The 72,089-nt window shown below is 42.6% G+C and overlaps 1 protein-coding gene across 1 annotated transcript; it reads right to left on the reverse strand.

Annotated features, from left to right (window-relative positions):
- Positions 1 to 9,645: 9,645 nt before the first annotated feature.
- On the reverse strand, positions 9,646 to 58,643 carry CYP19A1 (cytochrome P450 family 19 subfamily A member 1; the record flags this gene model as incomplete). The annotated part of the gene is given in 11 exon segments (XM_080809726.1): positions 9,646 to 9,894; positions 11,101 to 11,342; positions 14,033 to 14,195; positions 14,629 to 14,743; positions 18,869 to 18,983; positions 21,359 to 21,535; positions 25,878 to 26,032; positions 37,237 to 37,387; positions 42,997 to 43,143; positions 43,146 to 43,179; positions 58,614 to 58,643. Coding segments are annotated over 11 exon segments (1,578 nt in total).
- Between the last annotated feature and the right edge of the window lie 13,446 nt (positions 58,644 to 72,089).

Genomic DNA, 72,089 nt, shown 5'->3' on the forward strand with positions numbered 1-72,089 from the left:
CTGGCCTCATAAAATGAGTTTGGAAGTTCTCCTTCCATTTCTATTTTTTGGAACAGTTTCAGGAGAATAGGAATTAATTCTTAAAATGTTTGGTAGAATTCCCCTGGGAAGCCATCTGGCCCTGGGCTTTCGTTTGGAGATTCTTGATGATTTGGAGATTTTTGATGATTTTGATTTTTGTTTCAATCTCCTTACTGGCTATGGGTCTGTTCAGAATTTCTATTTCTTCCTGGTTCAGTTGTGGTAGTTTATATGTCTCTAGGAATGCATCCATTTCTTCCAGATTGTCAAATTTGTTGGCGTAGAGTTGCTCATAATATGTTCTTATATTTGTTTTATATCTTTGGTGTTGGTTGTGATCTTTCCTCTTTCATTCATGATTTTATTTATTTGGGTCCTTTCTCTTTTCTCTTTGATAACTCTGGCCAGGGGTTTATCAATCTTATTAATTCTTTCAAAGAACCAGCTCCTGGTTTCGTTGATTTGTTCTACTGTTCTTTTGGTTTCTATTTCATTGATTTCAGCTCTGATCTTTATGATTTCTCTTCTCCTGCTGGGTTTAGGCTTTCTTTCTTGTTCTTTCTCCAGCTCCAATAGGTGTAGGGTTAGGTTGTGTATTTGAGACCTTTCTTGTTTCTTGAGAAAGGCTTGTACTGCTATATATTTTCCTCTCAGGACTGCCTTTGCTGTGTCCCACAGATTTTGAACTGTTGTGTTTTCATTATCATTTGTTTCCATGAATTTTTTCAATTCTTCTTTAATTTCCTGGTTGACCCATTCATTCTTTAGAAGGGTATATTTTGATCTATTAGAAGAAGTTGTACCCCAAATTTTTTAGAAGAAAAAACCGTATGTGTATACAAAAAATAAAGTTAAATACAATGAAGGATAAAATATGACTATAATAATGAAGGTTCAAAAAAGATTTTTTTTTAATGAAAGGTATTGTTAAGATAAACTAGTTAAAAAACATTTAAAAAGAAAAGGGTAAAAGTTAAAAAAAATTTAGCAAAAAAAAATAAAATTTAATAAAATCAAATTAACTGCAAGACTAAAGAATCATGGGGAGAAAGCCATGAGTTCCGTGCTTTGCTTTCTCCTCCTCTGGAATTCCGCTGCTCTCCTTGGTAAGCGAACTTGGTCTTGGTTGGATTTCTTGTTGATCTTCTGGGGGAGGGGCCCGTTGTAGTGATTCTCAAGTGTCTTTGCCGCAGGCGGAATTGCACCGCCCTTACCAGGGGCCGGGCTAAGTAATCCGCTCGGGTTTGCTTTCGGGAGCTTTTGTTCCCTGAGCGCTTTCCATAGAGTTCCGGAGGACGGGAATGAAGATGGCGGCCTCCCAATCTCCGGCCCTGAGGAGCCGAGAGCTTGGGGTCCCGGTCCACAGTGTGCCCTCAGAGAAAAGCGCTCAATCGCTCCCATCTCCCTGGCCTCCGGCCATGCTCCAAGTTCACCCAGCCTGCGACCAGTTCAAGGTAACCCCGAATTGAGAGCTCACTCTTCGGCTTTGTTGCTGTAGCCGGCTTCCCCGCTCTAATACCTGAGAGCTCTGCGACGCTCAGACACCCCCGATCCTTCTGTGACCCTGCGGGACCTGGGGCCACACTGACCCCATGTGGGCTTCACCCCGGCTTAGCCTCTGGAGCGATGTCCCTCAGTGGAGCAGACTTTTAAAAGTCCTGATTTAGTGCTCCGTTGCTCCGCCGCTTGCTGGGAGCCGGCCCCTCCCCCTGCAGTCTATTTTCCCGTTGCTTTGGATTCACTTCTCCGCCGGTCCTACCTTTCAGAAAGTGGTCAATTTTCTGTTTCTAGAATTGCTGTTCTTCTTCTCTTCGATTTCCCGTTGGATTTGTAGGTGTTTGCAATGGTTTGATAAGCTATCTAGCTGATCTCCTGCTACCTGATGTAGTCTCAGCCTGCTACTTCTCCGCCATCTTGACTCCTCCCCCTTTCTTTTTTTAAATGTGTAGCCAGTTCATTCACTGACTCAGCCTGGGTCAGTGGCTCATTTTAGAAGGTGTACATATGATACCAATTATTTTTGTGAATCTAGTAGAACTTGATTCTCTTAGTGGCTCAAATATTCTTTTTTTTAAAGTTTTTTTTTTAAGACTTTATTTACTTATTTGACAGAGAGAAATCAGAAGTAGGCACAGAGGCAGGCGGAGAGAAAGGAGGAAGCAGGCTTCCGTTGAGCAGAGGTGTCTCAAATATTCTTTCACCAATCCACCAAAAATGTATTGAGTTCATGCTATGTGCCAGACACTAAGATGACTAAAACATGAATGGCTAGAGAAAATATATTGATTAATTTACTTTGACTCCTTCATATAGCAAAATGGATATAACTGGTTTGATCTATCATTGCCTGGTGGTTGGAGAGACAAGACAGAGTCCCAAGTCACTGTTTTTGGACTTACTCCTATAGTAATCTGGGTGGTGAAGCTCAGATAGGGGCAAAGATTCATCAGTATTCTAAGGACATGATTTTCTGCCACATTTCCCCCCAATTTTAATAACTATGCCAATGAAAACTTACAGGCTTTATATTTAAATTTATATTTGATTTTACAAAGGACCAAATCCCACTTTTAGTCAGTGTAGCATACAGGGAAAAAAATCATAGATTTTGGGATAAGTCAGAGGTTCAAATTTCTAGGTAAGAAAGTGTGGGCGAGTTACTTTTTGAGAATCAGTTTTATCACCTGCAAGATGGGGAATAATCTCTTGCATGATTGTTGTGAGGTTTAAATGAGATAAGCTGGACATGGCAAGTGCTTGAAGATGGAGAGCTATTGCTTGTGACAACTTAATGATTTATAACATTTCTTTCTTCTCCACACTTGCCTCAGAGACCACACACAAAGATGTGTCAGGCACTCCTGCATTATCACGAGCAGAGAGTTTGTTTTTCTTTGTGTGTTTATGATTGTTTCACGAGTTACATGAACAGTAAAAGCACCAAGCTGCATTTGGGGAGGGTGATAAGCATGTCAGAGAGAGCATTAATTTCAGGAGGGAAGGGAGGTACTTTGACCTTAGTGATCCATTAGTTTGAGTGTAAAACCAAGGCCACTCAGAGAAAAGGATTTGCTTCAGTATATGTATTGGTTTGCCTGCAAGTTCAAATAGGGCATAAAGTGATAATCTGTGAGTGAAAAGTGGCCCATAAACACATCTCATGCCCCTGCAACGGTAAGTCAGGGATACATACATGCATATTAGTGTTTGGGACTTGTATTCCACAGTTGATATGCAGTGAATGCCCAAATTGTCCCTTCAACAGCCAAATTGCGTGTCTGACCTGCAAGTGAAATTGCCTTACCCACTCAGTTTATTAGAGCCTAGATATAAAGGGGGAAATGGTGTTATGTTTATGAAGCAAAATAACAAGTTAGAATGAAGGCATTGAAAATGACTGTAGAAGTCCTCTGGTGAAATCTGCATTTACAGATGGTCCACCGAGGTTCAGATTGGAGAGAGTACACCGCAGTCACATTTGGAAGATGGCCAGCTATGAAGAGAAGTTGGCCTGGGGGAAGTCAGACTCAGAGCTGGGATCCCTGGGAGGAATTCTAGATGTGGTCCTTACTCTGTGACATTGGACAAACCACTTGACCTCCCTGAGCTTCAGTTCCCTCATCAGTGAAATGGAGACTTCTCGCCTTCCTCACAGGGTGGTTGGATGGGAAGGGGGCACCAAAAAAATGATGGATATGAAAGGGATTGATGTTAGAGACTTAAGCCATGGGCCCAGTCCAGCCCAAGGATGACTGATCTGGCTGGCACTGTGTTTTGTGAAAATTGAACTTGAATGCCTTTAGGTAAGAATGCTTCTTTTTTCACACAAGCTCTATTTACAGCTGACCTGATCGTCTGATTTATGTTACCTGTCTGGCTCCTCTAGACATTCTGATTCAGGACCCTTAACAACTTAGAGACTACTGTGTAGGTAAAGCCAGCTTCCTGTGTGTGTGAAGTAGGTGCTATCATTTTAAGGGGTTCTCAAAGGCACTGCCTCCTTTTCCCTCCTTTCATTCCACAAGCCCAGCTTGTTGATGCCTATAATGCTTTGGGGAAATCCTCTGGACAAACAAAAACCTGTGTTGGAAGGGAGGATAACATTTCAAGCCTTAGCTTTGCTTTATCATTTATAATTTAGGTAGATCTAAAAACCAGAGGAGAGGGGTGCCTGCTTGGCTCATGTGGTGGGAGTACATGACTGTTGATCTCCGGGTTGTGAGTTCAAGTCCCACATTAGATGTAGTGATTATTTAAAAATAAAATCTTAAAGAAACAGATTGGTTAAAAGCAGACTTAAAAATTTTTTTGAGAACAGGTTTTGATAAGAGAACTTGAGACACTCACCATGTGTGTTGGGGATGTATGGGTATGAGAGGGGAACTCTAGCAAGCAGGTAGCGAAGGGGTATATGTGGCTGGATGGGTGGGTGAATTTTTCTGGAAATGAGGATAATACTTGCTTCATAGTATTGCTGGGAGAATTAAGTGAGAATCTAAAGAACTTAGTAGAATAAGAAAGTAAATGCAGTCATTCTTGTTTTCTTGGTCTGAAAGAAGAAACACACTTTCACAATAACCTGGAGTGGGAAGGAGGCAAAAGGGTATTGTGCTCAGGTACTTATCCATCTGAGCTCAAATAGGCTAGCAGAGGAAGCTTGTATGCACTGTGTCTGGTTGGGTTTCCTCCATGCCAAACACACAACAATTTGGAAGTAATGAAAGACTGAATAGTTCATTCATATCTGGAATCCTTGCCAAATGTAGAATTTGCTTAACAGCTATCCACCATAGTCAGCTTCTTAGCCTTTTCCAATTTGGCCAAAATAGAGATGATTTTGTGGCCATCATACGGTCCAGTTTCCCTACTGTGTGTTTGTAGTAAATCACTATTTTTTTTCTTCCACTCTCTTTTTTTACACAGTACTGCAGCTGAAAGAAATTGAAATTGTGCAAAACTAGAAATGTTCCTAGTGGTTAGGGAATAGCCTGATGGAATCTGATAATTTCCTTTTGAGGGAGATGTTGACATCCACATGTTAGATCCCCCACCTTATACTAAGAGAAATTTTATAGCGCTTTCCCATGGACTATCTCTTTTTGAGAAAGATTCTCCAAACATACCTGTGTGTGGGGTGGGTAAGGCAGAATCATCCAGATTTTATGGATGAAGAAACTGATATATTTCCTGTGTCAGATTCCTTGGGTAAGGAGGCAAGGAATGACAAGTCTCAAAAGGGGGTTGCCAAACATCACAAGATGGGAGAGCTGGGAAACTGACTGTCCTCCTCAGCCTTCCAGCAGTGAGTCCTGTTGCAAAGAGGCAGCTCGATGAAGGGCCAAGGGCTTTGGAAGGAGTGGTAGACTTGAGGGCAAGTCTCCCAAAGTCTCTGGGTTTCTGTTCTCATGGATACAATGTGGGGCTTCCTGGAGCAATCATACTAATGTGAGAGTCGTCATGAAGCTTAAAATGGGAAATGGATGTAGAAGCATCTGGCACATCTTCTGCCCTCTCTACTGCATGTGAAAATGTTTGAGGGTGTCATGAGTCAACATAACTGCTGAGCATCATCATTATTGTGCCTATGCTTATGGAGAAGTTGTCCTGTACCAGACACTGTCCTAACAGCTTCACATGAATCATCTCTTATAAGCCTTACAGCAGCCTTCTGAAGTAATTATTATCCCCATTGGATTGATGAGAAAACTGAGGTATGGAGAGATTGAACAGCTTGCCCCAACTATACATTTAAGAAAAGGCCGAGCCCAGATTTGAGGCTTTATTGCCTCCTTATTTAGGGGGTCATAGAGCTGAAAGGAATTTAAAAAACCACTTGGGCCACAGGCTCAACCTCTAGGTCTTGTAATTTCAGATCTTCATCATAAGAAATATTTTACTAATACAATAGTCCACGCTATCCATGTGGGATGCCATCCAAGACCCACAGTGGATGCCTGAAACCACAGATAGTACCAAACCCTATACATACTGTTTTCTTCCTGTACAGACATCTCTATGATAAAGTTTAACTTATAAATTAAGCACAGTAAAAGATTAACAATAGCTAGTAATAAAAGAGAACAATTTTAACAATAGATTGTGATAAGAGTTGTATGAAAGTGGTTTCACTCTTTCTCAAAAGATCTTACTATACTGTATGAACCCTTCTTCTTGTGATGGTGTGAGATGGTAAAATGCCGGCATGGTGAGCAGAAGTGAGGTGAATGATGCAGGCACTGTGACAGAGTTAGGCTACTATTGACCTCATAGTACTTGCAAAGGATCATCTTCTCCCTCACTGCTGCTGACCATGGGTCTCTGAAATGGCACAGAGTGAAACCATGGATAAAGGGGGACTACTGTAAATTAAAATACTGAAGTGTGTGAAACGTTTTGCATTTGGTTATAATAAGAGTGGATTCAAGGTTATTCCTATAGTAATTTTTATAATTATATTCTTATAATGATTCCCATTTGTTTTATGCTTTAAAATGATTTCTTGATAGAAGAAGAAGGACAGAGTATACCTAACGGGCTGGACTTGGACCAGGTTGATTTGTGTGAATGCATTCTGTTTGGCTGAGCTGGTGGAAAGAGGGTATGGCCATTGGCTCCCTAGACATAGACCAACATCTGCAAAGAGCTGCAGAAAAGAAATGAGGGCGTTCACTCAGGTAAGCCCTATCTGTTGAGCCCTGGAGAGTTCAGCCTTTGACTTTGTTTTTCGTGAGCTAAGTCCAACTAAAGTATCAAAAATTCCATGTCGTTCATTACTTCGACGGAATTTAATTGAGCATATCCTTCTGCAAGTATGGGTGAAAGATTCAGTCACAGAGCCCAGATGATACAGGAGACTGAGGAGGGTTCAGCTTGTATTCTTTCTAGTGGGCCAATGCCATACACTTATGAGAATATTAGCACCATGATTAGCCAAAGGTGCTATTTTGAAGTAAAAGTGACAACTTCCAACTGACATTTCTCAATATGTGGGATGTTCCGTATGGCATTATTTTCTCCTTGGACGAGAAAAAAGTGGGATGTCAATGAAGGCAGAGGGAGCGGTGTCCAGTGCACTGAAGATAGAAGGGCACAACTGTCTTCATGATTTCACCACAATAGAGCCTTTATGCATTTCACTGACAATTTCTTTGAAAACTGGTGAAAGTTGAATCCACAGCACGTTCAAGATGATAATTAAGTACATAACAATGAGGCAAAATTCTGAAAACAGGATTTTCAAATATATGTTGATCCACCTAATGAAAAATCAATGATACTCCCAATTCCTTAAGCAAAGCCTGTACAAACATATGAGGGTTGTTAGTACAGACCAAGCAGGATGAAAAGTTAAATGACTACCGGGATAATTTGATTTTGGGAGTTTGCTTGGGTCATTCAAACCAACACTTCCCCTCTTCCTTTCCTTCCCTTGTCCCCACCCCCATACCTAGCTTTTCTGCAGCATATTTTTGTATCTACAATATCTCTATATAAACCTTCCATTTGACTTTGACTGTGTAGACATTGGCCTTGGCTACATGCATACATACAAAATAGAGTAGATGTTCCAAGGGAACTGGATGGGCAAAGTATACTGTCTGAAGTCTGTTTTCCTCTACCCTGCAGCTCCAGCCAGAGGCCAAGTAAAGTGTGTGTTTATAGTCATCAAGTGAATTAACTTAGGTACATTAACTATAAAATCCTGGCCTTTCTTACTGGAGTCTGAATTATTTGGATGATTGTCCAGACCTGACTATGGACATATCCAGGTATATAGGTATATTTCTGTGTATGTTTAAGCCATATAAATGATCCCTATTGTTCCAAGTTCAAATATTTCCTTCTTTACTAATACCGATCCTTGAATTTTTAGAATACCTGCCTCCCCCTTATTTGGATTCTGAGGCCACTTAAATTATGTATAAGCAAGAGTGTCTGTTCAGTGGTATCCTTCTTCCAGGGTAAATATACAGAATCAGAATGGGGGATTGGGATGGATTACAAAAGAAATAAAAGAGCTCCTACTCTCAAGGTTCTTATACTCTCATTTTATTCTCATCCATTGTCCTATTACCAAATAGTAGGATGAAAAAAAAATTCAAATGTTGAGATGGCACTTAACTCAATAGCAAACATTTACTTACTTGTAAATGAGTTTATAGTTTTTAAAATGGCATTCAGTAGATACAATCATATTGGCTATTTAACACAAGTAAAGTGGTCTTTGGAAAATTAACTTGTCTACGTGATTATTTTTTAAAATTTTTATTGTTTTCTTATTTATTTTAGAGTGAGAGCACACAAGAGTGGGGAGAGGGGCAGAAGGAGAGGGAGAGAGGGTATCTTAAGCAGGCTCCACACCCAGCATGGAGCCTGACATGTGGCTCGATCTCACAACCCTGAGATCATGACCTGAACCAAAACCGAAAGTCAGATGCTTAACTGACTGAGCCACCCAGGGGCTCCATACTTGATTCTCTTTAAAGAACTAATTTACGAGGTGTGCATTTTATCCGTGGCTATGTATAGTGATTCAATATACTCAATAGCTGTTAAATATCTAAAATAACTATTAAATTCGAGGTAGGATAAAAGATGATTGCAAGACCTCTACCCTGACCATGTTCTCTACCGATCTGTTGCTGTTAACTTCAGAATCACGGAAAGAAAGAGAGGGGGAAACTGTGAAGGAGAAAGAGGTTGGAATGGGTTTGAACCCACTAGGTTGTGGAATTAGATGTAGATGTAGAGAAGCTCTCCTCTCTCAAATCATCGGGGCCATTGTAAGAGTTCATAGATACCATTATTTAAAGTTATCTCTTGATTAGCACTAGTGGAGCTAAGCAATGATGCAAACATGAAGAAAAGAATTTTTATTTGAATTTGAAATTCATTGGGTGATTTTTCTTTTCCTACAGCAGATGTGTGGTCCTGATTATATTTTACTCAGGCTATTACTAAGTTACTTTATATTACCCAAATCTGTGTCTATTGTAGTGGAAGTGAGTGGCTGAGGCATAAATTGAGACCCTGGGAAAGGATGGTGCCCTATTTAACTTTTGCCACAGGCAAGTCACCTGTGGCTAATCAAGAGTTAATTTAATAATTCATAGGAAACATCAAATGTTGAATTTGTAAGCACATCTCCAAAGAATATGAATGTCATGGAGCCTACCACTGAAAACTAAATCAAAATACTTTTATTCACATTAGCAGGTATGTTGGGCCCTAAGTACCTGGACATCAGGCTGGCCTTTCTAATGGACTTGAGTGTTTCTGCCCCAGACATTAGAATGCTCTTGGGGCAGGGCAGTGGAGATTTTGTGGGAAGGAGGACGTAAGTTTTGCTGATGACCTACTTTTTCCAAAGCATGTTTTGTGGGACTGACCATTTTCTCTATAAACTCTTGGCCTCTATTTTCTCTGAAAGTCTTGTTCTCTGATTTGGAAAGAACAGGTGAGCAATGTCTCCTGACTTGCTGACAGTCCATATGAGATATGCCTATAAAATGGCACAGGCCACCAAATGTTCATTGTGAGGGTGACACTATCTGGTAAAGATGGACGATTTTCATGTGAACTACTGATGAGAAATGCTCCAGAGTAGGTACTGATCAACCTTCTTTAGTGTTTGAGGCACTTCTCTGAATTTCTTGGGATAAAAACCATATCCAGCAAGTTGGTAGTTTCATCTGGGTGTAAGGACAAGCCATATGTTTTCCGTAAACTTTCAACACACTCTCCTTGCAATGTCTGCACGTGGAATCGTCTCAGAAGTGTAACCAGGACGACTTTCATCATCACCATGGCGATGTATTTTCCTGCACAGCTACGGGGCCCAAAACCAAAAGGCTGAAAATACCTGTAGGGAACCTATGAAAATGATCAGACAGTTAGACAGAGTCATACAGTCTCTCTTTGATTCACCCTGAAACCACCAAGCAGTCAGAACGCTGTTACAGGGTTCAAACCACACTGTTCCTTCACTGAGATGAGTGAGTGTAACTCAAATAAGTTCTTTTTTTTATCCAGTGTGATTCACCCTGTGCTATATGCTCAACTTGGACAGTCCCTGCTTTTGCTTTTCACATTAATTTGCTGGGATAAAGCAATGCACATCATCTTATTACAGCCAATGTTAGCATACTCAACTAGGTCTGTGGAATAACCACAGCTTTATTACTCTACTACATGTAACCAAGGCAAAGATTGGTTTTTTTGTGCAAAGGTGTTGACTCCTGGCCCATTAGTGTCAAGCATCCAAATATTTTTAGATATGCAAAAAATTAATAGGGACCACATCTCTCTATCTTGTTACCATCTGTGTTCACATAGTACCTGGCACATAGTAAATGTTCAATAAATTTTTGTTGACCGGTTGTCAATATAACATGGGTTGGTCACATAGAAACAGAATGAATTAGAGAACTGGATTAATTGGGATCAGGTTTATATATCATATGCAAATGGAGAAAGAGGAGAAAGAGGGCAATATCTGGAAATTTTTGGTTAATAAACATCTATTGCCTAAAATTTGACATAACTGAAGGAGAATCTACACTATATTTCAGTGATAGAAAAAGCTGAAGCTCTTCTAGGTACTGAATTCCGTTTAGAATGGGAACTAAGGTTCATTGGGCCATTTGGTTGACCAAAGGCAGACTGTAAAAACTAAATCTTTTGGTCTCATTTGATTTCCATCTGAAACACAACTGGATTTTCCTTTGCTTAGGTGGTGCAAGAGTTGAATCTACATGATTACAAAGAGACAAGTTGAAATGGAAAAGTAGGCTTGTTGGGTTAAACAACATTTGTCTCATGGCAGCCAAATTAAGGGCTGGACCTTTGACCCATTGTGTGGCCGCCATGTGGATGCTTCTCAGAGCTGGAGACCCAGCATTGTTGGCTTAAGGATGGTAGTCTTGTCCTAAGCTAGAGGAAAGATGTGCTTCTGGTGAGGCAATAGAGGGAAGCAAGTAAATAGAATGATATGTACATGGTGCAAACACAGACCCAGAGAGGATTTAACAGTTGACATTTTTAAGAGTGGCATGCTTAGTTTTAAGGAAGAGCTCTTACATTCTTTGCAAAGTTTTCAAGAGTAAATTCATTGGGCTTGGGGAAAAACTCGAGTCTATGCATTCTTCCAATATTGAGGATAATGTTAGTCCCCTTTTTCACTGGGTAGCCATCGATGACATCATCCTGTAAGGCTTTGCGCATGACCAAGTTCACAACAGGCTGGTACCGCATGCTCTCATAGATAAAGTTCTCCACCACTTTTAATTTTTGCATATCATCAATCCTTACATCTCTTTCACCTGTGGGAACAGGTAAACAGGACAAGGAGGAAATGGTAGTTACAATATGTGATGGGCATTAAAACTCCCATAGTTTCCACAGAAAAGTCTGCTCCTGGCTGAAAATAATTTTTTTTTTCTAGATTCTAATGCAAACCAGCAACCTAGGCTGAATATGTCATTTGGTTCACAGCATATTTTATAAAAATTCAGACTTGAAGCTAATTACTATAAAACCTAGGAGATTTCACGAAAAAGTCTGGATTTCTAGAAAAATCAGAAAACCTGGGGATACTGGACCCACATCCCTGCATGGCAATGACGGGCTGACCTTGAGTGGCCGATGAGCCCTTTAGAGGGGCATCCACCTGCAGTTTTATACAGACCTACACAGTCTGCTTCAAACTTTTATCCGCCTGGCCTCTGAGGTCTTTGAGTTTGGTATCCTCCTCTAAATTCTAGGGGACATTCACTCCTTCTCTAGTCAAAGTGAAATGGTGAATTAAATCCCTTTCAATGAAATTTTCTCATCTGGTCACCTGTGCAGTCATCTGCCTGGAACACATCACTGATAGTCCCTCCTTCCATCTCATCAAGTACGACCTATTGCAATAAAGAGTGGCAAGAACCTCTCTCCCTACCAGAGCAAAACAGGTGCCTCAGCTAAACTCTGGATGTGCTAGGGTTGACAGATACTTCTATTGTTTCAGATTGGCCTGACACTGGTCAGAGAGGCTTGGATTACTCCCAGAATTGGCAAAGCTTCAGAGCATTCTCAAATGGGTTACCAATTTTGCAGAACCAAAATCAGCCCAGGGTCCTCAGTCAGCTTTGTCTCCTATACAACTATGCCACTCAGAAAAGTTCTCATTTGGTTAGAGAACCATAACAGCCCTGCACTTTGCATACTGCTTTTTTTTACACTCAGGGGTCTCATGGGGTACATTTATCTGGGGTGGGGTGGATAGAAGTGAAGACGATAGAGAAGATAATCAGAGGCATTCCCTAGGAAGTAATTAGTATGTATGTGTATCTGGAGGGAGCATGAACACATGGACAAATGGTTCAGCTGTTTTCCACCTTTGTAAAGGTTTGTTGAAGTGTCAGGGGGACATCATAGGGCACAAACACTTTTCACTTCTCAAGGAAATTGTATTAAATGCTCATGGTTTCAAGAACAATTTTCCCCTTGTTGGCTGAACTCCATCATTCTATGGCTCTCTTCACTCCACTGGGCTTGCTTGTTAAGTTCTCTTTCTCCTGCCAGCCTGTGAGCCCTACAGGTATAGGAATAGCTCTGGCTTATTCACTGGTGTCCCCCTGTGCCTGACCCAGAACCCAGAACCTGACAGGGGGCACATGAGAAACCATTCTGGAATTTGGGGCTTGGATGTTATTCTGGCTTCCTGCTATCTGTCTTCCCAGGTAATTTCCCATCCACAGCAACACACCTGTAGATACCTTCTCTTACATATTTAACCCTTCTGTGAAATTTCCCCTTACTGTCAACTATTTCAAGTAACACAAATGCCTTAAAAAGATGGTGCCTCTCTGCAACCAAGTAAGTCTTTTCACAGGGATTATATAAGGTCAAGAGAGAAAGGTCTTTATCATTACTGATATCTCTTCACATGTCAGAAATGTGTTCTTAAAAAGATCATCTATGTTGGGGCACCTGGGTGGCTCAGTCAGTTAAGTGTCTGACTCTTGCTTTCGGCTCCTCATGATCCCAGGGCTGTGAGATCAAGTCCTGCATCAGAGCATCCTCAAATGGGTTACCACTCTTGCGGAATCAAAATCAGCCCAGGATCCTGAGGCAGCTCTGTCTCTCTCTTCCTCTTCCTCTCCCCCTTCCCACCAACCCTACCCATACGCATGGTACCTGTGCTTGCTCTCTCTCATTTGCTCTCCCTCTTAAAAAAAAAAAAAAAAGATTATCCACATGAAAGACATTCCAAATAAGCAATTCTGGTTTTGTTCCCCAGAAAGCAATTTCCTCCAAATGTGACAGTGTTTGTATGGAAGGGGGTGGCAGCGTGCAGAATGATGCTTAGGCAAAGGCAGAACAGAAAATATAGTGTCAGGAAGAGCTGAGCAGGGACCTGGTGGAGGGGGAGAGGGCTGGGGGAAGAAGGGTCCAGCATCACTGGATTTGGAGGGGAGAGGGAAACTGATCATTCTTGTGCCTTTGCTGTCATCCTCCCCTTGTCCTTCTGCCACTGACTGGAAGTTCATTTGTAAACAGACTGCTTGAAACCCAGAAACACTGCTGTAGATGATAGCCAGTTCCCTGGAAGGACCCACAAAAGCATTTGGCCCTGGTAAGGTAGGCAGAACATTTAAGTGCACATTAAGGAAGACCTTGAATAATATACAGCAAAGTATTAACAGTGGTTCCCCCTGCAGAGTGCAGATGAGGCTGGTGAAGAGAGTGGAAGGGGTCAGGGAATGTCACTTTCTGCTTTATACATCTCTGTGTTATTTAATTTTTTTGCAATGAGGATGCATTGTTTTTATAATGAAAAAAAAACACAGTAAGAATGGATTTGCCATCTATCTGGCATAACCAAGTGTGGCAAAATGACTACCTTTATTATTCTCTGGGTGGATTAAAATAAATATTTTTTTGAAATCAGATTCTTAGGACATAAAAAGCTGAGGTTCAGAAGGAATTGTTTTCTAAGCTCTATTATTATTTGATCAGTTCTTACCAATAACAGTCTGGATCTCCTTCACTATTGCCTCTTCAACCTTAGGGTGCTTTGCAATGAGAAATAGCATAAAAAACACAGAGACAGACATGGTGTCTGGTGCTGCAACCAGCATTTCCAGTATGCACTGGTTCACATTCTCTCTCGTCAGGTCACCACGTTTCTGAACAATTGCAAGAAGGGAGAAAAGTTAGAAAAGAGACTCAAAGCTTCCAAAAAGGAGGGGAAGGGACAGTCAGGATCAAAAACATCAGTAAAATGAGGTCATAAATATTACACCTCTGTAATTGACTATGGACATTTTTCCTAATAGTCTTCAGTGTAATCAGAAAAATTTAACCAATTATCTGTATTTACTGTCTCTGGGCTCCCCCATTTTCATATTTTGTACTGTGCAGACACAGTAGTTTCGATCTTAAAGGTCAGTCTCACCAGAACGTGCAATGAGTGGGCTCTTTGAGTCATCATTATAGAAGTAATAGAGCAGATACTTAAAAGCAGAAGTATGCAACAATTACAAGAGGGGATCTTTACACAACCTACACACAGTCAAGTACATATATTGTGTGGGAATTATGGTTAATCCAGGTCAGTACCTCAGCAAAAATCAACTCGGTGGCAAAATCCATATAGTCTTCCAGTTTCTCCGCTGTGGAAATTCTATGTCTTTTTTCTTCTATCAGAATTTCCATGGCATCTTTCAAATCCTTGCTAAAATAAAAATAAAAAAAAAAAGGAAAATATAATCTATCTGCAGTCAGTTAAGACATCTAGAAAAACGAATTCATTTTTTTTAAAGATTTTTTTTTTAAATTTATTTGAGAAAGAGAGAGCACGAGACGTGGGAGGGTCAGAGAGAGAAGCAGACTCCCCACTGAGCAGGGAGCCCGATGAGGGACTCAATCCCGGGATTCCGGGATCATGACCTGAGCTGAAGACAGTTAATCAACCAACTGAGCCACCCAGGAGCCCCAAAACAAATTCATTTGCCATTTGTTTCAATAAAATTATCTGCTTTAATTGAAGCCTTTAGCACTCATGAATTACTGAATTTAAACTAAATTTTTCGCAAAGATCCTTAAATTACATTTTCATTACACTTCATCTGAAGGAACCAAATTTAGCTAAGATTTGTAGGTACTGGTAGCAAACTGAAGGCTGTAACCTCTAGTTAAGGGTTAAAAGCTGGTACCAGAATGATAAATCCAATCATGTTTTCTGATTTTAATGGGTCCAGTACAGTGTCTAAGTTGAAAAACAAACCCAAAAACCAGTGAAGGTCTTTGGTGGGGGCATGCACTCACCAATTTGCCCCAGGCACCTTCAATTCCTGTTGACTCATAACCACCCAGCCCATTTCTATTTGCCCAACTCTGGAAACAATTGAGTTTGAGATTTCCTATTCTAGAAAGTGAATACAAGGGATCAAATATTATTCTTGATATTTACTCCTGTACCTTGCAGTTTCTGCCACATAGTAAACATGAAGTAGATATTTATTGATTGACTAGCCACAAGAGTATGTATATTATATGTGTTTTGATGGTGTGGTAATGGGAAGAGCACCTTGGAAAGAGAGAGTCAGGTTCTAGTTCAGATTGTTCTCTTTCTATGTGACCTACTTTACATCTCTTACATCTCTTTTAAAGTGAAGGGCTCAGATTCAATGAACAGTAAGTCCATCTTAAGATCTAGATTCTGCTATGCTTGCCTTTGTCTTAAACCGTATGCGTCCACCTGTAAGTGTATTGTTTACCAATCTCAGGGCATGCTATTCTGCATTACCTTACATGTACAATAAATCTTTCTTTCAAAAATTTGCTGACATGGTCACCTGTACACCTTGTGGGTGGTGCTGACATAAATAACCTCTGTGTTTACTCCAGCTCAGCAGGAAAAGTAAGGGAACATTCTTTAAGATTCTTCCCACTTTTTGAAGTTTCTTTGTGGGCATCTCAAGGAAGGTTTTTTTTTTTTTTTAAGATTTTATTATTCATTTGTCAGAAAGAGAGAGCACAGGCACAAGCAGGGGGAGCGGCAGGCAGAGGGAGAAGCAGGCTCCCCACTGAGCATGGAGCCTAAGACAGACTTGATCCCAGAACCCTGAGATCATGATCTGAGTTGAAGGCAGACACTTAACCAACTGAGCCACCCAGCTGCCCCTCAAGAAAGGTGTTTGAACATTTGAAGAGGTATTCTTCAGGCTAGTGTAGTAACTGTGTCATTCAAAATGAGGCTGCCATCTATTGTGTATCTCTGTAAGTGTGCCTGTAGATACATACATACCTCCAGAAATACACCAGGGATAAATTTACATTCATTCATTCATTCATCTACCAGTCCATTTACTCAGCGAATATTTATTGAAACTCTTACATAGAAGGGACAGATATTCACTCAGTTGGTGGGCTCATAGCATTCCTACCTGAGCCATGGCCCCTAAATTTAGGTCGAGGAGTTGTTGAAATGCCATAAGACTATAAATTCATGGAGAATTCCTTGATGGAACTGCAGCCATTTCTGACCACCTACGTCCTCCCTGGGCCAGAATTGGGACCTATGAATGTCCATTGGAATCCTCCCTATTCAGGTTAGAAGCTGGTCTTACATAAATGTATGCGTCTGAACTTATATGCCCTTAAAAACTGGGAGAATTGAGTTCATCGACAGTGTTCAGGGAACAGGAAATCTCCGACTTACAAACATGTATTATAAGAATGTATCTGTGGGTCTGTGGTTTGGAACTCTGAGCATATTTTGCATCCAAACAGGTTGGTTAGGTTATCAGTCCAGGCCAGGAACACTTATTTAAGGTGTTCTGTGGCTAAAAAAACCTTAAACTTCCAGAATAAAAAGTAGACAATAATACTGCTGTAATATTGGGAATTAAGACAGGCAGAAGTATAAAACTGAATAAATAGGGATGGGAGTAGATGTCCCAGAATCCTTTCCATCAGTATATTTCTAAAAAGTACTGGCATGACAGAGAAAGACAACTAATATATGATCTCATTTATATATGGACTCTTAAAACACAAAACCCTAGCTCAAAGATACAGAGAACAGAGAACAATGGCTGTCAGAGGTGGAGGAGGTGGGGTAAGGGTGGGCAAAATGGCTGAAGGGAGTCAAAAGGTAGAAACTTCTAATTATAAAATAAGTCATGGAGACATGATGTACAGCGTAGTGACTATAGTTAACAATACTGTATTACAGATTTGAAAGTTGCTAAGAGTATAGATATTAAAAGTTTTCATCCCAAGAAGAAAGTTTAGTAGTGAGATATAATGGTGACCATTTCACAATATTTAAAATTACTGACTCATGATGTTGTTTGTATACCTGAAAGTAATATAATATTTTATGTCAGTTATACTTTAATTTAAAAAATGGCTTTATTACAATGGGCATGGGTGGGAGAGGAGATTAAAAGATTTCTCTCTGTCTTTACTGCTCTAGGACATAGGATATATAGATTAGTGTACTAACAACCATTGGCAAATATTATATGCAGAGGGAATATTGTGGAGCTAATTTCTATAGAAACCTAAGAGAAACCATTATATAGTTTCATGGAATAAGTTTCAACGGGCTTGCTGGCCAAAACCAAAGCCAAACTAATGACCAGGAAGCATAAAATGAGACTCTTCAAACCACTGCCAAATTTGAACATATGGAAGTGATGAATCCTTTATCTCATTGATTCAAGTCACAATAAGCTCTGGTGAAAACGAAATGAAACGTAGAAAGACCCAAGTGTCCAAATCACCTACTTAATATTCACCAACCACATGAGAATATATAAAGCAACATCAAGTTGGCTTCCTTCCTGGAGACTAATGTTATTAAATTTCAAAATACACAAACAAGATAAAGTTGGGTCTTCAAACAAGTTTGGGAACTTTTAGAGATGGAGAATTTAAGATCATCAGGGACATCTGGGAGAAGATATGAACAGAGGGAAGGAGAAAACTATCATCTTTAGTGCCTTCTATGTGCCATCCTCTGTGATAATTACCCTATATATAGGCTCTCATTAATCTGTATCTCTATTCTGGAAGGTAGGTTATATTTTACTTTAAATAACTGCCCAAGGCCAATTAGTTACTAAGCGGTAGAGACAGGATATAAACCAGGTCTGTCTGCCTCTAAACCCCATAATCTCCTCACTGATGGTTAGAGGGGCAGTGTTTAGTGGCTGGCTCCTTACACTCTAGAAACCTATTCTTTAGCCTGTAGGCCATTGGGCACTTGTCCAGTTTCTGTCTAGACTTGTCTATAATCAAGGCAAAGCCATTTAATGACAGTTTCAGGATCCCCCAAAGACTAATATATATAACTAAAAAAAAAAGGAAATCACACATTTTGTTGAAGTCCATTATATTCATTGTGAAAAAATTCTTTTGAGACTACTGTTAATTCCTACAAGTTGAATTATGTTAAGTTCATTCAGAAGCAACAGGGCTATAAAATGATTTTGTGTTTCCACTTTCCAGATATGAGAAGAGAATTTTTACAGATAATAATGATAGGTTTAGCCAACCCATCTCTTCAACTGAAACTATACTGTCATGTCCTAATTCCAGACATGGTGCTCTCAGACCACCCACTTGGCCCCCTTGTTGAAAAGCTGCCTGGGCCTCAGGCCTCCCTTACTCCGGTCTGGCCACCACGTGCAGCCAAATTGCTGTACAGTGTTTCATCAGCAACTTAATCCACAGCTCCCCTGTGGGTTCTGAAGAGCAGAAAGCTAGCCAAAGAGGCCAACAATAGCAAAGACACAACCCAAAGTCAATCCAATCTCACTGATAAGTTTTCCAAACTTGTGTTACTTACACAGACTTTTCATACTTTTTGTATAGCCAAGAAATCTTAAAGAAGATGTCTGGTTTGAGAAGGAGAGCTTGCCATGCATCAAAATAACCCTGGATTTTAACCACGATGGCACTTTCTGGAAAAACAAAACAAAGAGCAGAGTAGTTGAGCAAAAATGTGAGCCCAAGAAAGTTATCTGAGAAGAGAAGTCCCCCTGTATAGAGTCTCTTACCAGCCTGGGCTTTAGTAGGTGTTTCAACCATATGAATGCCACTAGACAAACCAACATTAACTTATTCTGCTTGACATCTAAATCAACCAAGTTAACCAGAGTTTGCAAGTTTTCAAGTTTGTGTTAGAGACACAGCCTAGAATCTCATGTCACCTCTTTGAGTGTCCAACTCCTTCCTGTTTTTTCGGACTATGGGAAATAAGAGGGACACCAGTAATTATGGGTGTCACTGGCCTCAATTCTGGCACCTGGGAGGGCAAAAAGCCACGTCACTCTCCTGGTTACATCTTGGTCCAGAGTATAGAATTCCTCTTAGTATCCCTTGTCCTGAGCCACATGCCTAGTCAACTCCTAATGAACATCCTTTAATTAAATTGCATGTTTGGGGAAAGAAAACTCCTGAATTTTTCAAATTGTGCAAGAAGGAAGGAAACAGACGTTTCTTTTCAACTGCTAAATACCAGTCACCGTGCAAAATGCTTTACAAAAGAGACCTCATTTAATCCTTACAATCTTGCTAGGGGAGTAATATAGTGTCATCACTTTTTCAGACCAAAAAACTGGGAAGCTTGCCTAACACCATAGAGCCAGTGTGGCAGGCAGGTCCTTAGGCTGGAGCCCAGCCCTATCTGACCTCAAAGCAATGTTCTTTCCTCTTGCTGCTCTGGCTCCCTCAGGCAAATTGAGAGTTTAACCAGGACAGGGTGCGGAGAAAGGGAATCAACATAACTCTGCATGAGTTATGCAGATTCTTAACATCACAGCCTGCATCCCTAAGTTTACAGGGAGATTTACATCCTTCCTAAGAACCCAGGCCAGCCAGGAACGAGACAAGACGCAGGGACTAATAAAACACAGACTTGCCTGACCTTCGGAGAGCTGCATGTAGGACAGGCCAGCCGGGATTAGAGTTCCTGTCTGAAGGGGATGAAGCAATGGGTGTGACTAAAAATACTCAGAGTTGAATGGGGCTCCCATCCAAATGACAGTCAGGCGACGTTTCTATGACTCTTGTGGGGAGTAAGTAAAGAGCAGGGGACATGAGGTAAGCAGAGCTGGAGAGGAGAAAAGGAGGCTTATAGCTTATCTGTTCTTCCAAATGTGGCCAGTGAGGCGGCAGGTGTTACAGCTCAGCTGCTTTGGGCCATTGTTAAAATGAGGCCCTGTTCTCATGCGGGAAGTGTTCTTCCCTCAGACTTGGATGTGGCTCTCGGTTTCCCTTTTAGGCTGATGTCCAGGTGTCCTCCCTGTGCAATCCTTTCCTGACAACTCTCTCTGGGATAGCCACACCCACTTCCCCCCACCCCATGCACCTCCTTCTTCACTTTCTACCCCCTTGCCCTGCTTCATTTATTCTTCAGGGCACTTAGTGTTGCCTGATGTATTATTAGATATTTACTTGTTTCTGTTTATATTGCCACTGGGATGTGACCACCTTGAAGGCAAGGACTTTATCTGTCTTGTTCACTGTTCAGTCCCCAGAACCTAGAACAGTGCCTAGCATAAAATAGGCAATTAGCAAATATTTTTTGAATGAATGCATGAGTCAGCAAACATCCTAGAATTCAGGGGAAATTACATTAAGCTGGACAACAGCAGCATGGAATTAACCCAACTGATTAGTGTTTATTTTTTGGTAGTGATAGAGTTGCATGTATGTGTTTTAATATTTGTTTCTGTAGTATAGTGAAGGGAGTAGCTTTTTGAGTGGGACATTCTTACAAGAGTTGTTATAATGCTACATGACAAACTCCATATATAAAGAAACTTTTTTATAGTAGATACTAAACTAATAGTAGCTCTTTTTATCATTTCCAGCAGCACCAGCACCATTATCGTACAGACAGTCAAAATTTTCATGCTTAGTAGCTTTGAGGGAGGACTATGTATGTATATTTATGTATATATGTATGTATATCTGTGCGTGTGTGTGTGTGTGTGTGTGTCCACAAGAATGGTTGGAATTGGTTAAATATATCCCTTTGCTTGGTGGCTGGGGATATTCATGGCCAAATGAACTGATCATATTTGTCAAGTTTTGACTGTGGGTAGAATCGTATTTCCCAGAGCAATGAGGAGAGACACAAAAGAGGAAATGGTCCCTACTTACAGAAACTTATAAAGGAGCAAGGCAGACACTCTAGGGGGAAAAAAATCACAAGAATATTTGGAGATGTTTGAATACGAGCGATGTACAAAAGCAGCATTATCTCTCCTTGAGTCTGTCATCCCCTCTGTCCCCTTAGTCAATAAAGGGGAGCATGTCAGTTCTCACGTACCATCCAAGGGGATCCCCAGGAAGAGAACGTTGGAGGTGTCCAGCATGATACGCCGCATGAGGGTCAACACATCGATGTACCCCAATTCGTTGCTGACCTCCTCCAGCCTGTCCAGATGCGTGAGGATGGATCCAACACAAACGGTCACCATGCGCACGAGGCCCGGGCCGGACAAAGCTGAGGGGAGCATGTCAGAGAGGGAGTCACATGAACTTAGGGTCATACACAATTAGCTTAGTTTGGCCTTTTCTGTGTGGAGTTTCACTGTACATAATTTTTTTAATTCAATAACTTGGCAGAAATTTTCATGTCTTTTTGAATACTTTTCTGCATTCTCCTAATTTTTTACAAACATGCATCACCTTTATGGGAAAAAGTGAATGAATGATTGAATGAATGAATGAAAATCTTAAAATACTCAAAATTAAACTCTTCACATTATGGCAAATCGCTTGTGAGACTACAAATGAAACATTTAGTACTTATGGTCGTGAATCACACATCAATGATTTTCCGTATTTATTGTATATGTATTTCTCTAAAGAAGGTCTAGATTTGGCTAGGGAGATGTTTATATTTCAACAGGTGGCAGGGTATTGCTATCTAACTACTCAAACTGGCCCTTGACTATTTGATCTAAAGTGCTTCCTGTTTAATTATGGTTTATGCAGTTCAAAACACTAGTCTTAGAAATTACCAAAAGTGTTCTTCTCTTAATTTTGGTTTCTCTTCAGACTACTTCTAGATTTGTTTTACTCAGCCAAAGTCGTGACAACTAAGCAAATTTTTGTTTGTGTACCAATCTTCCCAACTGGCTGGGAATTCTTGAAGTGCAGTGACAGCCTCCTGTTAGCACTGTCCTTCAAGTCCACAGTACATGGTGGCCTTCAAATCCTATTTGTCAAATAGAGGAATGAACGAATGAAAGGATGGGTGAATAAATGAGTAAAGACAGAGTGAACTGGCTCTGCTTTAGGTCATCTGGGTAGCTAATGGGTCATGGTAGTAGATGATCTGTCTAGAGAATTTAACTCTTAGAGCCCTCCTTTCTCCTATTTTTTTTTAAAGTTTTCTTTAAGAGTCATCTCTCCTACTTATGTCTTTTATTATTCAGACTTACTGTTAAAGTCAGTTCTCGAAATGCAATGAAAAATCCTAGGAAAATTTGTAGCCATAATTCTTTCTTAAAAAAAAAAAATCAGTTGTGCAACAGAACCCTCTAAAGGCAGACTTTGCAAATAAGAAAGAAAGCCTGGTAAGCAGTTCTAGAGTCCTAAGATTTCTACTTATCTATAAAAAAGGAAGGTTGGGTTGGTAGCATACTTTCTGATTTTCATACTTTCTATCACATTCCCAGGTGGGATTCCTTAATGATTCCTTAATGATTCAGCCCTTTGTGCAGAAGGGTTGGCTTGGAATATCACTGGTGGTTTCCTCCCATACCAATGTATGACTTGCCTCTCTGTCCAAGAGCTGGAAGCCACGTTTCAAACATATAAGCAAAGTGTAATATCATTGCTTATAGGCAGTCGTCTGATATGGATATAATTTTAATTTTTAAAACGTGTGAAAAAGTACTGAATCTTAAAAAAAAAAAAGTTTAAAAAAAAAAGTGAGCAAGTGATCAACATAATTCCTTCACTGTGGAGAACTCTCCTGGCAGTTTCAGGAAATACAGGCTATTTTTTGCCCCTTCACCTTCATCTCTCCAGGATGGGCCATTTGCCTAGGCTGCTCTTCATTATCTCTCCATAGGTAAGCCCAGGGAATCAAAGCCTTCATTAATGTTACTACTTTAGATACCAAAATGTACCCCCAGATTTCTTTTTTTTCTTTTTTTTATTATGTTATGTTAGTCACCATACAGTACAACATTAGTGTTTGATGTAGTGTTCCCTAATTCATTGTGTGCATATAACACCCAGTGCTCCATGCAGTCTGTGCCCTCCTAATACCCACCACTGGGCTCACCCATCCCCACACACCCCTCTGCTCTAAAACCCTCAGTTTGTTTCTCAGAGTCCATAGTCTTTCATTGTTCATCTCCCCCACCAATTTCCCCCTCTTCTTTTTTCCCTTCCTTCTCCTAATGTCCTCCATGCTATGCCTCATATTCCACAAATAAATGAAACCAAATGATAATTAACTTTCTCTTCTTGACTTATTTCACTCAGTATAATCTCCTCCAGTCCCATCCATGTTGATGCAAAAGTTGGGTAGTCATCCTTTCTGATGGCTGAGTAATATTCCATTGTGTATATAGACCACAGCTTCTTTATCCATTCGTCTGTTGAAGGGTATCTTGGCCCTTTCCACAGTTTGGCTATTGTGGCCATGGCTGCTATGAACATTGGGGAGCATATGGCCCTTTTTTTCACTACATCTATATCTTTGGGTTAAATACCCAGTAGTGTAAATGCAGTGTCATAGGGTAACTTCAAATTTCTGCTATATCAGGAAAACTAATGAGAAACAGAACTCTCAAGGGAGATTCAAGAAATGCCTGGGTGGCTTAGTCAGTTAAGCGTTTGCCTTCAGCGCAGGTAATGATCTCAGGGTCCGGGAATGGAGCCCCACTTCAGGTTCCCTGCTCAGCGGGGAGTCTGCTTCTCCCTCTGCCTCTGCTTCTCACTCATGTTCTCTTTCTCTCAAATAAATAAGATCTTTAAAAAAAAATTCTTGGGGGGGGCACCTGGGTGGCTCAGTGGGTTAAAGCCTCTGCCTTTGGCTCAGGTCGTGATCCCAGGGTCCTGGGATCGAGCCCCGCCTTGGGCTCTCTGCTCGGCAGGGAGCCTGCTTCCTCCTCTCTCTCTGCCTGCCTCTCTGCCTACTTGTGAGCTCTCTCTCTCTCTCTCTGTCAAATAAATAAATAAAATCTTAAAAAAAAAATTCTTGGGACTCTCATTGATTACTGAAAATGTCAGACACAGCAGGGAACTTTTAATAAGTAATTAGACCTCTACTTTTTTAAAAAGACCTCTATTTTTGGCATTTAATATGGGTAGTTTTATAATGTTTTTATTAGAAAATCTGATCTTCTATGTACAGTGTTTATCTAAAAAAAAGTCACAAAGAGATGTTCATGTCATTCTGCTTAAAGTCTTGAATGACTTACTGTAACTCTTGAGATAAACTCAGCTCGGTACCTCCCCTTAGGCTTCATGCCTACATGTGTCCATGCCAGGCACAAGGGCCTACTTATGGACATACAGTGCTGATCCACCCTTCTCTGTCTTGGAGTATCCTGTTCTTTCCTTCTGTGGAATGCATCCTTGTCAAACTTTCTTAGTGTAGATAGCTTTTATCTTCTTTCAAAACTTATTGCAACCATCTGCTTCTGAAAAAGCCTCCCATGACCCTTCAGAACACTTTAGATGGCCCATTTTTTCTGTGCCTTGTAGCACTCTGCACACACCTCTAGCATAATATATCACCTAGGATGATATTTGGTGATATGATATCTGCCCCTCCCCCTATTATAAATTCCCTGAGGGAAAGGACCATGTCTTGACTATCATTGTATTCTGGGTACTCACTAAGTTTGTGGCAATTTGTTATAGCAGCACTAGGAGACGAATACAGTGGAGTCTACAGTAGAGTTGTACTGAGCCTTGGTGATGGGCAACTCTGTAGAGAGAATCAGTGCTCAGCTGTGTCAGGCATAGATTCTCCCGGTCCCAGTAGCCACATGGGAGGCATCCAGGTTCACTACAGAGGCTGGCTGGAGGGAAGAATGTTGCATGGTCAGGCCTAAGATCCATCTAGCCCCAGATTCTATCACTGACAGGGTTTCCAGGGCATGAATATTTTCCTTGATGTTGATGTCAAAGACTGGCCATGTGTATTCCCCAGCTGCTTCATTTTCCAGTGAAATACAGTAAAAGGGCCTAGATTAGGTGCCTTGGGACCAAGTCTCTGCTCATCTATTATTCGCTATGTTGCCTGAGTAAAAATCACAACCTCTCTAGGACTGCATTTCCCCAACTATAAAATTCAGAGACTGGATGAGATGACATATATAGTCCTTCCTAGTTCTAAATCTCTAATTTTATTCACAAATTGCTTTCTGTTAAAACATCTAGGATGTCAGTCAATGATTCAGCGAACACATTGTTTGGCTATGTTTAAACCAAACATGTGACTGAAACACTAAATTCTTAATTGAAATGATCCTAAGTACAGAGCTGTAGCTCTTCTTCATGTCTGTGGCATTGCTTTGTGTATCAACAGGAAGAATGGAGTTTGTGGTGGTTAAAAATGTAGGCACTGGCATTGTCTTCTGGGCCACCATTTACTAATTTGGGGACCTTGGGTAAGTTACTTCAGCTTTCTTATGTATAAAATGTAGGTGACAAGAGTATTTACCCCATGGGGTTGTTGTGGGATTAAAATATCAAGTACTTAGAATAGTGCCTACCATATCTTATTATTTCAACATAAGTGATGCAGCAGAATTTAAGTTCCAGAAAAGGAGCTCATTTATAGACAAAAGAGCAGAAGGTCACCAGCATCTGATTACCTTTTGTAAAGAAAGGACGAATGGCTTTCCAGAGGGTTGGATTATTGTTAAATATGATGCCATTTTCATGCATTCCGATGCACTGCAATCCAAGTTTGCTGCCAAATCGGGAGCTGTAGTGACTGTGCTTCATTATGTGGAACATACTTGAGGACCTACAGAGACAGCAAAACTTCGTGTTAATTTTGAAGGGTCCAGAGAGCTCATGATGATGATTTTGACTACCAGGTGGCTTTCTTAGCAAATACTTGTTGCTCTAAATGCAAAGCATTCGAGGGGTGCCAGTAGGTTAAGTGTCCAATTCTTGGTTTTGATTCAGGTCATGATCTTGAGGTCCTGAGATTAAGCCCCATGGTGGACTCCGTTCTCATCACGAAGTCTGCTGGAAATTCTCTCCCTCTCCTTTTTTTTTTTTTTTAAAGATTTTATTTATTTATTTGACGGACAGAGATCACAAGTAGGCAGAGAGGCAGGCAGAGAGAGAGGGGGAAGCAGGCTCCCTGCTGATCAGAGAGCCCGATGTGGGGCTCGATCCCAGGACCCTGAGATCATGACCTGAGCTGAAGGCAGAATCTTAACCCACTGAGCCACCCAGGCGCCCCTCTCCCTCTCCTTTTGCCTCCTCCCCTACTCACACTCTCTTTCCCTCTCTCTAAAAATAAATAAATAAATCTTTTTTAAAAATGCAAGGCATTCTAGTATTCATATTGAATAGTGTTTGTGAGCATAAGAACATCCCTCTCCAGTTGAAATATTCCTACTTACTGACTCCCTGCTTGAGTATCACCAAAGATAGTACACACACACACACACACACCCCATTCCTTATCCCCCCCCCCTTTTTTTCTAATTCCAAAGCACAAAAATACTAGCCACGACTGGGGTCAGAGCTGCAAGGCTCTGAGTCCCAGAAGAGTCCAGCCCCACTCCAGACAGTTACCACCCCCTGCAGGACTGAGTCTCAGAATCCTGAGTTCCTGGAATTGCTGAAGTCTTCTTCTGTTTGGAACAAGCAGTTCTTCCTCATACCACCTATCCTCAGAATCTCTCATCAGGCCTAGCCTCTCCGGTGGGTATCATTCTGGGCTTAAAGGAATCTCCTGGGCACTCATGGGTCTGGCTTCGCTGGCTGTGCTGGGCCTGGAAGGCTCTCTGTGGTGGTGGCAGCAGTTATCTTGAGACTCTACATTCCGTCCTGACTCATCAAGGTCTCCAGGGTCACAGAGTTCTCTCAGGATATAGGGCATGGTGAGGCATTGATAGCCCTTGAGGTAGCAACACTGGGACCTTGCCAACAGTCTTCCTTGAACTTCTCAGTTCCTCTTCACTGTTTTGCTTCCAACCCCTGCCATGCCCAGCTTTTAAGGCCTGGGAAGAACTAGGGGGCAGGAAGCAGCTCCTTCTGTTTCTCTCCTCCCCACACTTTTCCTCCTTTAGGAGCTACTTCCTGCCCCTCCACATCCCAGGGAGGCAATTTGGGCATGATGAGGCACTGAAAATTAGGAAATGTTATAAAATACAAGCTGAAGAAGTTATAGGAGCCTGCACATGTGAGTAGAGTATTATATTCTTAGGACAATGGTATAGAATTCTTCTCTTGGGAGAGACTGACCTGCTTTGTTGAGAAGATGTTAAGACTGCTTAGGAGTTAGCCTATGGCATTAGAAGGATAAATGGGTAATTTAAGTAATAATCAAAAGGATAAAAGACAAAATGATAATTATTCTCTTCAGGATAAATAATAGGTGGGTTTATTGGAGGATGGGTGCAAGCAGCATGGGGAAGGAGAGGGTGGGGAGCTGAGATGAATGCTGTAGAGTGAAGATTTGTAAAGAGAGGACTCCTGGCTCAGTACTCAGCCAAAGAAGTCTGCTGTAATTTATGAAGTTGAGAATTATGGGGTAGATGGAATGGATTCATTTTTCACCTGCCAAGAGAAAAATTAAGAGATGTTATAGGTGACTGCATTTCCTGTGGCATGGGGCTTTGGCTGGAAAATAGGTTCATGCAGGGCCCAGAGGGAAGCAGGCTAGCTGGACAAGGGCTGAGTAATGGCTGAGGCCATGGATGGCATGGGTCAGGAAGCCAGAACTCCAAGATGGCATGTGTTAATAAGCTATGTGGCTAACCCTTCATAAGCTAAGCAAGATGGACACTACATGAAGACAGACAGGACAGTGTTTACCGGAGGACAGAGAAGATAATAAACAGGACATGTGGTGCTTGTATGTCTATTGTTTTCATAAATGCCAAAATCATATTGTAGGTGTAGACCCCACCTGGAAAAAAATCAAATTAGGTTATCTAAAGGATATTGAAGAAAGTGGGCAGAGTGAGAACAAGAGGCAGACAAAACAGTGCAGAAGGGGGTGCAAGCTGCCAGATCCCCAAATCCTCACCCACAGTGGTGCATGGTCATGGCTGAGTGAGTGAAGAAAGGGAGGTCACACGTCAGCCACTTCCTTTCAAGGCCCAGCCCTTCCATACAGAAGGCTGGAGCATGCCACCTCAGAGGCTTGGGGCCCTCCAACATCCCTCTGCTCCTGAGTAGACACTAGAAACACAGAGTACACAGAGGACTGCAGAGTTTGTGCTCAGAAAGTCTCATGTATCGTCCTTGGCCTCCCTATGGTAACAAAGCCTGTTCCAAGCACATACATTACCCAGACTCCTCTGAGGCGCATGGTGACATGTTCTTCAGATTGTAAGGCCGATGTCCAAGTACGTATATGTGGACAATATGGCCAAATGCAAATTCCCCTTGGTAAACTGTAAGCATAAGCATATTTACTTCCCTCCATACATATTTTCAGCCACTTCAACAAATTTCCACTCAAGTATATTCAAATGGATCGCCATTTTTCTTGGAGATAGGGAGAAAATGGGAGGGAGCAGGGTTTGGGAATTAAAAAGAGGAGACAGAGTGGTGAGCAGAGGAGGAATAGAGGTTTTTGGCATGCAACCATGGGAGGTGTAAAGAAAGTGGAGGCAGGGTAAACTGTAAGGAGTCTGGCTTTTGGCCATGTTAACAGTGCCAGAGCCAGGCCATGTATAAATGTCACTTACCTGTGTATGCTCTGGTGGGGATTTCAGGTAAACCCCAAGTGACATAACTCTTAACCTTGGGGCTTAAGAACTAAACTACTCAGGTCTGCCAGGTAAGTTCAAATAGATCTCCCAAAGTTTTTTTTTCACCTGGGGATTATAAATTACTCCATGTCTCTGAGACTAGAGTGGAGTTCAGAGAAAGAGATCACAAAATTAGAAAGGAACTAAACATTTGAGCAGAGGAATAGGAAGAAAATGGGCACATTATTGCAAGAAAGCAAAGTATATCTGTAAATGTCTCTCTGCTACTGCAAAGGAGGGAGAACCTGGGCAGCTTTCTGGTGTGGGAAGGATAGAGGGGGGAAAAAAACCTAACAGCATGGTGCCTTAAATGTGCAAAATCAAAATACATAAAATACCACCTGTGTTACATTTTAGATGTTGTTGTTATTTTTTTTTCTATTTGGGTGACCTTAATATTTATACAAGTTTTCATGTGTTCATTGTGACTTCGGTTTTTCCTCTCCACTTTTCCACTGAAATTTTGTTTCTCAACTGCAAATTCTCCTATTATGGGACGTTTCTGAACACATAACCCTTAGAGATGGGAGTGGCCATTATAGTGTATGTACCTGGTTCCTACACTGGGCTGGAGTGGCCATATTACCACTTGCTCTTCCCTCTTAAATTTGATACTTGGTTCCTAAAAGGATGACTTTGCCTTAATGAGGTTATTCAGTTAGTGCTTGTGAAAACACATTCCCAAAGAAGGCATTGGGCCAAAGGAGCTGGGCTCTGGCTGAATAGATCAGGCTGCAGGGCAACTGCGGGTTCCGTAGTCCTGATTAAATTCTAAAAGAAAGACCCTGAAATAATGTCAGTGTCAAAAAATGAAAACAATTATTTTATGAATAAATTATGTACTAGATAATTTCTTTAAGGAAAAAAATTCTTATTTTCAAATCAAAACACTCTCTATTAAGTCAGATGTTCTCTTGATTGTGGATAATATTTGTCAAATGATCCCTGTGTTTTGCACAAGTTTTTTCCTCTCCCTAGCGACAAAAATAAAAACAAAAATCCAGATGCTTCTGTTTATATTCTAGAGAATTAATTTGACTGACAAATAGCTAAAACTTTGTCCTGTATAGAAAAATCATGCTATGAGAGGACTGAAAATCTTATTAATAGATTTCAGGACTTTAGCTTCTCTTACCTTCCCCTACCTTAGTCTATAATGACAACAGAAAGTAAGTGATTTGTACATTCTGTGTTCACAAATTCATATCTAAAATTTTTAAGTGTTCAGAGGTAAAGCAGAACACTGTTTTTTCTGGTCTGACCCCTAGAGCTTTTATATACTGCATTTAACCACATTAGCCTGTCCATTTACTTTGAAAAATTACTAATCAATTTTAAAAAAAAGAACAAGAGACCCCAGACTTAAATCCTGCTAAAGGTGTATTAGTTACTAAAGAGCTAACTTCAGACATAAATGTGTTCTTTAGGGGGCGCCAACAACTCAGTGATTTCTTTGAGTCGGAGGCTCGGACTTGGCAAGGGACAAAGACGGAAGTGAGAGACCTTGCGGGAGAAGACCGGCTGCAGGTGAGCAATTTAAAACCAAGTCTTTGATCAAAAGTAGGCTGGCTTTATCTAACCAGAATAAATCAAGAAAGTGAAGAAAAGAAAGTTGGTGAAGAACTAAGGACTCCAGTCCAGAGCTCTCGGGACATTCAGGAAATAGTAGAGACCTTGCTCCAGCCTTGTGGGCTAGCCTGTAATACCAGTTAAGGGAGATGTTATACTGACTGGGAGAGTAAGGACTTCTTACCACTCAAGAGAGACTAAGGGAGTCCCCAGGCTCAGGAAGGGTAGTGGGTAGTGTAAACTGGATGGTAAATGGGGTCATTATCCTTCCTTCCTCTCTTCCCTCCCTCCCTCCGTCCCTCTCTCCCTCTCCCCCTCCTTCCATCCTTCAGTCCTTCTTTTCTTCCTCTTTCTCTCTTTTTCTTTTTTCTTTCTTCCTTATTTGAATATAGTTGACACAGTGTTACGTTAGTTTCAGAAGTACAAGGTTGTCGTTCAACCAGTTTATACATTATGCTGTATTCACCACAAGCACAGCTGCTATCTGTCACCATACAGTGCTATTACAAGACCTTTGACTGTATTCCTATCTTGTACCTTTCATCCTTGTGACTTATTCATTCCATAAGTGGAAGCCTATATCCCCCTTTCCCCTTCATTATTCTTCTTTAAACATGACTAAAGTCAAAAGACATTGTCAAAGATGGCAAACCTATTGTCTATTCAAAATGAAAAGTAGCCAGAGTAAGTTCTTAGGTATTGAGGAGGAAGCCACCTTCAATTCTGAATTTAAAGGACTCACATAGGGGCACCTGGCTGACTCAGTTGGTGGAGCACAGGACTCTTGATCTTGGGGTTGTGAGTTTGAGACCCGTGTTGGGTATAGAGGTTACTTAAAAAGAAAATCTTCAAAAGAATAAAAAAATTTTAAAAATGCAATCTTTAAAAAAAAAAAAAAGGGACTCATGCTTCTGTGGCCAGGTTCAAGAATGATGAGTACTGAACATATGGAGGAGAAACTAATGGAATAATTGGCACCAAACAGTTAAAAACACTTGCCTGTGTAGACCTGTTTTGTGCTTGAGACTTACAGTCTGTTGATCCCATTGCCTTTCCCCTGTCCTTTGTCCCCCTAATATTCTCACTTACCCAGCTTAAATAGTGGAATCATGCAAGAGAAAAACAATTTTTACAATAGAGAGATCTGCCTGTAACCACCCTACCCAATGATCACATTTAACATCCCTAATAGTGGGACAACATTTTCTTGTCTCTTGATGGGATGCAGTATGAAGTGCCCAATATTGCCAAGGAGGTATCGTTACAAAAGTGTTTAACCTGAATGAAACTGAGCCTTAAGGCATAATTTCCAGTTTATAAGAAATACAGGGAATAGGGGAGTATGTTAAGTGACACCATAATGTAATGAGAGAAATTTGGAAATGCAGAACATCCCATAAGACAATTGACTTGGTCTCTTAAGAAGGTCAATGCACGTGAGGCAGGGAATGAGAGTACTGCTCTTTCAGCTTTCTTATTCATTTGAACATTTTCTTAATAAAAAGTTGGAGAAATATTTTATTGTCAATCATTAAAATCACTCTCTTCCCATGCATTCTCAACTCCCTTGACCCTTTCCTTACTTTGTCATAGTTGCCTGGTAAAAACTCACCCCTGGCTAAATCCAACTCTTAGCTTACTCTGTGCTTGCCCCTGACAGCTGAATGTGCCTGGGGGAAAAAACCGCACATGCACATGTTCATACACACACACACACACACACACACACACACACACACACACACACACAGAGGTCCCAATTAAATTCAAGTGGACCCTTATCTCAGTTGGCAATTCTACATTTCCTCAAGTCCCTTCACTGTCACTGTTCAGGGAGGCGCCCTGCGAAGCCACTTGGGAATGAGGCTGACTCTATGCACAGAAAGAACCAGAAACGGTTTGCTGAGGGCCCAACTGTCGGACAGCGCCACCGTGCTGGGGCCAAGGCCAAGCTTCCCTGAGGCTCCTCCCGGCGACAGCACCGCAGGTACTAGTGCCCGCCCTCTACCACCCCAGCCAGCACTCTGATGGGCAGCCTTTGCTTGAGGACCCCGAGAAACACACCGCCCCCACCGTCACCCGGACTCCCTCAGGATCCTGTGCCTGACTTCTCGCTCCTCAAATACTCTACTTCCTCAGTCTCAGCTAAAGACTTTATTTCCTATTTTACTGAAGAAAAAGAAGAAACTAGAATTTCTGCAAGCTCCAACTACTAGGATCTGTGCTCATATTTTCAAACTTCCCAAACTTACTGTGGGTGAACTTCCATGTCCCTATTCAAGACCAACTCTACTTGTCACTTGGACCCCCTTGCCATCTCACCTAGCACACCCCTTTCTCTTCCATCAACAATTTTGCTTTGTAATCCATTATTGACATCTCAACACACACGTTGTAAATTCTCCTATCTTAACAAAGGCTCCTTGGACCATACATCTTTCTATTTCTTTGTCCCATTTCTCTGCTGCCTTTAAGACAAACTCCTTGGAACAGTTGCTACGCCTGCTGTCTATAATTCTTTCCCCTCTTTCTGTACTATAGTCCTACTTTTGCCCCCAGCACTCCATTGAAACTGCTCTTTTCAAGGTCACCCATGACCTCCTTTTTGCTGAATGCAATACTCAAATCTCCTATTCACCAGGCACTCTCTGGCATGGTTGACAATTCCATCCTTTCTGATTTGCATTCATCACCTGACTTTCAGACCACTGCATGCTTCTGGTTTTCCCTTCTTTGGCTGTCCTTCTCAGCCTCCTTTTCTAGTTTCTGATTATGGTTGTGAGATGGGAGGGGGGTGGTCTAAAGACACAAACCTTCCTTTACAACATCACACTCAGCTGTCTACTAGGCATGTCAAGTCAAAATATCCCAAATGGAATCCTGACTTCTCGCCATCCCAAACTTGCTCCACTTATCTGAGATAATGATACCTGCATTTTTCTAGGTACTGGAGGCAGAAATTATGCTGTCACCTTGATTCTTACACCCAACTTCCAATCTCTTAACACCTTACTGGCTTTGCCCTCAAAATATGCCTAGAATTTCACCTCTCATCTTATCACTTCTACTGTGCTGACATGGACCAGCCACCCTCTCTTTCATAACTGCTCTCCGTACATTCATCCTTATTCCTTTAGCACCTGTTCTTAAAGAATGTAGGTAGGATGGAAGTAAAATGTGGGTAGAGAAGCCAGGAATGTGCTGAAACATGAATGAGTCAGATATGTCACTCTTCTGCTCAAACTCTTCAAAGGCTTCCCATCTCATGCAGGATAAAATTCAGAGTTGTTACAATGGCCAACAAGGCCCAAAATGACTGGGTATCTTAATACCTCTCTAATGTCATCACCACTGTTCTTCCTGTAGCCACACTGGTATCCTTGGTGTTCCTTGAACATTTCAGACAGGCTCCCACCTCAGTGACTTTGCACTTGTTCTTCCTTTCATCCAGAATGCTTTTCCTCTACATCTCTGCATGACTCACTCCCTCGCTTCCTTTAGGTCTTTATTCAAATGCTATCTTCTCAGTGAGGCCATTCTTGACTGCCTGCAGCTGGTCCTCCCCACTTTAGTCTCCTATATAGCTCATATCTACCTGATGAGCAACCACCTTGGTTTGCTTGGGACTGTCCCAGTTGTACCATTAAAAGTCCCACATCCTGTGAAACCCCCTAGTCCCAGGCATACCAAGACATCTGGTCACTCTACTCCTATACTATATGTTTTACTCATCTGTTGTTGGTATATTAACAACACAACAATATACTTCTCCATGAGAGTAAGGATATTTGACTGATCTGCTCATGATACCCCATATACATAGTTAAGTCCTCAATAAATATTTATTTAGTGAATGGGAGCCAATAATAATTATATGTTAGGATCATCCAGTGCTTAGTATATAGTAAATTCTCAATAAATGTATGTTGAAAGAATACATGAATGCATTCCCTATAAATGTACACATGATTAAAACAGATATACAAATATAATCCTAATTAGTATGTTAATTACTAACAAGTATGCAAAAATAACCCTAATTAGCATGTCAGTTGCTAACTCTCCTTAATGGATGTTACCTATATTCTTTTTTTTTTATTCATTACAAAAACTGATATATACCCACAACACATAGTGTCATGTACAGTATCTGTAGGCCCTTAAGAGCTCACCTGCCTCATCTACTGATGATGAGATGAACTTTCTTCAAAACTCCCAGCTGCTCAGGCAACATCCTAGCAACACTCCAGCCTGACCTTCCTGCCCCACCCCCCCCAACCCCCCTCCGTCCCCTGCCTGTGAAGTTCTGCAGCCCCCACCACTTTGGGACAATGCTGGTAGGGAAAGTTGGGCCATAATCTCTACTCAGTTGTAATGACTACAGATCTTAAACTTTTCAAAAGAAAAAACCTGGCAAACTTTCAACTAAAATTAAAAAGCTTTCTGAGGTCCAGTGGGGTATTTTCAAGAGGCACGGGTAGTTCTGGAAGGGACCTGAAGAACAGGCAAGGAAAGGAGATGGGGACAAACATGTCCTATTCCCGCAGGGAGTTCAGCCCTTAACAACAAAATTGAGCGGCTCAGAGGCAATTAAGGAGAACACAAAGACTCCAACCAGTGAAGAGCCTGTGAGGACACGATGAGAGAACTGGGAGAGCTGGGGGAAGGGCGGGATGGGTTGTGTACTCATCTGGAGCATGAATCAGCATCTGAATTGGTCAGGGTCGCTAAGGTGACTTTCTTAATGAAGATAGGAGAGCAGTCCAATGCCACCCTGCACTGTCACTGAAGGATCCTACTTCAGGAATGGCTTTGGGCTTCCGGGATTGGATCTTATGATCCAAATGTGTAGTATGTGTTCTGGTCCTCTGGTCCTTTGTCACATTCTTCACTCCAGTTCTTATCTTATACTACCACCACTCGAGCTAGACTGAAGGGTAAGATGATCAGAGGAAAGCACTCCAGCCCTGCTTAGCTGCTCCCCAACCCCAAGGCAAGACCCCCTAGTGCTGGCAGCAGCTTACCTGTTCTCCTGCCTCAGGCTCTGCAGCACATTGGCATTACTTGGGGAGCTCTACAAATACCTGCTGCCCAGGTTCCACACCCCCCCCCAGAGATTCTGAAAGCTGGGGTGTGCCCTGGGCATTGGGATGTTTAAAAGCTCCCTGGGTGACTTTAATGTGCAGCCTGGGTGAGAACCACCGCTTTATGTCCTGAGCTGTAGACAGATATCCTTTTGGTTAAATACCCTGCGCGTCACTGCACCTGTCTGCTGAGAAGGGCTGGAAGGCAACTAGCTATGCTGGTGGGTGAAATAACAGGGCCAAACATCCCAAGCCCTGAAGCCCTTGTGTCATCAGTCCCAGGACATTTTGAGACATTTTGAGGACATTTTGAGACATTTCGAGAATGTAGGCCATTGTTAATGTAAAGTATTAATTTCTACAACCTAAATCCTGGCTGACCAGAGAAGTAAACTCAAGGATAATTATTGGTCCCCACTCCCTTCTGTGTTATTTGGTTCAAAGAATTGACCTTTGAGATTACCATGGTATTTTATGAAATAATGCATGTAATCTTGGCTTGAAAGAAATCACTGTAGTTTCTAGAAATGCTTCACTTACTTCTGAGTAATAGTCTATAAATCTGGACAAAAAATTCTAATGGATCAGTAAAATCCTAGTTTTACTGTCAGGGAATATAAAAACTTACCAATGACACAGTGTTGGAGTATAACATTGTGAAATATCCAGTAAAGATAGCTGAAAGTCTAGTGAAATGTGCTCTCTATTTTCTATGATCAGTAAATAAGAAAACTAGTATTTCACAAAGGTAGATCTCTATAGTCAGTGCTTATTTGATTAACCCTGGATGAATTCAATCTGCTAAATTTATCCAGAAAATATAACAAATCATTTTTTAAAAATAGGAAATATTCCTGATTTATTTAAGGTCACTCAGCTGAGACACTGGCCCACGGTCATAAATAGAATAGGAGCATAAGAATGACATCTTTTTCCGGGGTGCCTGGGTGGCTCAGTGGGTTAAGGCCTCTGCCTTCGGCTCAGGTCATGATCCCAGGAGGGATCGAGCCCCATGTCGGGCTCTCTGCTCAGCAGGGAGCCTGCTTCCCCCTCTCTCTGCCTGCCTCTCTGCCAACTTGCGATCTCTGTCAAATAAATTAAAAAAAAAAAATGACATCGTTTTCTACTGTTTCCCCTTCTAGAGGTGCTCCAGAGCCTGCCATTAGAAGCACATTAGCAAATTGATGCAGATTCCTTTCTCTCGAGGATTTGGTTTTATTTGTTTTAACTGCTCGCTTACAGCAATACGACCAAAATCTTAGGAAAGCAGAAAAGATAATGCCTCTCCCTAAAGTATGTCTTGTCAAACTCAAATCCTTCGGATTCTAAGTTTCCATTCACTGCTCAGAGAAATTTCAAATAGTTTCCCAGATTTCCAGAGTTCTTTATCTATGTACTTCTGGGTTTAGGAAAAACTCAAGCATTCCACTTCTATATAGGGTTAGATATTTTTTACCTGGGAAGTAAACAGCGTTAGCAACGAAAGCATCAAGATATCAAAATAAGTTTGTTTGTTACTTAATAGGAAAAACACAGCCTTGGTTTTAAAAATTTGTCTCTGATTATAACAGACTCACTTGCTAATAATGAGTGTTTCCTCTCCACATATCCAGACTCTCATGAATTCTCCATACATCTTGTTGTAGTAGTTGCAGGCACTGCCGATGCCCATCCACAGGAACCTGCAGTGGGAAATGAGGGGCCCGATCCCCATACAATAGCCAGGACCTAGGAGAGTCATCAGACCACAGTCAGCATTTTAGCAGACACCAAAAAAGAGCAACCGCTTTATGTTATTTCTGCTTGTGTTCTTTTATATCTGAAAGGTCTTTGATATCTTCCAGTGTATATCTGTGAATCACTAAACAAACAAACAAACAAGCTTAACGTGAAAAAAGAGTAGTTCAGTGTCCATACCACAGTAGTTCCATTTGGTTTCCATCATTTCGATCTGAATGAACCAGGGTAGGGGTCTGCTATTTTCTTGCCATGTTAAACAATGTCAGTGAGTTTTACATACAAGTCAGTCAGTCCATCTAGTTCCAAGCACGGAGACCAGGACATGCGACAAGCTGACCGATCTGTTTGGCTGTCTAGTTTTGTCTGAAAACTTTCGATTTGAATGCCCAGCTGATGGAATAGGTGGGTTAAAATTAGGTTGTAGTTTTGGTGTAAACTTTTTAACCATTCATTTTTTTTTAACCATTCATTTTTTTTTCCTTCAAAAAGGATTCCATTTGAGAGAAGAATCCTAAGCTAAATTTCATTATGCAAAAAATACAGCTAAGCATTGAGGAATTAGTCAGTGAGTCCAATCAGAGTCTGGACTAGAATTTGGTCCAGTGATGTGGTTTTACTCAAGAGAAGTGACTGTTCATGTCCTTGCTTACATTAAAAATGGAGGAATTTGCTATTGCTTAGATCAGAGAACAAACTTGCTAGCTTGATTTTACTGGTGGTGGTAAAAAGTTAGACAAAAACTTCTTGGAATGGTTTTAGGAGTCTTCCTGGGAATAGCAGCTTTTCTACATCAAATCTTTCTCCTTTAATTCCATTCCAGTAGTAAAATAGGAAACCGACATGCACCATGGTTTGAGACAGTATTCTCATTCCAGGGGCAAGCACTGTGTAAATAAATCTGGATAATCTAAGCTTCTGCTTAAGTTATCTAAATTAGATCTTAATTCCCAAATTTGGCAAATAAGATTTAGTCCTTTGCAATTGCTGGATTAATGGGAATAAGACTCAGGTTTTTTTCTTTAGAGTGAAGGTCTTTTGGGACGCCTGGGTGGCTCAGTCGTTAAGTGTCTGCCTTCAGCTCAGGTCATGATCCTAGGGTCCTGGGATTGAGTTCAGCATCAGGCTCCTTGCTCAGCAGGGAGTTTGCTTCTCCTTCTGCCTGCTGCTCCCCCTGCTTGTGCTCACTCTCTCTCTTTCTCTCTGACAAATAAATAAATAAAATCTTTGAAGTGAAGGTGTTTGGTAGTATCTATAGAATCAAAACATTTTCAAATGGTTCTTCTTAATCTTCTGATTGTTCTGATAATACTGTATTATAAGTAGATGACTGACTTTATAAGAAATAATTTCATTAAGTTCTTTAAAAGATTGAGAAAAGCAAATTTGAATATGTATTTCCTTAAAGGTCATCAGATATATAGATCTCTAATCAACTAAAATGTACATAACAATAAACTACTCTGCTGGGGTTTACAGCTTGAAACATTGTAGATGCTTAATAAGTGTTTCCTGATGAATTTTTTAAATTAATTAGAAATGGGTGTATAATGTAAAGGATGAAGTTTTAAGTGTCATCCTCGTTTAGAGTATTTTAGGTAGTATTTACATTTTGATAAAATGGAAAAATATTGTTGTATCATGTACATTTAGTCCATGGGAGATCAGACATCTGGCTATTTGGAAATAGATTCATTCAACAAACATTTACTTACTTAATATGCTAGGCCCACGAGGTACAAAGACATATAAATGAAAAGCTGCACTCTTCCTTTTTATAATCTAACAGTTGGGTGCCATGTAGATAGTTTTAATATTAGGGAACCACCATTCAAGTTTAAAATATGACAGTGCAGATCTCTATCTACTGAAAAAGGGAGATGACAATGAGCTTTGCTCAGGTTGAAAACCTGAATGTTCTAACCAGAGGGGAATCCGAGTCTGGGGTCCCTAGTGACCAGTCACATGTCAGCCTAAGTCATCCAACAAACACTTACTGAGACTCTGCTAGGTAAAGACCCTAGCTACAAGTCAGAGGCCAGAGATGAGCGATATGCATAACTAGGTTCCCATCAGAGTCCCGGCCAGGAGAGGAGAGTATGTGAAGAGAAAGTACGATATTGAATTATTATAACACAGTGTGACCCTTTCATTTACGTGTATATCTTATACCCTCCATCTGAGAAAAGACTGTTCTAGGAGGGGAGAGACTTTGGTACGATATTCAGGAAGTACTTTGCTTGCAATCACCTTAAGCTGCTCTCTGCCTGTCGGATTTGGGAAGGCTGATCTAGGCCTGCAGTAGTTTCGGGAGGCTCTTCCATACCCTAAGAGGAGCAATGAATACTACACTGCGTGTTTGTGTAGAAATAGCCTCCTGGAAGCCAACAGCTGGGACCTCTCACCCACTGTCCTAATGCAGAAGCTGTTACATTCCAGGCTATGTGTACGCCCTGGAGAAACCTGTGCATGGGAAGGTTAATAGCAGCACTGCTCCCAATAGTCTCAAACTGGAGCCACCCAGTAGCATCCGTAACTAAACTAATGTGCACCACCAGTAGCATCATGTGTGTGCTACTGCATACCATGCAAGCTATAGTGGCATGTCACAACGTGGGTGAAGCTTCCAAACACAATACTGAGCAAAAGAAGAATATAGAAGTAACATAGGACTCGATTGCTAAAACAATTAAAACCAGGCAAAATTAATCTGTATTATTTGGGGATATGAGATTAGGTGGCAAAATTATAAAAAGCAAGGGAGTGATTATCACAAGACAGAAGAATGTTTATCTCTGGAAGTGAGAGAGGAGGCCCAAGAGAAGTTTCTGGGATGCTAACACCCTGTTTCTTGTCTTGTGTTGTGGTGACTTATTTATTTGTGCACTTTTCTGTGAAGTCTTTTCTTAGTGGGAGAAAGAGAAATGTGTGGCCATGTCCTTTTCCCAGTGCCACCCTCTGGGGACATGGTGCCCAGGGCAGAGAGAGGCTTTGGGGAAGTGGACCCAGATGCAGGTTTGGGGATGGCTCAAGAGACTTAGCTCTGAGTTCCAGTTTCATCACTTACTAGCTACGCACCATTGACCCTCTTTAATCTGTTTCTTCATCTGCAAAATAGGCATAAACACACCTACCTCACCAGAGTTCTATGAGGATCACAAGAGAAAAATGAATGTGAAACTGCTTTGTAAATTGTAACTAACTTAAGTGCTTTTAAATTATTACACCTTCTTAACTCCCCTTGACTTTCCCTGACCCTAATCTTCCCCCAAACCTGTAAAACCAAGAACCCAGAGAACCAGTGATCTGAGGAAACGACCAAAAGGAGTTCAGGAAGAACCACCCCAGCAAAGCCAATTTTCCCACTTTTCCTTCCCCCGCCGGGCACCATGGGACCTTAGTCTGTGCCATGAGTGGATTCTGACCAGAGCTCACATTTCCGAAGGGAAAGCATGGGACTAGAAGATTCCCGGCTAGCAAAATGATCACTAACCTGAAATTTAGGAATTCCTGGTTACCCCCCTGCCCCTCAATTCCCACTTCCTTTCAAGCTGAGATGCTGACAAGCCATTTCCTTTTTTGGGGCTTTAACCCCTCACTGAAGGGTTTGAACTCAGTGGTTTATTTCTCATAATGGTTCTCCGGGGCTCAGTTTCCCCTTCTGTCAAGTGAAGGGGTTGGGCTCTATCTATGGCTCTCAATTCTCAATTCTGACTGCTAATGAAAAAATCACTTGGGAAGGTTTTTAAAATTTTTATTTTATTTTATTTTTTTAGCTGGGGGTCATGGTACAGAGGGAGAAGGAGAGAGAGAATACTAAGCAGGCTCCAAGCCTAGCATGGTGCCCAGTGCGGGCCAGGCAGGCTCTATCTCATGACCCCAAGGTCATGAACTGAGCTAAAATCAAGAGTCAGACCCTCAACCAGCTGAGCCACCCAGGCATCCCAGATTTTTTTTTTTTTTTTTTAATATCAACATGCAGGCCCTGCTCCAGACATGGCTGAGAACCATAGTACAATGAGTGTATGACAGCATAATGTCCCCAGCGCAGGAATGGTAGACACAGTGAGCTGTCACCTGGGCTCCTGATCCAAAGCTCCAGGGGTGCCGGTTCTTGTGCTTGCCCTCCATAGGCTGACCTCCTTTTTCAAAGATCCAGGGACTTCTTCTAACACTTGCAACATAAAGGCCGGGGGGGACTTGCTAAAAAATACTCTCCACCTCACCCACCATTCACAGATCCTGACCTGGGAGCCCACTGTGGGAGAAGTCCAGTGAGGGAGGGGCTGTTGTGGGAAGGAGCTCAAGTTAAAGGCCATGAAAGAGTCTTCCCTCAGACCCCTCAGGGAGCAGAGAACAGCATTAACTGAGTGCTCTGTTTAAGTGGGCATGAAAGCCCCCTACAACATAGGCTAAATCAGATCAACAGGACAGCCCATACAACACTAGGCTAAATCAGATCAACAGGACACACAGTTCTCTGGAAAGGTTTGGAAGAACCAGACACAGGGCACTTGGCATCAGCTTCACATTCCTACATTTAGTCGCCCTGTGATGAGGCCCACTGCATTTGGAAGTGCATAATGACTATGCTCTTGAAGTAAAGCCTTGTTGGCTATCTCATGGGACTGAGGATCGATGCCTGCCCTGAACAATTTTCACTGATATACCAGAGAAATATTTGAATAGTTCTGATAATTCTGAATTAATCTGATAATGTGGAGTGGTAGCAGTTTCTTTTGGAGTTATCTGCATAATTATATGATACCCTGTTTGGTTATCCACAGATCTTGTTGATGATTCTTTCAGGGTATGATGTTCTAAGGGAACCATAGTGGTCCCTATTTTTCTTCCACTGCCCAGGACCCAGCCAGCTTTTATGGTGGCACCACCATCACACCTACCCCCAAGACTAAGAGGAAATGTGGGATGAAGGAGAAAGAAAGAATGGGATGAAGAGAGGAAATAAGTTCAAAAAAGGAAGAGGGCAGAGCACATGGATGAGGCAAAGCAGGAGGGAGAAGGAGAGGGGTATAGAAGCATTCCAGGTGCGCCTGGCTGGCTCAGAGGAGCCTGGGTGGTCAGAGGAGTGCATGACTCTTGATCTCCAGGTTGTGAGCTCAAGCCCTACACTGGATGTAGAGATTACTTAAAAATAAAATCTTTAAAAAAAGAAGGCATTCCAGAGACATTTTCACCTCCAGAGCAACACTGGAATGAGTTTGAATAAAAAAAAAACAAATTCCTGGTTTACCTTGCTTCACCCCATCTCAAACTTACTGGGTTTTTTTTCTTCCATTTTTTTTTTTTTTTCAAACTTACTTGAAAGGATACTTCTGCCAAGTCTACTTTACCAAAGCAAAGCACAGACTGGAAGGGATTATCTAAGATTTTTTTTTTTTTCCAAATGCTTTCATTTGAAAAGTGCAGGTAATTGGCATAAAATTTTTCACCTGAGTTTTTATTTGCTAACATTGCCATGGGCTTCTGCCATTTCCCCATGTTTGCTTTTGTCCTTTTGTAAAATTTTCCTTACCCTCATGGACCGAGAGCCCCAAGTAAACAATCTTCTTAGTTACAGAACTAAATGACTGACTCACCTGGTATTGAGGATGTGTCTTCATAATTCCAAACCAAAAGAAGAAAGCCAGTGAGCAACAGCATCAGCATGGTGGCCACAGGCATGACTTCGGGCATCATGCTGGTGATGTTATAATGCATTGGGTTCAGCATTTCCAAAACCGTCCTTTGTTCCTTGATCTTAGGAGAAAAAACTTAAAGTCCTGTGGAAATCAGAGGAGCGCAAAAAAAAAAAAAAAAAAAAATTAGAGAATCCCCGAAAGGTTACATCCAGGACTCCCGTTGCTTCTTCAGAGGATGCTGTAGTGCAGAAATCAGCGTTTGTTTTATAAAGTGATTGGACACCCAGACAAGATAAACTTGTGGTTACAAGTCAAAACAAGCCAAAGAGAGATCTTTTGGCTTCAAGTGCAGCATTTCTGACCTTGGTAGAGTCTCAGGTTTGTTTAGACACTTGGTTTGATAGAACCTTATCATCTTGCCCTTGAGTGTACCGGTAGAGTGGCTGAATTCCCAATTGAGAATCAAATTTCTTACCAAAATATAAGAAAATGAAGCTCGTTCCAGAGATAGAGCCATTCTGTGACTTCATCAGCAGATACTGCTTAGGCAATCTTTTTCTCTTGACATCAAATTAGTTTTTTAAAAAGTAACCTCTAACCCCCTTCCTTGCCCAAAATTCCTTCCCCCAAAGAGTGAGCTTCCCTAGCAAGAATTGTTGCTTGGGCATTGTCGAGGTATCCTCAGTGCCTCCTGTTGGGTTGTTTCTTGAATTCAGTGTGACTCAGGACGATCTTTCTCTATTGGCTTTAATAAGGCTTAAAATCTCTTGCACCACAGGCTGGATGAAGCAGTGTCCATGGGGGCCAATATCAGAGACAGCAGGAGAGAAGAATGAGAGAGGGAGAATCAAGGCAGAGGAGAAAGAGAAGGAATGGAGACGAGGAAGAAAAGAAAGGACAGAAAAGAGTAGAATGCTGCCAGCAATAGTCTCAGGTCCCACTTGTGCTTTGCCCACAACAGCTAAACTCCTGTGCAAGGTAACTTTCAATTTGATTTGCTGGTTCTGTCGTGTTTCTCAACAATGTAATGTTGAGTCTGTCTCTTCAGTAGAATTTTCTAAGACCAATACTCACAGAGGAGAGCTTCAGGGATAGTGGTTTGTTGAAGAACCTAGACTGAATAAACTTGCATAACAAGGCAAGAGCCACCATTCAGTGTGGTTCTGAAGCCAGATGACTGCTCTGAGGATTACCCTCCCTTGGAAAGTGACCTGAGTTTGCAAGACTTGTAATGGCTCTGAAACAGTTTTTGGCAGGATTTTATCTAGGAATAGTTCTAGATTCTTAACCACATCTTCTAATTGGATTATGGATGCTCTGTGAATTCCCTGAAATGTTGCATGAAGTGTTGTATCTCCTCACCTGAACTTTTAGAAGGAAAGAACTTTCATCAGATTCTTGAAGAGTACGTAATTACATTTCTCCCCTGATCTATATGAGATCTCATTTTATTTATTTTTTAAAATTTATTTGACACAGAGAGAGGGAACACAAGCAGGGGGATTAGCAGGCAGAGAGAGGGGGAGAAGCAGACTCCCCGCTGAGCAGGGAGCCTGATGTGGGGCTCAATCCCAGGACTCTGGGATCATGACCTGAGCCAAAGGCAGAGGCTTAAACCACTGACCTACCCAGGCACCCCTCGATCTATATGAGATCTTAAATATCCAGTTAAGAACTCATTTCTGGAAATTAGAGAAATTTCATAATATAGTTGAATTTATTCACTTGCTTGATTCATACTATTGATTCATTCTATTATTGCACCATTTAAATAATTATTTTTTGAAAGATTTTATATATTTATTTGACAGAGATCACAAGTAGCCAGAGAGGCAGGCAGAGAGGTAGGCGTGGGGGGGTGGGGGGGAAACAGGCTCCCTGCTGAGCAGAGAGCCGAAGGGCTCAATCCCAGGACCCTGAGATCATGACCTGAGCTGAAGGCAGAGGCTTAACCCGCTGAGCCACCCAGGCATCCCCACTTAAATAATTATTAACAGTTAAGTGCAAGGCATTGAAAGTGCCTGTATGTATATTGGGCAATTTGGGTGGTTTGTTTGTTTAAAAATTTTATTTATTTTATTTGAAAGACAGAGATCACAAGTAGGCAGAGAGGCAGGCAGAGGGGGGGGGGGGGAAGGAGGCTGCTGGCCAAGCAGAAAGCCCGATGCGGGGCTCGATCCTAGGACGCCGAGATCATGACCTCAGCTGAAGGCAGAGAGAGAGGCTCAACCCACTGAGCCACCCAGGTGCCCCCAATTTGGGTGTTTTTTAAATGTATATAAGATGAGGCTGAAAAGTCAGAAGTGTGTCTGTTATCATCTGGTTCCTTTGTTAAAGAGAAGCTGCTTTGAAACAGGTTGAATTTTAAGTATTGAATTTCCATTGTGGAATTTTACAACATTCTGAATAAGCTCCCTGTGACTTTATGACAGCTAGGACCTTCAAGGTTTCTGTTGATATTAATGAAACCTGAACCCAATGTTAAAAGTGTAAGTGAAGGGGCGCCTTGGTGGCTCGGTCGCTTAAGCTTCTGCCTTCGGTTCAGATCAAGATCCCAGAGTCCTGTGATCCAGTCCCATCGAGCTCCCTATTGAGTGGGGAGTCTTCCTCTCCTCTCCTGCTCCTCCTCCTGCTCATGCTCTATCTCTATCTCTTCCTTTCTCTCAAATATATAAAATCTTTAAAAAAAAATTTTTAGTGTATTATGTATTGGCTCTTACTATTTTTTTTCACTTCCATATACACTTAAAACCTGTAGTGTGAAAGTTTTTAATGATTCAACAAAAATTTAAAAGGTCATAGAACACTTGTGTTTTCTCTTGATTTGTAAAAAGATTTTATTTATTCATTTTTATTTTTTAATTAACATGTAATGTATTATTTGTTTCAGGGGTAGAGGTCTGTGATTCACCAGTCTTACACAATTCACAGTGCTCACCATAGTACACAGTGCCCATCACCCAGCCACCCCATCAGTTCCACTCCCCTCCACTCCAGCAGCCCTCACCTGAGATTGACTCTCTTAATGTTTGTCTCCCTCTCTGGTTTCATCTTGTTTCATTTTTCCCTCCCTTTCCCTATGATCCTCTGTCTTGTTTCTCAAATTCCTCATATCAGTGAGATCATATGTAATTGTCTTTCTGTGATTGACTTATTTCGCTTAGCATAATACCCTCTAGTTCCATCCACATCATTGCAAGTAGCAAAATTTCATTTTTTGAATGCTGCATTGTATTCCATTTTGTATGTATGTAGTGTGTGTGTGTGTATATGTATGTGTGTGTGTGTGTGTGTGTGTGTGTGTATGTATATATATATATCTCACATCTTTATCCATTCATTTACTGATGGCCATCTGAGTTCTTTCCATAGTTTGGCTATTGTGGACATTGCTGCTATAAACATTGGGGTGCACATGCCACTTTGGATCACTACATTTGTATCTTTCGGGTAAATACCCAGTAGTACAGTTGCTAGGTCATAGGGTAGCTCTATTTTCAGCTTTTTGAGGAATCCCCATACTGTTTTCCAGAGTGATTACACCAGCTTGCATTCCCACCAACAGTGTAGGAGGGTTCCCTTTCTCTGCATCCTCTCCAACATCTGTCATTTCCTGACTTGTTAATTTTAGCCATTCTGACTGGCATGAGGTGGTATCTCATTGTGGTTTTCATTTGTATTTCCCTGATACCAAGTGATGTTGAGCATTTTTTCATGTGTCTATTGGCCATTTGTATGTCTTCTTTGGAGAAATGTCTGCTCTTGTCTTCTGCCCATTTCTTGATTGGGTTATTTGTTCCTTGGGTGTTGACTTTGATGTATTTTTTGGATACTAGCCCTTTATCTGATATGTCATTTGCAAATATTTTCTCCCATTCTGTCATTTGTCTTTTGGTTTTGTTGACTGTTTCCTTTGCTGCACAAAAGCTTTTGATCTTGATGAAGTCCCAATAGTTCAGTTTTGCCCTTGCTTCTCTTGCCTTTGGTGATGTTTCTAGGAAGAAGTTGCTGCGGCTGAGGTCGGAAAGGTTGTTGCCTGTGTTCTCCTCAAGGATTTTGAAGGATTCCTGTCTCACATTGAGGTCTTTCCTCCATTTTGAGTCTATTTTTGTGTGTGGTGGAAGGAAATGGTCCAGTTTTATTCTTCTGCATGTGGCTGTCCAATTTTCCCAACACCGTTTGTTGAAGAGACTGTCTTTTTTCCATTGGACATTCTTTCCTGCTTTGTCGAAGATTAGTTGAGGGCCCATTTCTGGGCTCTCTATTCTGTTCCACTGATCTATGTGTCTGTTTTTGTGCCAGTACCATACTGTCTTGATGATTAGAGCTTTGTAATAGAGCTTGAAGCCCAGAATTGTGATGCCACCAGCTTTGGTTTTCTTTTTCAACAGTCTTCTGGCTATTTGGGGTCTTTTCTGATTCCATACAAATTTTAGGATTATTTGTTCCATTTCTTTGAAAAAAGTTGGTGGTATTTTGATAGAGATTTCATTAAAGGTATAGATTGCTCTAGGTAGCATAGACATTTTCCCAATATTTGTTCTTCAAATCCATGAGCATGGAACATTTTTCCATTTCTTTGTGTCTTCCTCAGTTTCTTTCATGAGTACTTTAGAGTGTTCTGAGTACAGATTCTTTGTGCCTTTGGTTAGGTTTATTCCTAGGTATCTCATGGTTTTGGGTGCAGTTGTTAATGGGATTGACTCCTTAATTTCTCTTTCTTCTGTCTTGTTGTGTGTAGAAATACAACTGAATTCTGTGCATTGATTTTATATCCTGACACTTCACTGAATTCCTGTATGAGTTCTAGCACTTTTGGGGTGGAATCTTTTGCGTTTTCCACATAAATTATCATCTCATCTGCAAAGAGTGAGAGTTTGTCTTATTCTTTGCTGATTCGGATGCCTTTTATTTCTTTTTGTTGTCTGATTGCTGAGGCTAGGACTTCTAGTACCATGTTGAATAGCAGTGGCGATAGTGGACAGCACTGCCGTGTTCCTGACCTGAGGGGAAAAGCTCTCAGTTTTTCCCCATTGAGAATGATATTTGCTGTGGGTTTTTCCTAGATGGCTTTGATGATGTTGAGGTATGTACCCTCTAACCCTATACTGTGAAGAGTTTTGATCAAGAAAGGATGCTGTACTTTGTCAAATGTTTTTTCTGCAAAAGATTTTATTTTATTTGACAGAGAGAGCACAAGTAGGGAGCAGCAGAGGGAGAGGGAGAAGCAGACTCCCCGCTGAGCAGGGAGCCTGATGTGGGACTCAATCCCAGGACCCTAGAATCATGACCTGAGCTGAAAGCAGATTTTTAACCAACTGAGCCACCCAGGAGCCCTTTTCTCTTGATTTTTACAGTTTCACTTTTTATGGTCTTTGTTATAGTCTTGTACTACTGTGTAAAGCAAAGACTGCCTGTATGTCTAAATGCTTAATAGGGCTTAGAAGCCTGGTTCCTCATCCGGTTGCTAGTTCCTCATCTTATGAGTGTGAGAATTTTTTTTTTAATGCTTACAGACCATTTACTCTGTGTCAGACATTGTTCCAAGTGCTTTATAAATACTAAGTCATTCATCCATTCATCCTTACAACCATCCTGAGCTAAGTAAGATGATCCCTATTTTACAGATGAGGAAATGGGAAGTGTGATAAGTAGGGCACCCAGCTTGTTTGCTACAGAGTTGGGATTAAAGTCCATGTAGTCTGTCCCTGGAGCCCATGCTCTTTTGGTTTTCAAGTTTTTATTTACATTCCAGTTAGGTTAACATACGATGTAACATTAGTTGCAGGTGTAGAATCTAGTGATTCATCACTTACATAAAACACCCAGTGCAGAGCCCATGCTCTCAATCATGCCATTTTAATACCTATTATGGGATTTGTTGGGTCTCTTCATTCAGGGACTTTTCAATTCCAAGCTATTTATGTTTATTTGTAAGATATTCAGAATGACTTCCTTTAAAGGAGTAAGCTTTTCAGGCCTTTGAATACCACACCTGGAAAGGTCCTTTCAAATTATTTCCTTGCAGATTGATTTACCTGTTCAGTAGAACATTCTAATGGGCTGCACAGACAGGTTGGTTGAACAGACACCTTTGAGCAGTGGTACAGGAATGTGGGAAAGTCCTAGACCGTCATAGGGGATGCTTAGATGTCTTCTGTGCCAGGAATACCTCCCCTGCCCCCACCCCCAAACACACATACACATACACATGGCCCTCAAGTGCCATGTTCCTTCAAAAGCCATCTCAAGTATTTGGGGCTCCGGGCATTTGTTTGCTGAGCAGTCTCTATTCTTCACTTACTGGGCATCCCACATGGGTCCTGGTACCAAACAGGAACCAGATCTGTGTTTCTGTGCTCTGTGGAACCACAGATATCCTAACACCTTCACTTACTGCCCCATAACCTCAGGATGAGGAAATGCCAGTCCTACACCCAGAGTCCCAGTGCAGAGAAAAGGCTTCTGGGGACACTGCAGAGCCTGGGTGTCCTGGTGCCCTGAGTTTAGGACACACTCTGGGCCCTGCAGTACCAGGAGGGGTTCCCGGATGTCCTGGTACAGCCTTGACCCTCTGCAGGGTGGGGAAGCAGCCCCCAGGCTTGCAGGAGTACCACCTGGCCAGGCCAGATCCTACCAAATCCTGCCTTGCAGTATGGGGGCAACCTATCTAGGGGACCCTTCCATCTTGGGTCTGTGGGCCAGGTGCCAAGCCTGCCCTTCCTTTCCTTCTCATCGCTATACCTGGTCTGCTCCTCTTGTCCCCACTCACAGAGAAATGTGACCCAGCTTGGTTCTCCCTGTTAAGTCCCTTACAGAATAAAATGAGGCATTCATCCTTAAAAGTTCTCTCCAGGGGAGTTCTCCAAGGCCAAAGATCTGTGTCTTTCTCCTTCAAGACTATATCCCATTCCCAGAACAGTGTCCTGGACTTTACTTTGTATATGCTCACTACAAGCCTGTTGCCTGGGTTTGCAGTTTCCACATTCATTCAGGTTTTACTCCTCAGTGCAATCTCCGTGAGACCCTTCTTCTCAGACCTTCTCTTTCACTCTGTCCTGTGCACTGTTGCCAGACTGCTTTTCAATTCAGTTTTCATGACATCAGTTCCTTGCTAAGCCTCTCCTTGCTTCTAGTTTATTGCAAGGCTTCCAAATTCATCCTCATTCAGACTTATTTCTTGGCTTTCTGCACCAACATTCTGACTCCTCACTGACCCACAGACATCCTACCTGGGAGCTCTTCCTCATGCCTTCCCTATCTCCCCAACTTGGCTGGTTCTGCCCCACAGGCCTCACAGGAAAGATTTGCTTCCTCCTCTCCCATCTCTGAGCCATCTCTTACCTGATATAAAAACCCCTCCCTCCTTTATTTGACATTAGTTCTGGGACACTCTTGCTTTTGACTGCCAACTCACTCTAAAACTCAGGAGTCATTGTTTCATTATACAAGCATTTATTAAAGATACTGTCTGATCAAGATGCTATATTCAAACATGAGAGGCATACGGCAAGTTTCAAGGAAGGTAGTGTTAAGCCAGGGCCTGGTGGGAGGATGGCAAGTCTCTAGGATGACAGGCAGAGTTGCCCATGAACTGCTACATCAAGGAAACACAGCTGGAAAGAAACTCTGAGATCTTCCAATAGTACAGTTTTCTCTCTTGAAAAATGAACCAACCACCTGAGGTCCAGGGAAGTAAAGATCACTCATCAGTGGTCCCTTAAGAGTGGAAAAAGTTTACCCACATGCACATTCTACGGTATGATTTCCATGATGCCTTCCTACTGGGGTCATGACACTACAGATTCTAGTCATTCTTTCCAGCAAGCTTCCAAGTGAGTCTCTGGGAATTTCTTGTTCTGGAGAAGGAGAGATAATAACCAACAGGGGACACCTGGAGGGATAAACACTGTGTGGTCAGCCTGGACTCCCCTTTAGGGACCACTGGCAAGACCCAAGCCACTGGCACTCCAAACACAAAGGGAAGACTACTGACATTGTGTTAAAGGTAAGGGTCCCTCTCGAATAATTGCACAGCTGCCAAAACCCACATTTCACATGAGCATGCAGATCCAAAGCTCTTGGGCATCAGGTGGGGCTAGGGCTTTCTTCCTCATCTTTGAGGTCCCATGACTTCAGTGCATGTTTGTGGAAATACTCTTTTCTTTGCAAGAGCTTACTGGCCAACTACCAGTAGGCCTGGCTGCTCTGTTACCTTAGCTTTCCTCTTTGCCCCTCTGAGGGTACCCTCTTTTCCCTCAGATACCTAATTCATTGTCTTCCCAATGGGCTATATCTGATATCCTCTCCCAAGACAATGTTTTAAAACATAGTTAGCAGAGATCCCTGGCAAAACCTTCTATATCTTGACATTAAAAGCTTTTCAGGCCACTAGACAGTGTGTGGGTATTGTGGAACCAGAGGCCCACCATGGGCTGTTCAGTTTTACGAGACCCAACATGTTGTCTGGTCTCTGAGGGAACAGGTAGCAGAGTTTTTCAACCTAATCTTGGCTTTTAACCTGAAGAGGGAAAAAGCAGAAGTGACACGTATCACAGGAAGGTTTGGAGAGGGGGCCTGAGTTCAAGTTTCAGTGGCTGACCAGCTCTGTGAGCTTGTTTGCCTCCCAAGCCTCCCTGAGCCCTGGCTGAGGAAACCAATTCTCTCTACCTTAGGACATGGAGACAAGGGTTAAAGTGAAACCTCCAGAGCCAACACCAGTGGTGTTGGCTGGTGCTCCTTAGGCTCAGACTCTCTGTGGCGCATGGAATTGTGGGACTCCAGGACTCTGGGAGCAACTATGCCAGGTCCCCAAGTGGGATTGCCTAGGGTAGCCCTGATGCCACCAGCTGGAGAGGCCGAGTGAGAGAACCTCTTTCTTGTGGCAAGATCCAGAGCCCTCCCTCAGCCTTGGTGTCCAAGATTTACTACACTGAGGTCCCAAGTGGCCCTGCTTTAGCTTAACTACCTGGATGTGATAAGCTCTTCTAACGGCAATAACAAAGCTGGCTCCTGTATAGAACGCCCAGCTGCCTCTACAATGGGATGTCTTTTGTCATTACCATAGCATGAGTTCCTCCAGGGCTAACAGTCACATCCCTGTCCTCTCTGTGGCTCCCATGGAGGCTACATGAGTGCCTTGTGCCTAGTAAGTGCTCAGTAAATGTCAGTGACATGAATGGTTAGCAGGTTAATCTTTGGGGCCTGGGTTGTTAAAACATGATGTACTCACACACCCGCAAGGGAATGTTTTCCATATCCTATCTGTGCTTGTATGTCAAGTTTCAGCAATGCAGTGGCCCACAGCCATCACCCAAACAGTCAGATAACAGCGGCTGGCCTTTCCTTGTGAGCTTATCTGTTGTTGAGCAAACTAGGCCGCAGAGATAGCCTAGAGCAGGGCCAGTCTCTGACAAAGTTGCCACTGGCTGACCCCAAGTGCTCACATTACTTAACCCCTCTGGACCTCCTTTCCTTATCTCTAAAACACAGGCATTGGGCCATATGATCTTTTCTAGTTCTGTGTCTGATCCCCAGAATTCTTACCCTTTATCTTAGCTTCCCCTCCTGGTTCTCTCTTCATCTTCCTTCTTCTTCCTTGTGTGTCATTGCCTTAGGCCAGCCAGGGGTGCCCATAGGCTGAGGTATCCAGAGCAAAACTGGAATGTCAGGGAAGCTGGGGTGCTGTAGCTCTTCTCATTCTCCTAAAAGCCCCAGGCTTTAAGGGAACCAAATGAAAGAACTTATAGAACTGCAGTCTGGGAAACACACTCAGGAATCAACATGCAGTGCTTTTGAATACAGTTCTGGGTTCTGGACCTCCTGAGGCCCATTCACAGACTTCAAATTAACAACCTCTGGGGCCATTTCCATTTTCTACTTTCCACCTCAGTTTCCCAATATCCCAGAGACCCTTTCCACATCAAAACCACCTTCGCTGACCAGTAGAGTGTGACTTTCAGATTGTAAGTGAGTGGAATTTCCTTTGGGAATTTTACATTTCTCCTGGACCCTAAATCTACAGGTGAAACTTTAATGATAAGGTGGTAGATTAAGCAGCCAGTGGAACTAGTGACAAAAAATTAACAGGAGAATGTCTGATAACCCTGAAATCCCAGCTGTGGCCTACCTCTCACTGACACTGTCTATGGCTATACTTTAACCCTTGGTAGGCATCAAGGCTCATAAGATCTGTGGACTTGTGCCATGGAAGGTCCCATCTCATGGGAAAACACACACGCAGACAGACTACTGTGCTCACTCCCCAAGTTTCGTATCTACAACATCCTATGTACTATTCTAGGCTCTAGGAATATAGCAATGAACAAAATGAGGTCCGTGCCCTCAAGGAGTTAATTTGGACAATACAGAGCCACCTGTATTACCATTCTTGTAAGTCAAATTACAAGTTTAACCACGGACATCCTTAGGAAGACAAGAGAAACTGATTATCGTGGGAAGGTTGGCTATGGTTTAGTGAGCAGGCGTTGAAGGAGGAGCATTATTTTCAAGGTATCAAATTGAAGGAAAGGCATTGCAGCTTAAGAGAATGAGAAAAGAATTGACAGGAGAAACTCAAAGCTGTTCCTGCATCCCTCCCCATGCCATTAGTTTTCCTGTATTCAGATGGATGCCCATCACTGTTTATGTTCACTGCTACAACTCTGCCTCAGTTTCTTCATCAGAAATAAAGGGAGAAATAGAGTTCCTTGATGTGGTAACTATAAAGAAAGAGATATAGCATGTTGAGACCTTATTAGTGTCTCTTCCATGTAGTATGAGTTCAATAAATATTAGTCTCCAGTATCCAGCCAAAACATAAGACTATAAGGGACAGTCCTAGGAATAGCTAGAAGCAGCAGTCTCTGGACTGGAATGGTGTCCTGGGGGTCACCAAAGACATCTGTGCTTTGGGGCAAGTCACTACACCTCCCTGCACCGTAAGCCCCATTGGTGGGTGGTCTGGAGGTCAATGATTCTATGACCCCTTTGTCATGGAGCAATTGGGGATCATGTGAGAGAGGCTGAGGTAGCCTGAACAGAATTGCAGAGTTGCAGAATAATTGATGTTTGCCTCCAGTGCCCTTCCTCACCCAGACTTCCTTTTCTGTGTCATTTGCCCACATTTTGTATCCACCCACTTTCTTCTCCCCAGTCATAAGAAATCATCTCACCAAAATAATTGGTCTCCAGGGGCTAATCTTACAACTTGTTCTCCCTCCTAGGGATATTTTAACAGGTGCCTGGAGCAGTTTTTTGGAGGGCACAAAAGAAATGTTTGGCACTCTCTCAGCTCTCTGGGAGCCTGCGGTCTAGTAGGAGAAGAAAACTAATAAGCATGACATGGTTGACAAGTACAAAGAGATATTAGCACAGACACGTGGCCAAAGAAGGCTTTGCATGAATGGTGAGACTTGTTCTGGGCCTTGAAATGTGGAGTTTTAAAGGTAAGAAGACAGGGTTTTGTAAGTGCTTGGAGGCAAGAATGAGTAGGATGGTTGGGGATAACGAGACTGAAGAAGCTGGATCCATATTGGGAAGCATTACTATCTACTGGTGGAGCTCTAAGTAGGGGTGGGAATGAGGAGGAAGGGTACAGGAGAGGCAGGATTCTCTTAGCTGACCCCCTGGCTTCTAGCTTGTTCATGTACTCCTGTGCTAGGAAAGTAGGGGAAGGTTTGAAGAAACAGAAAATTCGACTAGCTAAACTGCCTGTGTGGGTGCAGGCATCCTCAGAACCAATTTGTGAGCCTTGCAAAAATGTTTTAAATTCACATCCAATTTCACTTACGGCTCATTGTCAACAAGCACTGGGTTTGATCATCCATTTGTTCTACCACGCATGGCTTCAAATGTCCTTTTACGGCTTCCCAAATCAAGTCTATCATTGGTGAATGAAGAATTGGCCCCTTGAGATATGTGTAGGGGAATTCAGGCAATCCCCCCTCAGTTCTGGCGAATTCTTGGCTAATATTTCTTTGGGTGTTGCTTCTCCTCCGTTCTCAGTATTTTTGCTTCCTAGAATACCAGTTAGACAAATATTGAGCCCTATGGATCCATTCTTCATGTTTCTTACCTGTTCTTTTTATATTTCCCATCTCTTTTACCTCTTTGTGCTACATTCTGAGATAATTCCATGATTGAAACTCCCAGCTCTTCAACTGTTATTTGGCTTTCAGTCTATCCATTCAGATTTCCATTTCAAAAATCAAACTATTATCCATTTTATATTAATTTCTTTATGGATGGCAATATCTGCTGATATCTCTGAGGTTGTTATTAATTCAGTGTTATTATAGGGCCCTGTTTTCATTGACCAGTAAGTCTTGTTTCCTCGGGTGCAAACTCTTCTGTTTACAGTTTGTGACTTCCTCCTATGGTGTTGGCATTCATCAGATTTTGGTGAGTCTTAATTACGTGCTCATTTTTGTGGCTGAAATTCCCCGTAAGGCATCTGGCTGCCTCTGTTTGTCCACCTTTTTGGGGAGGAAGAGAAGAGACAGGACGTTCTGGTGCAGTTTGTATTCCAATCTGTTTACGGGAAGAGTGAGAAAGAGGTGAAATGTGCCACTAGTCAGAATATCTTAGAGTTAGGCTTCTGGGCTTGGATGTACCCTGCACCTCCCACTCCAGCCCTCTGCGCCGATAGCTCCTTTGGGAAGAGTCCCTACATCAGCTACTGCTTGATAAGGGGGAAGGAGATGTTCAGGAACTCCTGAAGCCAATTCCTCAACCTGCTTGTTGCCCCTAGTTTCCTCCTGCTCTCATGAATCTACTTTCTCCACATAGGGAGTCCCATTCAGTTTTGTCTTTCCTTTGTAGGGATACTCTTCAGTGTGCATGTTGATTTGTTTCCTCTATCAGGTCAATCCTGTCAGGTTTTATACTTTCAGAATTCCTGGCCCAAGGAAAACTCCCTTCTTGTTTTAGAGTTCAGTTGTAGGTTTTAAAAATATCTTTTTCTATCAGTTGCAGAGATTTGGGGTGACAAAGAAAGACTGTAATGTGTGCTCCACCTACCGTCTTGAACCAGGAGTTTACTCAGGAGATTACAAGTGTCACAGGCTTCTGAAAGCAATTCCAAAGAGGTGACTCTGGGGATGTGTTGGCTTCTATCATTGAAATGAGTGAGTAGGCTTCATAGGAGTGTCATCTGCTTGGTCCTGTAATGTCTGATGTAATAGTTACTCATCAGTCCCGTGGCTCTGAGGCCAGACCCTGTGATAATAAGGCAGCGTTGTTGATTTCAAAGGGGCTCTAGACTTCATCCACAGAGGGTCCAGAGTTGGATATGGTAAACAGAAGAGGCAGCAGGGGATAAAGAACAAAGAGTGATATACTCAGGAGACCCAGGAGAGCAGATATAGGTTAGACATGGAGGTCTGTGACCCAGCTGGAGGGAAAAGAAACAAGCAGAAATGCACACACATAAAAATGGCTTCTCCCAGAGTGAGTGGAATAGTGAACACAGGAGATTTTGGCCAGGCGTGAGAATTCTAATAAAATGATCAACATTTCTCTAATGCAGGGTAAACTTGGAAAAAGGTAATGGGTAAATCCTTCATAAGTGTTAGAAACAGTTTGCACAAGGCCCTGAATGATCTGTTGGAACTTGAAAGTGAGACAATCAGCATTGTTACAGTTTTTATGACATTCTATGTTGTTTGTCATAATGGGGAATAATTTACTTTACAGCCCCATACTGTGTGACTTGAGGCAAGTTACTAATCCCTTCTGAGCCTTCAGTTTCCTTCCCAGTAAAATGGAGATAATAGAGTCTTCTTTGCCTTGAGATAACTTAGATGAAATATCTACATACACTGTGATAGAGTACAAATGGCAGGCATGATTTTGCCTGATGCTCCTTCTCTCTTGGGTGTTCAGAAGCAAGGCAGAAATGAACAATCTATAGAGTCCCTTGAAAGAGAGAAACCCTCAGGTAAGCATTCCAGGGATCCCTGCAAGGCTCTGAAATGCCACAGCCAGTGAACCAGACATGTTCTCTCAAGGAGTCTACTCCTTCAGCAAGGACCTTCTGTTCTAGGTACTACACCAGGTGATGGGCACCTGAGGAACATGGTTGACAGGCCCTGTCCCTAGAGCTCATGACCTAGTAGTGGAGGCAGGCCTTGAACTGGTAAGCATAACATTGAGACCAGGTTTATCAGAGAGAGCATGCATGGTCCTATAGGAGTATGCAACAGAAAACCCCTTCCAGATTCCCCAGATGAGGTCAGGTGCCTACTCAAGCTCAATCTGAAAGATAGTATTTTCCAGGAGAAGGAATGGCAAAGGGGTGACTTATTCCAGAGAGAGAGAACAGTGTGTATAAAGGCTCTGGTGGTTAAGAAGAAAAAGCTCTTACCAAAAGTAGGAAAACTTCTTTCCAAATTATGCAGACACTATTCCAGTAATTGGAGGCAGACCTTATTTGTGTGGAGGGTCTCTGGAACAGCTGGGCTGTAAGTTCTTACATGGTTTCCTGACTCGTCGGGGGAGTGAAATGGGGGACTGGCCCCATGTGCAGGTGCACTCTCCTGAATTGATTGCCACCATTTCTCATTAAAGTCACTAATGATCTGGGGCACAATGAGGGATCCCTGTCACCCATAAAAACCCAGTTAAAGTAACTCAAAGGAATCTTTACTCAACAGAATATTTTGAGAAGAAATTTCATTTTCAGTTTGTTTTGCTTACAAGTGAATGGGGAGGGAGGCTTTCTGGTGTTTCCACTCCTCAGGAAAAGTTTGGAAGCCTTTAACCCCATGTTTAGCTGAGACAAAAGTTGTGGCTTGTCTGCTATTGATCCCAAGTTCTACATGGAAGCTGCTAATAAGGGTCCTAAGAAACCAGCCAAGGGGTACAGAAGAAAACTCCCCCTTGCTTGGACATGACGTAGGCAGAGAGTACGTCTGGAAAGCGTCCTGAAGGTGACAGGCTCTGTAATGATGGATCAGTAAGGTGTTTGCCAAAGAGCTCTTTCCACACTCCTGCCAGTGCTATAAGAAGCAGTCCTTTCCTCACATGATGGGAACCATTCTGAAAATTATTGCCCCAGAAAGGATGAAGTGGCCCAAATAGTTCAGCCAAATCCTGAGTATTATTCCCTCGATTTATGGGAGCCCTAATTTCGCTCATATAGAACCAGACACTCAGAGTTAATATCTTTCCACCAAGAGATACTTACTGGGTAAGGCAGTGTACCTGTATCACTGTGGCAGAATCCAAAGTAGGCATTCCTGAAAGAAATGTTTCTGTACAGCTTATCAAAAAAAGCACTGAGCCTAGAGATACTGTCCTCTGTCTGCTGCCCCCACTCTAGGGATCTTAAAATGGAAAAAATAAAGATAAAATCTGCTGCCAGCTTAGCTATACAATCTTTAGGTCTTACAAAAACTACATAAGATTCCATTTACAAAGAATCCAGGAGTAGGTTCAAGAACCTATATTTATGAAGCTCCCATTTCTGTGAAAATCAAGACAGAAGCCACTGGTTATTTAGCCCAGTTCTCTGACCTGAGAATTTGGAAATTTGGCATTTATAGGAGAGGAAGATATTTACCTTGGATATTTACCCATAAGTCCAGCAGGTGAGGGGTGGGCATGACGGCCCTGCATATATCAGTCTGGGCTCACCTCTAAAAATTCTGATCCAGTAAAGGCCTGGCTTTGACCTATCTGGTAAATCCCCAATATACCATTTAATAGACCTGTAACCTTGGTTGGGCAAGTTACTTAACCTCTCTGAGCCTCAGATTCCATAGCCTTGTAATGGAGGTAGCACCTACCTTCTAGAGTGGTTGGTGAGGATTTTAGAGCTCATTTACTTAAAGCACCTAGTACTATGGCTAATGCATATTCATTTCCCAATAAGTGGTAGCCAACCTTAAAGGTAAAATAAATACCTGTCCAAAGACAAAGATGTTAAGAAGAAGAAAAATATTCAACTAAGAGCTATGTTTTGAGAAAAGATGTATAGTCAGACAGGTTGGCCTTGGAGGTGAGGGGTAGATAGTAGAGAGACACTCTTGGACTGCTTTGCCCAAAACACTCCCAATGATGCCTATTGTCCCTGAACCATTAATAGTATTCCCTTTACTCTCAAAAGTGTTCCAGTTTAGTAATAAATTTTATAATCACCTTAATTATATGTGATTCTTCAGTGTGTTTCCAGAAGCAGTCACCCCCTTCCTTCTACCTTCAGCATCACACGACAGTGACTGCAGCTATCAATAATTATAATGGTCACATTTTATTGAACACCAAGCTTTACCTTGCTACATCCAAGCCTCACAACAAGTCCCATAAAGATTTTACTCTCATATCCATTTACATATGTGGCTTAGAGAGATGAAGTAACTTGCCTAAGAGTTCAGATTTCACAAGGCATAGAACTTGGGGCTGGACGGAATAGCAAGCTTCTGTGTGGCCTTCAGTCTAGAGAAGGGCAGAGCAGGTAGTGATTCTGTGAGGGTGAGGAGAGCCACTCTGGAAATTTCCCTTGCCAGTGGAGCTGGTCTCCCATGACCTCCAGGGTCTACCACAAACACCTCTGGGAAGGGTGCAGAGCTCAAAGGAATGCTGACTCTTGGGTTGGTGACCAATAGGAGCTTTGCCTCCATGCCAGAGTGGGAGTAATTCCAAACAGGCCCTAGCTTCTTAGACACTGTGCTCCAGTGCCTGAGCCCAGGGCACTGAGGTCAGTCTCAAACAGCACCATTCTCATTGCAGTATTTTCTTCCAAATACTATCCCCAAGTGCTGAACCATACAAAAACAGCAGCAACATGAGGGTCAAACCCTCTTTCCCTTTTGTGGTATCTTTTAGACTATAGCTCTCAATCTGTGGGTCCTAATCCTACTTGTGGATCACAATAGACATTTTGTGCCTACAGGTATGTATATATCAGTAAATGTAAATAATAATAGCTAACACTTATTGAGCACTTACTGTGCACCAGGCACTGTGCAAAGCGCCTTGTAGGTAGTATTCTCACTTAATCCTTATACCAACTCTAGGGGTTAGGCAACTAATACTGAAGTCCAGAAACTAGCAACAGCTTGCCCGAGGTCACCGAGCTACTGAGCAATAAGTAGAACCAGACTCAGATCCTGGCAGTGTAGCTCAGAAGCATACTTTGATCCTCTACTGCTTCTTGCTTTCTTCTCTCTCCTCTGCTCTGTACTGGTAGCTAATGTTACATATGCTACCTACTTCCGAAGGACCAGAGGCTCCTTGAGCAGGCACTAAGTAGGACTCTAGAGCCCTGCCAGAGGATGGAACTATGTTTGTCCTTATAGCTAGGATTGTGTACTTTCCAAATCTCTGCTTCTTCTCCACAAAGCTTTCCAGATCTCCCCAGTCCCCTCTCCCACCTGTGTCCTCCTTTATTGCCCACGACCAGGGTCAGCACTTGTGAACTTCTCTTCTCATCACTTCTTGTGACATTTCTAACATGTCTTTATCCCAGTGTAACCCAGGTGCTTTTAAGCATGTGGCTTGACTTTCAGGTTAGATTGTAAACTATCATGCCTCTCTCTCTCCAGTCACTTCCCAGCAAGACCCCTATCAGCCTCTACAGCACACTTGTATGATCTAGAAAAATCCACATCTGGGAGGAAAACTTTGGAAAAGGCTCCCCCACTTCAGTGGACCTTGGACTGGATTCCAGTTCCTCCTGCCCCTGTACTTCTTTCCCACCTTCTTCTTTATGTCTAGCAGGAGGGCTAAGAAAGAAGTGCTCAGTACCTATCTATGTGTTGGCGGCCTGGAATTCTAAGGTAGACTCTGTTGAAATCGTTGCAAATATTTACAGAAAACAAAGAGGACCATAAGAGTGGTTTTCTCTTTAAAATGTAAGCCTGATTTATCCAATTAGAAGAGTTCAGATAAAAAAAACTAAGGCGGAGGGGGGGTCATCCAGCTTAAGTAGATGACCGAATGTCCAAGGAACCAAAGTGGGCCACAGCAAATGCTGCTCATGACAAATTTGACAAAAGCTTGAGAAAGTGGGAAAGTCTTGGGATGCTGTGAGTTTAACTAACTTCCACCTCCAGCCCCTACCATGATTTACAAGCTGTGGCAGTTTAGGAAAATCACAAAAGCTCTCTCCTAGACCCAGATTGTACATCTGTAAAATGAAGCTAATGATCCCTGCCCTCTCACCATCCAGAGGATGATGTAATCACTAGAGGAGATTGTGAATCTCTAGTACAAGCACCCAGAGAATTATGCTAGGCAGAGTTAAGGCTTAGCATTGCTATCCCCTGTAACATCTGTCAAATTATCAAGTAGTCAAAGCAAGAAAGAAAGGAAAGAAGGAAGGAAGGAAGGAGGAAGGAAGCAACGAAGGAAGAAAGAAAGAAATAGAAAGGGAGATAGAAAGAATGAGAAAGAAAGAAAAGAAATTGCATGAAAAATAATGGTGAATGCGTTGCACAAGGATCAGATTCTGGCAAATGCTTAAGTTTAGGAATAACTGGAGATAGCTGGAAACATTTTGGCTATGTGCAAGAAAATATGGTATAAGGAAATTACCCAGAGAGAGACCACATTGTGTTCTTCAGTTTCAAGGGAGATTTTTTAGGGGTGAATTGGACACTGCACATAGCTTCTTTTGGTTCTAAGATGACCAGCTCTTTTGCCAAGGGAAATTTCATAAGGCTTTCTTGTAGAGTTGCCATGGGTAAGGAGGTGGGGTAGGGGGCGTTGTTCTTAGGGCTGGAGAAACCAGGAGTGGTAGAACAGTTCTCCAAATGGAAGAATGCTAAACTCTGGAACTAGCCCTATTAAAAAGTTTAAAAATGAGTCAAAAGAGGGAGCAGATTGGAAAGCTCTTTAGAGGTAGAGGGAAATGCCAGACAGATGGGGAGAAACTATAGGAAGCCAGTAGGAGTGGGCTGAGAAGAGGCTGAGGATTTTCAATGTGGGCAAAGACAGGTGATGCATTTTGCAGAAAAAAATGACCCAAATTATGCTTATGACTCATTCATTGACTTTTCTAGAACTCTGAACTCCAGCTAAGTGCAAGGCATGGTATTAAGTCAAGGCAGGTAGGGAGGACTAAAAGGATACCGTCTGTGCTGTTAAGGAGGTTTTGATACAGCTAGAAAGAAAGACATGAATACAAATAAAAATAGCAAGGCTTTCTGTGATAAACTCCACGGGAAAAGAGTATGCAAATTATGACAGTGGAATAGCAAAGGATCGACTCTGATCAGAGGAAGAAGATGGAAATCAGGAACTATCGCACAAGGAGGCAGTCTTTCTGGCGTTGTGGGATCATTAGGATTCTGTGGAAACTAGATGTCAAAGTGCTCTTGGCAATGGTATAGGACACGAACTCGGATATATTTTGAGCATTTTCATGGAAGGCATTGGTCCTAAAGGACTGCTGAAGCCTTGGTGAATGTTCAGAAATTTTAGGAAAAGCGTTAACTATGAGGAAATCTGTGTAAGTCAACCCAGAGCACATATGAGTTAAACCATGTGATAATATGCATCCAGTGTTACTAAAAACATCTGGCCCCTTTGCTACATTGCCAAAGCACATACACACAAAGCTCACAAAGAGGTTGATTTGAACCAGCTGAGCTGGAGAGCAATTACCATGGGTTTTCAGGATACAAGCATCATTTAGAAGCTCAGAGATGGGGGCGCCTGTGTGGCTCAGTGGGTTAAAGCCCTCCCTTCAGCTCAGGTCATGTTTTCAGGGTCCTGGGATCGAGCCCCGCATCGGGCTCTCTGCTCAGCAGGGAGCTTGCTTCCTCCTCTCTCTCGCTGCCTGCTTGTGATCTCTGTCCAATAAATGAATAGAATCTTAAAAAAAAAAAAAAAAAGAAGAAGAAGAAGCTCAGAGATGGCCTCTTAGGCTATTCTAGAGTTATAGAGCTTGTTGACTCTGAAACCAAAGTAAGGAGCAGGCAGCCAGGATCAGCCAAGACCTTTGTATAAATCTTGTCAAAGAAATGAGTAATTAGCATTATTAACATATCCCTTCAGAACTTTTTTTGATATAAGAAAAGAGATATCTTTAGCTAATTATAAGTAAATAACGATAGTAAATATGCTTCTCTTATTTTGGGGGCGGGGGGGGCAAGTGTTCCAGTTTGAACTAGCCAGTTCATCACAGATGGCACAAATGCCTTGATAGAGTTAACTATAAGAGCACTTGTGTTATATATGTGGTAATGAGAGGGAGTCCTTCCCCCTGGGGTAACCAAGGAGGGCTTCATAGAGCAATAGGATTCCAAGGAGGGAAGTGTGGGGCGGGTCTTTCCAGGGAGAGAGAACATCATGGCTGCGAAGGCTTGCTGAAGTGGGTAATAGGCCAAGTACTAAAGTCCTCTAATTCCGGGCAGTCTCTCCCTGCCCAGCATCCCACCCCCATATTCAGTTGCCCTTTTATCTCTGCAAGTGTCGCCTCTCCCCTGCCTCTCTCTTCTCAGTGCCACCTGTGAGCTAAGGCTCTTGCCAGCCCTCCTTTGGAACAGAGTCACACAAATGCCCCTGCCCCTCCTCTCTCCTTCCACCAATTCTTTCTCTTCCTGCTGACAGCAGCACTCACCACGTCACTCCTCGGTTTATAAGCTTGAAGACCTCCCCCACTCCTCAGTGCTTCGTTTACTTTTATTAATACAAGATTCCCCCTCTCTTGGCAAAAGAACACATCTGGACTCCCTGTTCTTTAGTAAAGGAAACATAGCTGTAGGCCGAATCTGGAAAACAGACTGCAGTGACAAGTCCTAACTGTTCAACCATCCCGAGAAGGCAGATGTATGCTTTCTCCTTTGGCAGGCAGAGCAGGGGCCCATGGAGTAGCAGTCAGCAGGGAAGCTCAGTCCCTGAGCTGGCCCCAGTGGAGCATAGCAGTGGTAAGCAAAAAAGGCATTGCCCACCCTCAGGGAGCTTGCAGTTCTAGTAAGGGAAACCCACAAACAATACACAGATGATCACTCAACTAAGTACTTAGCTGCAGTTCTGTGATAGAAAAGGTGAGGATTCAGGAAGGATTAAACCAGGTTGGAGATGGTATTTGAGGCCTTGGGAGAACCTGAAATTGCCTAGGGACTTTGTGCTATGAATGAGAGAGGCTCTCAAAGAACTCAAAAATCCAGAATTTGGGGAGAGGAAGAATAGGCAAAAGATCCTAAGAAAGGCTAGTCAGAAGGTATAAGGAAGAAATAGCATTTATCACCAAAGACAAGAGGAGAGAGTGTTTCAAGGAGCAGGATTTGGTCAACTGTATCGAATGTTGCAGGGAGGTCAAGTCAGATGAAGACAAAGTTTATATTGATAAAGCAAGGAATCTACTGGGACCTAAGCAAGAGCTCTTTCTGCCAAGTGGTGAGGTAGGAAGCCAGATTGGAAAGGAGAAGAGAAGACAGAGTGAAGACAATGCCCATGCATAACTGTTAAAAAAAAAATTAAAAAGCTTGGCTGTGGATGGAGGGGAGAGAGATTAGGTGAGAATTTGAGGGATGTGTTCAGTTAAGGGAAGTTTTGTTTGCTTGGCTTTGTTTATAATGGAGGATCCTAGCATATGTTTAAGTGAAATCCAGGTGTGAGGCAGATATTTGGGTGGGAAAAGGGAGCGAATATCATGATGGAGCAGGACTTTCTTTAGGCAGAAGGAGATGAGATTTTGGCTGGAGGGGAGACCTGTGCTCTGTTCTCATATAGGTATGAGGAGAGGACAGGTACAAACACAACTGACCAGTGTTTTCTGCCTGGCCTCTTCTCTGGGAATAAACAGGTTGGAAGCATGAAGCTCCAAGAAGAGGAAATGAAATCGTGATTGTGAATGTGGCTTGAGAGCTTCTAGAAAAGCACAGTAGGACTGCTGGCCAGTGCCAAGGGGCCCAACAAGGCTGGAGAACTCACTGAAGTGAGATCCATGACAAAATGTCCAGGCAAGTCATATTCTTCAGTAAGGCTCATCTGCTTAGCACAAGCATGGATTGTTCTGCAGGTCTTGGCCAGGCAAGGACTTTTGGAAAGAGCATGGTGCACTCAGTAATCTGTTTAGGGCACTCTGGGAAAAATTATTGCCTCTAAGGCAGATATGAAGGAAGTAAAGAAAGAAGGAGGGTCACGGACAGAGAAGGTGGAGGGACCATTGGCATGGAGATCTCACAGTGAAGGCACCTGAGCGAACGAGCTGGAAGAGGTGGCAAGAGAATGAGATTTCAGGGGAGGTACACATTGTAATGATGCCAAGATCCCGGCTGTGCCCATGGAAGTGGCTGAGAAGGAGGGAGATGGTCACAGAAGGAGCAAGTGTCAGGTAACACAGAAACCAGGGTGTTCTTGCTTCCATCAGTCACAAGGACATTTAGCTCTTTTTGGATGATGGGGTCGAGGGGAAGACGTGTAGAAGGAGACTAAAGGCTTCTGTGAGACAGAGAGAGGAGACAGGAGACAGAGTGAGTGGGTAGATGCTGTGAAACCTCAAGTAGGTTTCATCTCTTTAGAAAGAAAAAGGGAATAATTGTCCAGAAGCAGCACTCTGGAAGGTACCAACCCCACCTCCCAACATGGGACATTGGAAACCTAATGGTACAAACACATCCTTTACTTGAGCAGACAGATGGGAAAACAGGGTCCTCAGGGGTCAGCCGAGTATGGTGCAGAGACAGAGCTGGAAAGATCACTGGGGAAGAAGAGGAGTTGGTGGAGCCTGGGGAAACAGGGAATGGGAGCTGGAGTGGGAGGAGGGCAGGCAGAAAACACAGCAGTTCCAGGAACAGCAAAGTTTAGTGACAGCTCTGGCACACCACTCAGTCAAGTCTTGCACTACCTAATACCCTCTGTGCAACCTGTAGCAGCTCTGGATACATTGTAGAGGTCAAGACCACCCACATTATAATGGGCATGGTTCCCCAGATCATGGTTTTGGAAGCCGATTTATGTCACTTCAGAGTGCATAGATGATAAATTACACCCAACGGGATGAAGGATTCGTCACCAACTTTACAAAATAACTCTATAAAAATAACGTAAGTAATCACACCTGAGCCAATGAACAACTTTTTCTATATTAAGTCCCTATTTTCCTCTGCCTTTCCAGTCTCCTCCCCTGCCATGTGCCCTACACTCCACCCAGCTATACCAAACTAGTCCTAACTTCCCAAGCACACCACCTCCATTTGGGCCTCTTGAGATCGTGTATGTGATGTTCCTCCATCTGGGCTAGTCCCTGGGGTGGGGGACAGGCTAGCTAGTGCTACCGGATCACTCTTTATGCCCTCTCCTTATTAAGTCAGCTGAGGATTTTTCATTGCTTCAGGGAAGCAGAGCACAGAGGGAAAAACATTTTCCTGGTTTTTGAGTTTCAAAATCCAGGCCTGTAGGGGTAGGCAAGGACTGGCCACATTCACAACTTTGGGGAAAAGCACAACTTAAAGGAGCAAGGCTTCTCACCTCCACCTTCCCAAGAGAGATGACATCTCCTCCTCGGGGAGGCAGAAGTGACGGAAAAGGAGAAGCTGATGCAGGAGCTGGGTGGCTTGGAGGAGAAGGCTCTCTGCAGGAAGCAGGGCATAGGACCATCTTCTGCCGCATTTCCCTGCTTAACTGAAGTTCCCATCTGTAACCTGCTCACCCTGCTTACCTTCTCATTTTGGCTTATGCTGTGCTTTAAATTTGCTTTTGCTGCCATCATTTAAAACTTTGAATACCTCAAACTTTAAAATTCAGGTTTCAGGCCTCTGTTAAGGAAAAACTCAGGAGATCTGGCCACACTGGACTCACATTCCCCTGTGGCCACAGCCTGTTGGTCCTTTCAGTGGGGCAGGCACCCTCCTTTCCCCATGATTATTATACCCTCATCATTACCTGCCCGACCTTTGTAGCTCTCTGAGCTTCACATACCCTGATGGCCACCAGGCCAAGGTCAGTGACTCTAACTGGGCTTGATAAACCTAGTTTTAGCCTCAGAGACAAAGCAAATCTTAGTTTCCCCCAACACTAAGAAAGAGTCGGTTTCCTTTGTGCCAAGGTGCACTAAGCCTCTGTTCACTCTGTAAATCTGACCCAATGTGCAGCCCAGACTCAGCTGAGGAAGACTTAGCTTTCTTCCTTGACAAAAACCTGCCAGATCCAACCCTCCCCTGCCAGGCTCAGAAGGGCAGAGATGACTCTGTGATAATGCTCTCACACGTCACATTACGTGCACAATGCTTTCCTCTCACTAAGGGGCACTTGCATATTTGCCGACAGAGCGGCGAGTGTTGGCATATCCTAAGAGGTTAAACTATGTACCCAAGGTCTCCCAGCTAATCCGTGACCACGGTAAACACCCAGCCCTCCTCTCTTCCCCGCCAGTACCCTTGAAGATTATACTGCTTCATCCTGCCTCCGAGAACGGCTGGATGGGAGGCCCCTCCCTGCCAGGCAGGAGGAAAAGCACCTCCCTCCTCACACAGGTGGAGGTGGATAAGCTTCTGCCAGTTCCTTCTCTAACCCATGGAGTCAAGGATTAGTCCAAAATTTCTAGCACACCTTGACCTATTTAATGGAACCTTCCAAGTTTATTTTTACTTCTAAATCCATGAGTTTTAACAGATTTGTAAGGCATGTTTCCTAAAAAGAGCTCATATCTGCTCTTGACCTTTTAAAATAAGCGTTCTAAACCTGACCTGGACCATGTGGAAAAAGCTGGAGGCAAAGAACTGGCAAATCAAAGAGGTCCGGCCACTAGTCTACAATGGGCTAGGCACGTGAAATTTCTCTAAGGTCTGGTCTTTTATTGCGGCTGGGTCATTGTCTGACTAGGAGCATTCATTCTGGAAGGAAAGGCAAGGTATTGAAAGAGAGCCTGATGTATTTTACTACTCTCTCTGTGGATTTGGCTGTTGTCATGGTTACTTTCTTCAAAACAACAAATTGGGACTTTCACCCTTATTCCACACTAGAGAGGAAATCAAAGAACAGGGAGGACTGTATCCAGAAGAATCTAATGAGAGCAGGACTTGCCTTGCTTCTACCCTGATATACTTCCTACTCTGGAGAGCAAGTCTAACCTACATTCCAGACTCTCCATCATAGGCTTCAGTCTCTGTCACTCCTGGTCAGGGTGAATGGAGCCAAATCTTTCCCCTGACAGGCATTGGATACTTTCTGGAGTGAAATCAGTCCAGCTCCTCTCCTTGCAGGAATCAGTAGCTGGAGCCCCCGGGCAGGCAGGGTGGGGAAGGAGAGCACTGTTCCCAAACAGGCTGCTCTGTAACTTGGACTGACAACAGAATTTGCAAGGCCCAGTGCAAAATGAAAATGCAGAGCCCCTTCCTGGTTCAGAAAGCAGGCAAAAGGACTTTTTCTTTCTTTTACAGTCTTTCTTTCCACCTGTCATGGTGTCTTTCATTTGCCATTTAATGTTGTGCTACTTCAGGCACAGGGATACTCAATGGGCAAATGCAGACCCTCCCAGTTGCCCAGGGGCCCCCCACCCTGTGACTCAGTCCCCTGGCTGTGCACCCAGTCCCTCCATTCTTCTTATGCCCAGGCCACTGTCAGGCAGAGGGCAACAGTGTTGGCTGGGCAGGGAGGAGAAAGATCAGGCAGTGGAGAACTTATCCCCATTCCCAGGGAAGTCACAGGAGAGGTGACCCTGCATGAGCTAAGGGTCCAGGTTCCCCATACATCCCACTATCCCATTGGACTTCGCTTACAAATTCAAAGATAAAATGATTAAGAACTTCCGTCCTCTGACTGCAGAACATTAAACCTGCTTGCAGGTGCCCCTCCTGAATTCTGAGCCCTATGTGACTGTCTTGGCTGATGGGTTGCCCAAGCAGCTGGCCTGCCTGCTCCTCCTCCTCATGCTCAAGGGAGCTTGAATGCCAGGGCTGGTCCCAGTGTGCACCAGCATTGCTCCTGGCTCTACTCCCCCCACCCAGCCTGAGGGGAAGGTCCATATTAAAACAGACAAAGAGGAAAGCAAAGTAGAAGACTCAGTGCTCCCTAGGTTTCTTCTAGAACACTGTTCAAACCGTTTTAGTGTACAGGGGGTCTTGCGTCCATTATATCAGACCCTATCTCCCTCCATCCCTTTAAAACCACTTTACTGAGGCATAATTGACATACAATAACCCTCAATTACTTAAAGTGTACAGTCTGATACATTTTAACATACACGTACACACTTGTGAAATCATCCCCAGAACCAAGATAACATTTTCAATCCCCCTTTGGTAATCCATCCCTTCGTGTGCCCTGTCCCCCAAACAGCTGTGGATCTGCTTCCTGTCACTATTGATTAGCTTGCATTTTCTAGATTTTTATGGCAGGGTAATCCTACAGCCCGTGCTCTTTTCTCTCTGGCTTCTTTCACTCAGGACACTGATTCTGAGAGCCATTCACGCGGCTGTGCTCATCAGCGGTGTGTCCCCTAATGCTGCTGAGTGGCGTTCTATTGCATAGTCAAACGATGGTTTATCCCTTCATTTGTTAGTGGACACCTGGGTTGTTTCCCAGTCTGCGCCATGTCCTATAAGGCTACTGTGAACGCTACTATACAAGAGCATTGTACGGTAGATACAGGTTTAACTTTTTAAGAAACTGCCAAATGATCCGCATACCCCTACTTTCCCACCAGTAGTATAGGAGAGTTCCAGTTGCTGCACATTCTCACCGACCGCTTGGTGCGTGCCAGGCCTTTAATTATAGCCATTCTAGAGGTATCTGATTGGGGTCTTAATTTGCAGTTGCCTGATTTTCTGATGATTTTGAACATTTTTTTAGTAGTTTCCTAGCCATTCATATATCTTCTTTTGTGAAGTGTCTGGTCAAGTACTTTCCCTGTTTTTTAAAAATCAGTTTGTCTTGGGGCGCCTGGGTGGCTCAGTTGGTTGAGTGTCCTGACTCTTTGATGTCAGCTCAGTTCATGATCTCAGGCTTGTGGGATGAAGCCCCACGTCGAGTCTGCTTAGGATTCTCTCTCTACCCCTCTTTCTAGCCCTTCCCACTCCTCCCTCTCTAAAAAACAAAAAAAATTGGTGTGTCTTACTGAATTTTAAGATATTTTTATAAACTGCATTCTGGATTCAAGTTCTTTGTCTGATTTGTGTTTCAGATATTTTCTCCTAGTTTGTGGTTTGCTTTATTTTCCTAATGTCTATTATAGATCAAAAATTTTAAATTTTTGATGAAGCCCAGTTGTCAAGCTTTTCTTTTACTAATGGTTCATGCTTTTGTGTGTGTGTTCTAAAAAAACTTTGCTGCTCCACGGTCACAGAGATTTTTCTCTTGCTTTCTTACAGAAGTTTAATAGTTTTAGATCTTACTTTTAGGTCCCTGATCCATGCTGAGTTATTTTTTCTGTATGGTTGAGGTAAGGGTTGATGGGCTCTCCCCTCATAGATATCCAGTTGATCTAGTGCTATTTGTTGAAAAGACTTTCCTTTTCCTGTTGAACTGCCTTTAGTTTAACTATCTTTAGTTAAAAATAGTTAAAAATTGGCAATATAGGGGCAATATAGGGGCACCTGGGGGCACCTGGGTGGCTCAGTCCGTTAAGGGTCTGCTTTCAGCTCAGGACATGATCCCTGTGTGCTGGGATTGAGCCCCCGCGTCAGGATCCCTGCTTGATCAGCAACCTGCTGTTGGGAGTGTGGTTCCACACTAAGTTCACAGAAAGGCCCACTTCTCTGGGTAGCTCCTAACAGGTGACTAGGTATAGTGGGGGTGCTAGTGATAGCCCTTCCCATGCAGGACAAGACTCTTCTAACAGGAAATCTTTGTTTCAGGACTCTCCATTTCTGGCCTAAACTCTTGCTCAGGACTACGGTGTGGTCTCAAGCCCTCTCCAGACAATTCTTCCTTCCCTCTCTCCTCTCACAGGTGTCAGACTAACACTGGGTTCTGACTGCTTCCATACGTGTTCCTGCTCCCTCCTCTTTTATCCTTCCCAGTATTTTCCTCTATAAATCTCTTGCATATCATATCTAATCTAGTCCTGGTGAGTAGTCTGACCTTCTCAAAGGTCCTTAAGTGACAAACTTTGGTTATTTTAGGTCCTTGCATTGCTATATAAATTTTAGAAATCAGCTTATGAGATTCTACCAAAAAAAAAATTAAAAAAGAAAGCCTTCCAGAATTTTAATTGGCAGTTCCTTGACTCTGTAATCACTCTGAGAAGAATTGTTACCTCAACAGTATTGAGCTTTATGTCATATATATGTATATCACCATTTACTAGGTATTCTTCAGTTTCTCCCAACAATGTTTTGTACTTTTCAGTATAGAGGTCTTAGCCATCTCTTGCTGGACTTCCTATTTTTATGTCTTTTGGGACTACTATATTGGAATTTTTAAAAAAATTATTTTCCAATTGATTGCTATTAATGCCTAAGAATACAATTGAACTTTGTGTATTAGTCTTGCATCCTGAAACCTTGCTACTATACTAGTGCCAGTAGTTTTGTCTCTGCTCCCCTTTCCTTTTGAAATAAAATTTTCTTGGGACTCCAGTGCTGTAGTAAGAGTGGAGTGTGGGTAGCTGATGCTCCTCCTTCTACCAGCTTCTGTCTCCCTCCCCAGAACCCACCCCCACCTTCAAAACTGATCTGGGGAATTTCTGAAGAGCCCCAAGACTCTAGGTAACATAGCTAAACAATCCACTGTTCCAGAGAAGGGGGTATTTACTCAGCGTCTCCCCCAATATTTTATAGGTGTTTTATCCCATTTTAGTCTTTAAAAGAAAACAGAAATACCTTGTAAGATAAGTAGAAATGATTCTCTTTTAAAGGTGAAGAAATAAGAGATTAAATCTCCTTGAAATGATCTCAGAGTTGGTTGCTGTCTACAGAAGGATTAAAATGCATCTGTCTGACTCCAGAGTTCACGCTCCTTCCTCCTGCCCCAACCTGGCTATTTCCCAGGCTGACAGAGGCAGACAGCTGTGAAAGCCCCGGCCTTAGACTGGCTCAGCTTGGCATTCATTTAGCACATGAGTTTACAGGTCAGGAGGCCCCCAGAGTGCCGACTGCCCAATCTTGTTCCCCATCTTCCTCTTCCACCCACAATGCTTTTGGAGGTTATCCGTGACCTCT

This window comes from Martes martes (assembly GCF_963455335.1).
Source record: "Martes martes genome assembly, chromosome: 7".
In the NCBI taxonomy this organism is placed as follows: domain Eukaryota; kingdom Metazoa; phylum Chordata; class Mammalia; order Carnivora; family Mustelidae; genus Martes; species Martes martes.